Raw genomic sequence first — 69,968 nt, forward strand, 5'->3', positions numbered from 1 at the left:
TTGGCTCATAGAACACAGTGATCCTGGGGGCAAAGTGGACGTACAGCCAACCCAGAGAGTGCTGGATTTAAGTAATAAAACCAAAGACAAAACACAAGGATAAATAATTAGGAGGCTAAAAGCACCCTCTCTAGACAGAGGCTTTATCCCTTGCCAATTTAGAGAAAGGAGCCACTTCTGAGACCTGTAACCCATTACCAGCAGGAGAGGCCAGATTCCAATGAGAAAGGATCCTTCGGGTTGACAGCAAGTGCCATATGGCCATTGACTCAGGTAAGTTACACTGGGAAGCACAAACTACCCAGACATCCACATTGCACCTAGTGTGTGAGTTGGCATCATCCCCGGAGACGAGAGGTATTATCATGGGCCCTGTTATGAAAGTGGTGCATGGGGGTGGGGCCCAGGTAATGAACAGACAGCTGTCCCTGGCCCTGCTCTCAGTGGTGTCATTTGCTTCAGCAACCACACAGTGGTCATTTCACATTCCCCGGATTTGTAACAGGAATAGAAAACCTTTTTGATAGCCAGTTACTTGTGGTTTCAGGGCTACACAGTAGTGAAATTCAGTTACAACCTTCTTACATTTTCTCCTCTTTCCTCCAAGTAGGTGGTTGAAACAGTATCTTACTCTCTATGAAATAACAGAGGAGTGTCCACGGTTAAACCCTCTCTAAGGATGCGGGGGTGTGATCCTTTTCCTAGCTCTATCCCTTTGCCAGCCTGGAGAAGACTTTCTATAGATGGGTATGTATTAAATAGTTTAGGCTTTGAAGACAGAAGCCTGCTGCAACTACTCAGGCTTGCTGCAGGGAGACCCACACCAGTTGAAGAGGCTCCTGGTAAAATACTAGGACCTGGTAGAGATGAGGCCTCTGGATGTGGGCTATCAGAGTTGCCCATCATGACTGACATGAGGTCAGATAGGCCCAGCAGTCATAAGATAGAAGTAATTCTTTGGGCTTTGAAAGGAGCAGGGACACAGGGAACATACAAGATGTAGAGACAAGTGTCCCTGATCTTGACACCAGAAATGTTGCATGGGCACTACCCTTGGGCTGCCCCCATGACTGCCTGCAGTGTCTCAAAGACCCTCTTGGACCAAGGAATCCAGCCTAGGGAACAAAGTGGAGCAGTGTCCTGTTCCTGTGGGACCCACATCCTCTCACAACGACTACCCAGTAGCCACAGGCAGGATGGTGACAACTTCTGGCTCTTCAGCACACAGCCATCTGGTTGGTCAGGACCCCCAAACCTGGGACACCCTATATACTCTAAATGTTGGGTCAGCAAAGTAGTACAGGGGCCATATGTTGTCCCCCGTTTCTTTGCATGTCGTCTTGGGGTGCTATTGCACCATAAAGGTGGAGATGTGTAGTGTATATAGAGACAGAGAGTTAAGTGGCCTGCGAAGACCAGAACATTCGCCATCTGTCCTTTAGATAGAAAGTTGGCAGACTGTCGCCTAAATCAATGACTATATGTTGTGGGTCCTCGGTGAGTGGAAAAGGGGGTTTGGGATGAAAGGATCCAGAGAGAGTGCCCTTCCTCAGCATCATTCCCAGGATCATACTTTGAAAAAATGTGCTTTCCTGTTCCTCCTGCTCTAGGTTCCCCGGGTCAGGCGCAGAGGTTTTTGCTGTGTGTGTCCTCAGGCCAGGGGATAAGGTGTCCCTTGGGGGAAGAAGCGGTTAGGGTCACTTCACAGACGAGAAGGTATTGGAAGCACCTGTGTTCTTGGGACCCCAAAGAACTGGGTCATAAAACGGGGCGAGCTGGAAGGGGAGCAGTAGTTGGTGAGGGAAAGCGTCTGAAATGAGCGCCTGGGGCTGCAGGTCCTGGAGCCCTCTGGCTGAGCCGCTGGGAGGGTCCAGGGTGAAGGCTTCACGACGGAGGCTTTGTGGTTTGGGGTCAAGTTGTGAGCAGGGTAGGGGCGTGTTTGCTGGTCGCCGGGGCTGGCGATCCCTGGAGAACACCCCGGGTCCTGCTCACCGCTGGGACGCCCACCGCTGGGGGGCCCTGGTTCCTGCAGCCCGGGACGCGCGCAGGCGCAGGGACGGGGAGCTCGGGCTGGCGGTGATTTTGAAGTTAGGGCTCGTGGCCGCAGCAGACTCCGCCCAGTCTCCGCCCTGCGGCGGGGATAGGTCCTACCGTCCAGAGCCGAGCCAATCGCGGCCCCTCGCTGCACCTCTGAAGGCTGGATGTGGTTCTGCGACTCCCCGCAGAGCTGCGTCCGCTGAAACAAGGGGCGGGACCCGGCGTGGAGAGGGCGGGGCGCGGCGAGTTTAGGACGCCCGGCTTTCCCGGCGCATTCTCTGGCAATACTTTCGTCCCGGCCGCGATCTCTGCGTCTCGAAGGCCACCATCCCGGCAGATCGCGCTGTGCGGAGGCTTGCCGGGCTTTTCCCACGCCGTCCGCGCGTCACGGCCCCCGCCCGCGCGCCCACTGCCGCTCGCCATGCCCAGGATCCCCGGCTCCAAGTTCATTGTCGTCCTCGCGGCTCTGGCTGTGCTGCCCGACTGTCTCTGGGCGCACGGAGGTGAGTTCAGGGTGCAGCCTTCAGTAGCCTGGGGGCGGGGAGGGGAGGAAGCGGAGGGGGACGGGCCTGGGCCCTTTCAGCTCCCGCTCGGGACGGAGCCCCCAAGGCGGTTCCAGCACTTATCGCCGGTAGCACCGCGGCCCCCGCCGCCCCGCCGCCCTGCGCGCGCCGCTCCCTCCCCCCAACTCGGGCCATCCCCGCTGATCCCCGCGCATCCCAGCCGCCGTCTCTTTTCCGTTTTGGCGTCCGTGACAGGTTTCGGCGTCCTGGCAAGAAGGACCACGAGAGCTGCTAGAAGTGACAGGGCCAGCTCGCCGGAGGGAAGCGAGCAGGGAGGGGGAGGGCGCGGCGAGAACCTGCTGCCACGGGCGCGTGACTTCCCCAGGCCGCCCTCCTGCCCCGGGTGCAAGTCCTGCTTCTGCGGGACTGGGAGCCCCTGTCCAGGGCCCGGGCGTCTCCTCAGGGTCGCCACCCACAGGCAGACACCCGTGCGCCCCTCCCCTTCTCACAGGACGTTCCCCAGCAAGCCCCCATCGTCGGCACCGCCCGCCCCCTTGAGCTTTCCAACCCGCGCTGCCGGCAGGTCCTGGCGCCTGCAGCCCGGCTGAGCTGACTGCACCGGCCGCCTCCCCTAACGAGCCGCTGCGCTCCAGCCCTGGCCTTCGGAGCCGCTCTGCCACCAGCCAAGCCCAGTCCCGTGCAGTGCTGCTCTTCCACGGCAGCCGCTGCTCCCCTCCCCGGCTCACCCCGTTTTGCTACCCAGTTCCTTGGGGTCCCAGGAACACCAGTACCTCCAGTACCTCCTCATCGGTGAAGTGGCCCTAATCATTTCCTCTCCCAGGTGGCATATCTGTGCCCTGGCCTGAGGGCACACACTGCAAAAGCCTGTGCACCTGGCCCAGGGAACCTAGGGCAGGAGGGACAGGCATGACCTGGGAATGACGGTGAGGAAGGGCACCCTCTCTCTGCCCTTTCATCCCAAACCCACATTTTCCACCCGCGGAGGAGGCAGCATCATGTGAAGGCCATAGATTAAGGCAGAAGTGCGCAGACTTTTTCTATAAAGGGCAAGTAGTAAATATTTTTATCTTTGCAGACCTCTTGGTATCCCTGTATGCACGAGGCACCTCCACGTTTGTGGTGCCAAAGCAGCCAAAGGCAAGATACAAACAACTGGGGGGCCAGATGTGGCCACTCTGCTAGTTCCCTGACCCCAGATTTAGGGCATATAGGGAGTCCCCTATGTGGGTGACCACGCCCCTAGGGAATCATCTCCCAGGGTGCCTCTGCTGAGTGTTGAAGAGCCTGTGGCTTCTGGGTGGAGTGAATGTGAGGGGATGTGGGTCCCACAGACAGGGGTCAGTGCTCCCCTCCTCTCTGTAGACTGGATTCATTGGTGGAAGGGGGCCATTGGAGACACTCCATGAAGCCATAGGTGTGAGCACAGGGTGGTGCTGGTACATTTTGGTGTCAAGATTGGGGCCTCTGCTTCTGTATCTCATTTGTTGCCTGTGACCCTGCTCATTTCAGTGCCAGAAAAGTCACAGTGTCTCATGAGCACTCGGCCTACCTTAGCTAATGACGCTCATGATGGGCGACTGATATCCCATAGCCAGGGGCCTCAAATCTACCAGAACTCTTTAAATGCTGTGGAATTCCCTGTTGCAAGGGGTATGGCCTTTCGTGAGCCCCTATGGATCTGCAATATGATTCTCCCATTACGATGCCTTCAAGTCCAGATAGCAACTTTCCCTCGCACTGATGCCTCCAGTATCCCAGATTCTGTGGATCTTAGGGCCCGAGGGGCAGGTCCAGCCACACTCAGTCATTCGTGTATTGTCTGTGGCTTCTTTCATGCTACAACAGCAGAGGTGAGTAGTGGCAAAGAGGCCTGTGGTCTGCACAGGCTAAACTCTTTGGCAGCTAGATAATGAGAGAAAGTCTCCAGACCAGATTGTTACTAAATGGCTGTAGGATAGGGATCATGTCCTGCATCCTTAAGGGTTTAAGGTTGGTCCTCCTCTCATTCATATTATCCAGGATAAAATACTGGTTTAGCATTCTATTTAGAGCAAAGGGAAGACAGTTTGCCAATATTGTACTTAAATTTCCCTGCTTGGCAGTAGCCCTGAGCCCACAAGTAATTCAATAACTACAAAGATTTTCTATTCCTATTACACATCTGGGAAATATGATAAGGACCACAGTGTGGATATGGACCAGTAACACGTCTGGGAGCAGGACCTGGGACAGGTGTGTGTTCATTCCCTGGCCCCATGCATCACTTTAGATCCCTGTGGATGATGTCAACTCATACACGGGATCAAATATGAGAGCGTAAGTCGTTTCTGCTTCCCAGTGCACACTAAGCTGAGTCAATGGCCACATGGGCCTTTGGGGAAGGCCTGCGGGACTTCTGCACTTGGTGCGGTGTTGAGAGGCCCCTCCTCATTGCAGCCTTGCCCCTCCTTCTGGTAGTGAGTTCTGGGCCTGAGAAGTGGCTCAGTTCTGGGAACTGGGCAAAGGATTCAGTCTTATGCTGGGAGGCTGCTTTCAGCCTCCTGATCACCCATTCTTGTGTTTGTCTCTGTTTGTTTTAATTATTTAAATCCAGCAGTAAGTACCCAGGTTGAATGTCTATCCATTTTGCCTCTAGGATCCCCCTGTTCTGTGAGCCATAGTCATAGCTCTCTGTGGTTGAGGCCCTGGCTGCATTTGCCACCTTCCTAGTCATTGTGATGCTCATAACTCCTTTGCTCCTGACACAAGCACCTGTACCTGTGACTTATCATTTCAACGTGTTCCATCCCCATTACTACTGGCAGCCTTTTTGGGGAACACCAACTCCTACCACCATTCCTGACCTTGAGCAAAGTCATCAGCGAGCTTTTGGAGAGTTGTGGTGCTCTTCTCCTCCATGCTTTCCCCATCGGCTTGATCAACCCGAGTCTAGCTTCAGGCTTCCCCATGGAGCATGGTTGACTGGACATTTCTGCCTTTGCATGTTATATCCCCCCTGGCATATCCACTTCTCTGAGCCCTCTGATCCCTTCCTCTTCCACCTGCCTCAGAAGTTCCTGCTTTTCCGTGCCATGCACTATAGCCATGCCTTCCTCCAAGCTTGCAAGGTCCATCCTAGCAGCAGGTTAGCACCATCTCCCAGGGCTGTGCTACTTCATGACCCACAGTTGCAAACTGTTCCTTTAACCTGGAGATCTGTCTACATCCCCCACCCCACTGTCACAGCTTCCTCAGGAGCGGCCCCTACATGCTCTCCATGTTCTTGCAGGCACTGGCCTCGTTTCTGACAGTCCTTTGGCATCGAGACCTTTCCTCCGTAGCCACTTGGCATGTCCCTGCATTGGTTATGGGCTGATGATGGGTATTGATTGGCATAATGAACAGAGGGGACATATCTGGAGATGTGTGGTTTCTTGCCAGGCATAGGCTTGCTGGTCCTCCTCAAGCAATGGAGGGGCACTAGCCTTCACCTGGTGAAGGGAGAAGCCTGGCAGGGTCAGTCCTTGCTCTGCCAGCCCAGCCATCGGGGGCAGGGGCTGAGGTGTTGCTGTCACAGAGATGGGGGAGGTAGTGCCTTGGGTCCTCTTCTGCCAACCTCAGCTGTCACCTGCATTTTTTCTTTCCAGATGATCACCGTCTTCACTATGATTTCAGCATTGCTTTCAATAAACAGCCACGGTGTATGGTTCAAGGCCAGCTGGATGGAAAGAATTATCTCTCCTATGACTGTGAAAATGATAAGGTCATATGTATGGATTTCCTGTGCGCGGACGTAATGGCCACAGATGTCTGGAAAGATCAGACTAAGACGCTGAGGGACATGGGGGACTTGATCAGACAGCACCTGGCTCACACAGAACCGGAGAAATACGCAGACGGAGGTAAGTTAGAAAATCCAGCTGCAGAAGTGAGCAGATAGTGGGGGTAGCTATATTGATTGTAGTCACGTGAAAAATAAAATTGGATGTTGGGCCTTCTCGTGTGGCCCAGCAGAAAGGTCGGGGAGAACAGGGCAGGAGTGGAAGGGTTCAGGGGGGTGGACCCCAGGTGGGGACAAAGGACTTGTCAAGAGCAGAGGTTGACGTCTCTCTTGCGGGGCAGCTCCTTTGGCCTTGCAGGTCAGGATGATTTGTCAGTGCACAGCCGGTGGACGCACCAGGGGGTCCTGGGAGTTTTTCTCGGACGGACAGAGGCTCCTTGTGTTTGACGCTGAGAGCGGAGAGTATAGAGCCGATAATTCCCGAGGTGAACAGATGAAAGACGAGTGGGAGAGGGACGATGATTTGACCAAGGACTTCAATTTCTACTCGAGAGACTGCCAGCGCTGGCTTCGGTTCCTGGTGACCCGGAAGAAAGAGCTGGAGACAGCAGGTAACGGGACACAGGGACGGAGGGGCCATTCTCTCGAGGACAGACTGAACTGCCGCAGTGGGTGTGTGCATGAGTGTATGTGAGTTTGTGTCTGTGAGCATGTATGAGTGTGTGTGTGTCTGTGACAGTGTCTGTGTGTGTGCATGAGTGTCTGAGTGTGAACATGTGTGTGTGAGCATGTCTGTGTGTTTCTGAGTGTGAGCATGTGTGTGTGTGTGTCAGCATGTGTGTGAGTGTATGTGAGAGTGTGTCTGAGTGTGAGCATGTGTGTGTGTGAGCATGTCTGTGTGTTGCTGAGTGTGAGCATGTGTTTGTGTCAGCATGTGTGTGAGTGTATGTGAGAGTGTGTCTGAGTGTGAGCATGTGTGTGTGTGAGTGTGTCTGGGTGTGAGCATGTGTGTCAGTGTCTGCGTGAGAGTGTGTTTGTGTGAGTGTGTGTGTGTTTGAAAGTGTGACTCCTCCGTGGTCAGTTCTTGGGGAATAACGGCCGTGGGTGTGTTCCACAAGCCCCCTTTCCCTCCTCACGTCTCTCCCCCACTGCAAATAACTTGCGCCACGCCCTGTGGATTTCCTCCTGCCCAAACATGAGGGCATCTCTCTGTTTTCAGACCTGTTCCTTGTGCTGTTCTGTCTTCTCAGCATCACTTTCCTTTGCGTCTCACCTGGTCTTTTTCTGGAAATGCTTCAAGTCCACCTCAAGCCAGCTCGTGAGAGGACTGCGCAGCCTCCTTACTCATGTCTCCTCTTCTGTCGCAGCAGGAGTGACTGGGTATATTGTAGCCCTGGCTTCCCCCATTAATGTGCGAACCCCAAGGGGACAGGGCCCATCTCCTCTCTTTGTTCCGCCCCAGGGTCTGTCACAGTGCCTGCCACACTTAGAGGGGTAGGAACTGTGTGCATTGTGGGATTACTGGGGGCAGCAGGCGAGAGGAGGCATCTCCTGAGATTTGGGTTCTGCACAGAGTGTCATTCTTTTGTTTCCATTTCAGCTGCACCAACTACAGCCAATGCCACAGCCACAGTCCCGTCCAAAGCCACAACCAACACTCACATCACCTTGATTGTCTCTGTGATCCTCACCTGCTTGGTCATGGTTGGCTGGTAACAGGTACTAAGAGCAGAATGAAGTGGGAAGTGAGGGGCGGATGGCCTGAGTGAGGACAGGGAAAGGTGAATTCCCAGCCTGTCCCTGCCCTCTCACTGAAATTTCTCCTCCTGGAAATGAGACCAGGAGAGTAACACATATTGCTTGGTAGCAATAACTTGGACAAGTTCAGCCCTGAGATCTGCTGTCTCCTTACTGTTAATGCCAGTGGGAAAAAGAGGGGCCCACGCCAAGGCTCAAGGCCTATTGATGCTAAAGGGGTTTAGTGATTGCAGTCCTGGCTCACGTTTTGTTTGGGAGAGTGTATTTGGGCCCAGTGTGGGTGGTGTGGGGACAGCAGGCACACAGGACGTGGGCAATACTCACATTCAGGTGAGAGCAGCATGGTGGCTCCATGTGATGTGTCCAGGGGAAGGGAATGTGCAGGAAGCTAAGAGGAGAGGGGCCTGGGTGTAATCGCAGGAAGAGGGGTGGAAGGCCTTGCAGACCCAACTCGAAAGGCTGGAGCTCGTGGCTGAGTTCCCAGAAAACGTTGCTTCAAGCACGTCAGGTAAGGCAGCAGGCTAACCTTAGGGACTGTGCAGGACAAGGTTAGAAAGAGCTGAGATCTCAGTGAACCCCTGGGATTCCTGGCTGAGCCCTGGTGCAGTCCCCTGGCAGCCAGGCTCCCCCACACTCCAGATTCTGAGGCAAAGAGGGGCCCCAGCCTTGAGCAGAGGTGACTCGGGAGCTAAGTGTGGCTGAGTTGTTAGTGGAGTTGGATGCTGACACTGACAAGCAAGGATGGATGGGCAGGGCAGGGCAGTCACTCCCAGAGTCCTGTGCTGGTACTAGGGCGAGGAGAGAGGAGGGGAATGACGGATGTTTGTCTGCAACCCTCCCCAGTGCTAGAGGAACCAGGATGCAGGCCCCTCTGTTTGGACAGGGCGCCCATGGGTGCTTTAGAATCAGGACTTTAGTAGAGGGAACAGAGCAATTCATTTGCACCTTAAGTCCTGAGCCCCACCTGTCATTAACAGGACTTGGGTCTGACTGTCATGTGGTAAAGGAGGGCAGGACCCAGGCTGGTGGTGAGAACTGAGGGGAAATACATGCATCTCAGTGAGGGTGGGGCTGTGAGATGGAAGTGAATGGGGTCGGTAGCCCAGGGGAACTGACCCAGGATTTCCAGAGCTGGTGGGACAAACACGTGTTTCTTTTCTGATGACAGAAGATGCTGCTGCTCAGAAGCTCCTGAGAGTGTGATCTAGTTCAACATCTGTCCCTTCTGGTTGGCTGCCTTTCCAGCTCCAGCTGTTTACGTGTTGACCTCCAGGAGCTGCAGTCCTCGCAGCAAATGCAGAGACCTCGAGAGGATTGTGAGGATGCAGCAGATGCAATATTCCTGTCCTGTATTCAATGGGGAATATGTCAACTCTGCACTTTTTCCCACATTTGGTTCCATTTTTTCTTGGTGGAATTGTTGGGCTCTTGCACTTAGTCTTCTCACTGCTTGCACAAGAAGTCTCACCAAAGAGATGATTTTCCGTGTTCCCTTTGGTTGTGGAAATGAGGTGGATCTGCATCGGGACGTTGTTCTTGCAAATGGTGCTGATAGTGAAACACCCGTGAAAACTCAGAACCTCAGGGATTCTTTGTATGTCCTGGTCGAACCTCACCAGGTTCTACAAGGAAAAATGATATTTATGATAGTTACTTTTAGGAACTTTCCCCTATGTAATGCTATTTAACTGTATATCTCTCTATAAAATATTACTATAAAATATACTTACTTAGGAATTGTGTTTGATACACACAGAATTTTAGGTGATTATTGTTTGTTTGTCTACACCATAGAGTAAATAAAACCAGGGATTCTGCTAGATTGGTATGGAAGCAAAATTTACCATCTGAGCCTCATCATGAGAAGTGGAATAAAATCCTCATATGGACCTTAAGGAATGAGGATTTTTCTGATTTATCCCAGCACACTCCACCCAGGCAGTGACTTCCCTGTGATCGCCATCCCTCCACTCCCCTCCTTCAGTGAGAAGTAAGTCCTTATGGCTGAAACATCTCTACTTCTCAAAGTTGTTTAATCCCCTTATGACAAAGGATCAGTGTCCAGGATATGTAAGGAGCTCCTAGAAATAAATTGGATCCTGTAAATTCTCCAATGATGTAGGAGCAAGGTTTGAGGAGTTCATGGATGGAAAGTACACTTTGAAACGATTGAAAATCTCACAAAGAATCAAGGTAAAACAAATGAAAAGTCCAATAGATACCCTTACACACCCACAAAATCGTCAAATAATTTTAAATTTGCCAACCGTAACCACTGGATGGGAAATAGAACAGCAGGAGTTACCTTGCATGGTCGTATGGGTATGGATGGGATGAATCAGCTCTGAAATACCATCTGGCAGTGTCTAGGGCAGTGGACAGTATGCGCATCGCCCTGGGACTCTGAGAGTCAGTTCCAGTCTTACAAACATGGGCCAAAATGTATGTAGATATTTGCTGCTGCTGTTGTTGCAGCATTTTTTTGTCATAGCAAAAAATTAGCAACACATTAAATACCCAGCAAAAGGAAAATCTATGGAAAATGTTGGTAAAACATTTCTATTTCTTTCTGCCTGGATGACTAAATAATCTAAACCACTGTCAAAGAGGAAACAACCAAATTACTGGATGAAAACTTTTAGATCTGGGAGATATATTAATGTTGATTTCTGGTTGTCCCATAAGAACAGTGGCTGTCTGAATACAAATCTCTCCAGATATTTTAAAAAGTATACAAAGCACAGAAGGGGCAAATAAAACACTCCTAAACCACAGCTTTGGCATGAGAAGGAGATGGGAAATGTCTCAATCCATCAGAGCCTTTTGCTGGACGTCATGGCGAATAGAGGACCCTCCTGGTGAACCTGGGTGGGACTAGGGATGTGATGGCCCTAGCGTACTGACGTGAAATCTATTTGATGATTGTATTGGGGGTGGTATAAGTGCCCAGGTTTCTAGGAAATGCGCTCTGTAGAGTGTAGCAGTGAGGGGATATTAGCAGCTCACTGCCCATAGCTGAGGAATAGACTTTCTCTAGCTGCACCTGCAATGTTTTTGTAAGATTTTTCTTGTTTGAAAAACTTTGGAAAAGTTTTTAAAAGTGAGAATTTAGGAAACACTCAATTTTCAGGATTTGAAGTATGAAGGGAAATACCTCAATAAATGCAGTACAGATGTGGAAAAATTGCGTCTCCCCTGTTTCCACCTCAGACCCTGCTCTTGCATAAAGACAGGCCTTGCCCCATTGTTTCCTACTGACCCTTCTGTGCTCCAGAGGGACGAGCTTCTCCCTCGTCCACCTCAGCAGCATGGTCAGCCAGGCCTGCATTGGGAGGTGTGCAAATGCACTTTTACAGGCCTGACCCCTCGCTGTGATGCAGGGGCCTCCATGCAACCCGGTCAGAGAGAAGGGCTTTGCAGCTCTTCTGAGATGGATCAACCCTCTAAGCGGTGCGCGCGTGTGTGTATTACTGGTATATTTTGCTTCTGGAACTCATGATTTCTGTTGGGGTTTCCCACACCTCCACCCTGTCCCATGCCCCCACCTGTCATCTCCTGTTCTCCTCTGCCCTGTGGTATGGCCGCCTTGGCCTCCCCGCTGGTCCCAGCATCATGCCTCCAAGCTTCTGTTCTGGCTCCTTCCTCTGGCTGGCACGTCCTGTCCCATCACCAAGAGTTGGTTCTGCTTTAAAGCTGAACAGAAGTATCACCTCCCATTATGTCTTCCTGAACCACCTCAGGCTAAATTATCTCCTCCTGTGCTTCCTAACACCCGAGTCCACAGTGAGACTGTTGCACTTGGTGAGGGTGTTTGTGTATTGTGTGCTCCACACTTCATGGGGTCACTGGGGGTACAAAGTGTCCCTTTATCACTTTTATCCTGCAAGATGTAATTCCTTCTGCTGCTCCATCCTCTGTGATCACTTGAATTCCCCTGGGGAGCAGGAGAATAGGGAGGGTTCTTCTGAAGTTTGGGGGTGGTTCCCCACAGATGGTGATATGCAGAGTGAGACCCACACATGAGGAGAACCGCCCTCAGCTCCTGTTCCCCAAGGTAATTCAATTTAGTACAGAATGACTGAGCGTCAGCATGCATTGCGGTCTGTTTCACAAAAGGGACACATTGTGTTTCCAATGACCACGTGAAGTATGCAGCGCAAAATATAGATGCCCCTCCTGCAGCTGTGATGTTCTGCCTGTGGACTAGGGTGCTAGGACACAGGGAGGGGAGAGGAGATGCTAATTTAGCCTGCAGACGTGTAAGAAGCTGGTGGACTTTGAGTTCAGGGGTTGCCCTCCACATGTTGGTGGGCCTTGAGAAATCAGTTGAAGGCCTGAGCAGAGCAGTAAGCTGACCACCGCCCCCTCCCAGGAAGAGGGACTTCTCCAGGCGACTGACTTCAGTCTTCGTGTGCCCCACGGGCTCACCCTGCTCCAGACTGCCGGCCTACCCTACAGGTGTTGGACGTGGCAGCCGCCATAATCACACGCCCTAATACTCTATTATTGATCTGTCTCTCTGTCTATCTTTCTGTCTGTTTGTCTGTCTATCTATGCATATCACTGTAGTCTGCTTCTCTGGAGAATCCAGACTGAAACAGGAGGGAAATGCAGAATTAACGGGGGGTGATATTTGTGCCCAGCTTTGAAGGTACAGCCCAGTGGGAAGCAGAATACCTCTGCTCCCGACTTATCCCCAGGTCCTGCTGTGTCCTCTGTGCCCTGTCCCCACTGGTGGTCTGCTCATTGGGACCAACTTCTGATATTTACATAAATGCAGAGCTTCCTAGGCCCACAAGGTCTGTTCCATTTTGGCGTGGGCTTTTCAGTCGTTCCTGTGGCTTAAAAGGCTCTGGTTAAATACGAAGCAGTTTCCTATTATACTCTTGCACTAGGTCTTCCACAGTTTCCTTCTGCCTTTTCCAGGCCTTTCTGGCATGCACCTTCATTCCCAGAGGACTGACGGATTTGACCTTCTCATTACTACTGGAATAATTAAGAAATGTGGCCTGGCCGGGCGTGGCTCAGTGGTTAAGCATCGACCTAGGATCCAGGCGATCAGGGTTGGATTCCCTGTCAGGGCACATGCCCGGGTTGCGGGCTCGATCAATGACTCTCTCATCATTGATGTTTCTCTCTCTCTCCCTCTCCTTTCCTCTCTGAAATCAATAAAGATATATTTAAAAAAAAGAAAAGAAAAGAAATGTGTTTCCATGCCCTGGCCTTGAACCTCACACTATGGTTGTCCATTGGTAGGAATGTTGAAGTTTCAGCAACGAGAGGGAGCATCTGTGAAGGAAAAGTCCAAGTAACAGTTGGGGTTGAAGGAAAGGGAGCCATAGGTACCTTTGCTCCATCTCTGTGACAGCAAGAGAACCCCTCTGACAGCCAGGCTGGCAGAGGAAGAACTAACCCTTCCGTTGAGAGCCGGTGACGGGTCTGGACATGATCCATGTCACCTGAGGGTCTGGAGTCAAGGACTCGACCCTCCCCACAAGTTCCCATGAGGAGCCAAAATAAAGAAATGACCAAGGTCTGGGCCCACGTGTGCAGGAGGCAGGGTGTTTACTCTGAAGGTGTGTTCATGCGGCCTTGAGGGAACTACTTTGGATCACCCTCACCGCATTACCGGTTGTTTGCTACTCACTGTGTCATGAAGGCGTTGAAGCCATTGGGGTGCTCATTGGAGGGCAGGCCTCCTGATCCCACAACTTTGTCTGTCTGTTTCATTCCCACCGCTCGAGCTCAGGTTTGTTCGTGTCTCAGGCTGGTTCCTGACGCCCTTCCCAACTCCTCCCTCCAGCAGGTGAAGGCGAGTGGCCCTCTCCTGTTTGAGGAGGACCATGCAGCCTCTGCTTGGCAGGAACCCACACGTCTCCAGATAGGTCCTGTCTGTGTCCTTCAGCTCAACACCCAGCATCAGAAAGTGCATAACAGAGACGGGGGGGTGCCAGGCTGGCTGGGGAAGAAAAAGGCCTCGATGCCAGAGGATTGCCAGAAGCTACCCTGTGCCCCGTGGGGGGCTGTTGCCGAATAGGCGGGATGGTGGCGGTGGCTGAGAGAGGCGAGAAGCCAGTGTTGGAGAAGGGTAGAGGTGGCAGCTATGTGTCAAGGGGTTTAGCACAGCCCTGGGGGATGGAGCCTGTCTGCTACTAGGACAGGTCTTGGGAGCTTTGTAAAGGAATGGCTACACTGCATGGAACAGAATATGAGGAACTTCAAAGGCAGATAGTGTAGGATGGGCTTAAAAGGCTCCAAGAAATCCACATGTCAGAATGGATACAGCATGAAAAGCCAGAACAACCAGAAAATGTCTGCCGACTGTGCTCCATGGGAGGTCTGAAGGACTTTGTTTATCAAACTAATAAAGAATACATAGTGATGGTGGGGTTCTAGGTAAGCCACCCCCAAATGTGTCACTTTGGCAATTGATCACTTTGAATGAAAGTTACTTAAGAACAGCTGGTGCAAGGACACTCTGACCCTGCTTTGTCCTAAAAGCAGGAGGGAGAGACATCCTTAGCACCACACATAGAGCAATTAGAGCCAAGAAGGCTGAGCAAGCAAACCTCCTTACTTCAGTACTACTTTACTACTCCGGGTCCAAACTCCTTTGTCTTGTCAATTCTTCATGAATTTATTGTTTTTGTTTTGGCTTGTTTTGTGAAAAGGTATAAAAGTTGCCTACTTTGGTCACCTCAGAGTCCTATTTCTCTGACCTCCCCTATGTACAAAGTTAAAATTTGCTTTTCTCATTGGATCTGTTTCATGTTAATTTCATTATTAGACCAGTCAGAGGAACCTAAAAGGGTAGAGAAAGATTCTTCTTCCCTGACGGTGGGATGGGCACCACCATTGTCAAGAAGCTCAGTGATGGCTGTCTGTGATGGCTGGTCTTCACAGGTGGAGGTGGTGTTCAGGGGGAGGTGGTATTCCAGAAATGGGCTCCCTGTCGTAATGGGGCTAAAAAAATATCCTGAAATAACATTTGAGATATAGGTGCTCAGCTGTCACAAGCAGGCAGAGTGCCAGTATTGAAGTGATCAGAAAGGTTAGAATGCCAACCAAGGGCCTGGCCCAGGAACGCTGTCCCTTTGGCTCATAGAACACAGTGATCCTGGGGGCAAAGTGGACGTACAGCCAACCCAGAGAGTGCTGGATTTAAGTAATAAAACCAAAGACAAAACACAAGGATAAATAATTAGGAGGCTAAAAGCACCCTCTCTAGACAGAGGCTTTATCCCTTGCCAATTTAGAGAAAGGAGCCACTTCTGAGACCTGTAACCCATTACCAGCAGGAGAGGCCAGATTCCAATGAGAAAGGATCCTTCGGGTTGACAGCAAGTGCCATATGGCCATTGACTCAGGTAAGTTACACTGGGAAGCACAAACTACCCAGACATCCACATTGCACCTAGTGTGTGAGTTGGCATCATCCCCGGAGACGAGAGGTATTATCATGGGCCCTGTTATGAAAGTGGTGCATGGGGGTGGGGCCCAGGTAATGAACAGACAGCTGTCCCTGGCCCTGCTCTCAGTGGTGTCATTTGGTTCAGCAACCACACAGTGGTCATTTCACATTCCCCAGATTTGTAACAGGAATAGAAAACCTTTTTGATAGCCAGTTACTTGTGGTTTCAGGGCTACCCAGTAGTGAAATTCAGTTACAGCCTTCTTACGTTTTCTCCTCTTTCCTCCAAGTAGGTGGTTGAAACAGTATCTTACTCTCTATGAAATAACAGAGGAGTGTCCACGGTTAAACCCTCTCTAAGGATGCGGGGGTGTGATCCTTTTCCTAGCTCTATCCCTTTGCCAGCCTGGAGAAGACTTTCTATAGATGGGTATGTATTAAATAGTTTAGGCTTTGAAGACAGAAGCCTGCTACAAATACTCAGCTCCACAGCTGTAGCATGGAAGCAGTGATGGACAATACTTAAGTGGATGAATGTGGCTGGTCTTGGCCATGGTCCATTAGACCCTGCAGACCTATGATACGAGAGGAATCTGCAGTAGGACAAGGTGCTATGGGGAGACCATGATATTCCTACTAGAGAGTCACAACACAGGCCCCTAGTGTTATGGAGCCAGGCCATGTCACTTGCTGCAGGGAGACCCACACCAGTTGAAGAGGCTCCTGGTAAAATACTAGGACCTGGTAGAGATGAGGCCTCTGGATGTGGGCTATCAGAGTTGCCCATCATGACTGACATGAGGTCAGATAGGCCCAGCAGTCATAAGATAGAAGTAATTCTTTGGGCTTCAAAAGGAGCAGGGACACAGGGAACATACAAGAGGTAGAGACAAGTGTCCCTGATCTCGACAGCAGAAATGTTGCATGGGCACTACCCTTGGGCTGCCCCCATGACTGCCTGCAGTGTCTCAAAGACCCTCTTGGACCAAGGAATCCAGCCTAGGGAACAAAGTGGAGCAGTGTCCTGTTCCTGTGGGACCCACATCCTCTCACAACGACTACCCAGTAGCCACAGGCAGGATGGTGACAACTTCTGGCTCTTCAGCACACAGCCATCTGGTTGGTCAGGACCCCCAAACCTGGGACACCCTATATACTCTAAATGTTGGGTCAGCAAAGTAGTACAGGGGCCATATGTTGTCCCCCGTTTCTTTGCATGTCGTCTTGGGGTGCTATTGCACCATAAAGGTGGAGATGTGTAGTGTATATAGAGACAGAGAGTTAAGTGGCTTGCAAAGACCAGAACATTCGCCATCTGTCCTTTAGATAGAAAGTTGGCAGACTCTCGCCTAAATCAATGACTATATGTTGTGGGTCCTCGGTGAGTGGAAAAGGGGGTTTGGGATGAAAGGATACAGAGAGAGTGCCCTTCCTCAGCATCATTCGCAGGATCATACTTTGAAAAAATGTGCTTTCCTGTTCCTCCTGCTCTAGGTTCCCCGGGTCAGGCGCAGAGGTTTTTGCTGTGTGTGTCCTCAGGCCAGGGGATAAGGTGTCCCTTGGGGGAAGAAGCGGTTAGGGTCACTTCACAGACGAGAAGGTATTGGAAGCACCTGTGTTCTTGGGACCCCAAAGAACTGGGTCATAAAACGGGGCGAGCTGGAAGGGGAGCAGTAGTTGGTGAGGGAAAGCGTCTGAAATGAGCGCCTGGGGCTGCAGGTCCTGAGGTCTCTGGCTGAGCCGCTGGGACGGTCCAGGGTGAAGGCTTCAAGAGGGGGGCTTTGTGGTTTGCCGTCAAGTTGTGAGCAGGGTAGGGGCATGCGGGTGTCTGCTGGTCGCCGGGGCTGGCGATCCCTGGAGAACACCCCGGGTCCCGCCCACCGCCCACCGCCCACCGCCCACCGCCCACCGCTGGGGGGCCCTGGTTCCTGCAGCCCGGGACGCGCGCGCTGCCAGGGAGCTTGTGCTGGCGGCTAGGTGCGGCCCAACTGGGCTTCCTAGCCCCACCCAGCGGCCTATGAGCCAATCGCGGCCCTCGCTGCGCCCAGTGAGGAGCGTGAGTTTCCTCCGCGGGCGGGGCTGCCTACTGTTTTCTGCTGGTGGCGGTCCGGGGTTGGAGACCGTGGGAGGGGTCGACTGGTTTTGGACGCCCGGCTTTCCCTCTTTCTGGCGACCGGCGCATTCTCTGGCAGTACTTTCGTCTCGGCCCAGATCTCTGCGTTTTTAAGGCCAGTATCCCGGCAGATCGCGCTGTGCGGAGGCTTGCGGGGCTTTTCCCACGCCGTCCGCGCGTCACCGCCCCCGCCGCGCGCCCACTGCCGCTCGCCATGCCCAGGACCCCCGGCTCCGAGTTCATTGTCGTCCTCGCGGCTCTGGCTGTGCTGCCCGACTGTCCGTGGGCAGCTGACTGTCTCTGGGCGCACGGAGGTGAGTTCAGGGTGCAGCCTTCAGCGGGCTGGGGGCGGGGAGGGGAGGAAGCGCAGGGGGACGGGCCTGGGCCCTTTCAGCTCCCGCTCGGGACGGAGCCCCCAAGGCGGTTCCAGCACTTTTCGCCGGTAGCACCGCGCCCCCCGCCGCCCCGCCGCCCCGCGCGCGCCGCCGGCTCCCAACTCGGGCCATCCCCGCGATTCCGGCGGATTCCCCTCCCCCGGCTCTTTTCCGTTTTGGCGTCCGGGGCAGGTTTCGGCGTCCTGGCAAGAAGGACCACGAGAGGTGCTAGAAGTGACAGGGCCAGCTCGCCGGAGGGAAGCGAGCAGGGAGGGGGAGGGCGCGGCGAGAACCTGCTGCCACGGGCGCGTGACTTCCCCAGGCCGCCCTCCTGCCCCGGGTGCAAGTCCTGCTTCTGCGGAACTGGGAGCCCCTGTCCAGGGCCCGGGCGTCTCCTCAGGGTCGCCACCCACAGGCAGACACCCGTGCGCCCCTCCCCTTCTCACAGGACGTTCCCCAGCAAGCCCCCATCGTCGGCACCGCCCGCCCCCTTGAGCTTTCCAACCCGCGCTGCCGGCGGTCACGGCGCCTGCAGCCCGGCTGAGCTGACTGCACCGGCCGCCTCCCCTAACGAGCCGCTGCGCTCCAGCCCTGGCCTTCGGAGCCGCTCTGCCACCAGCCAGGCCGAGTCCCGTGCAGTGCTGCTCTTCCACGGCAGCCGCTGCTCCCCTCCCCGGCTCACCCCGTGTTGCTACCCAGTTCCTTGGGGTCCCAGGAACACCAGTACCTCCAGTACCTTCTCGTCGGTGAAGTGGCCCTAATCATTTCCTCTCCCAGGTGGCATATCTGTGCCCTGGCCTGAGGGCACACACTGCAAAAGCCTGTGCACCTGGCCCAGGGAACCTAGGGCAGGAGGGACAGGCATGACCTGGGAATGACGGTGAGGAGGGGCACCCTCTCTCTGCCCTTTCATCCCAAACCCACATTTTCCACCCGCGGAGGAGGCAGCATCATGTGAAGGCCGTAGATTAAGGCAGAAGTGCGCAGACTTTTTCTATAAAGGGCAAACAGTAAATATTTTTATCTTTACAGACCTCTTGGTATCCCTGTATGCACGAGGCACCTCCACGTTTGTGGTGCCAAAGCAGCCAAAGGCAAGATACAAACAACTGGGGGCCAGATGTGGCCACTCTGCTAGTTTCCTGACCCCAGATTTAGGGTATATAGGGAGTCCCCTATGTGGGTGACCACGCCCCTAGGGAATCATCTCCCAGGGTGCCTCTGCTGAGTGTTGAAGAGCCTGTGGCTTCTGGGTGGAGTGAATGTGAGAGGATGTGGGTCCCACAGACAGGGGTCAGTGCTCCCCTCCTCTCTGTAGACTGGATTCATTGGTGGAAGGGGGCCATTAGAGACACTCCATGAAGCCATAGGTGTGAGCATAGGGTGGTGCTGGTACATTTTGGTGTCAAGATTGGGGCCTCTGCTTCTGTATCTCATTTGTTGCCTGTGACCCTGCTCATTTCAGTGCCAGAAAAGTCACAGTGTCTCATGAGCACTCGGCCTACCTTAGCTAATGACGCTCATGATGGGCGACTGATATCCCATAGCCAGGGGCCTCGTCTCTACCAGACCTCTTTAAATGCTGTGGAATTCCCTGTTGCAAGGGGTATGGCCTTCGTCAGCCCCTATGGATCTGCAATATGATTCTCCCATTAGGATGCCTTCAAGTCCAGATAGCAACTTTCCCTCGCACTGATTCCTCCAGTATCCCAGATTCTGTGGATCTTAGGGCCCGAGGGGCAGGTCCAGCCACACTCAGTCATTCATGTATTGTCTGTGGCTTCTTTCATGCTACAACAGCAGAGGTGAGTAGTGGCAAAGAGGCCTGTGGTCTGCACAGGCTAAACTCTTTGGCAGCTAGATAATGAGAGAAAGTCTCCAGACGAGATTGTTACTAAATGGCTGTAGGATAGGGATCATGTCCTGCATCCTTAAGGGTTTAAGGTTGGTCCTCCTCTCATTCATATTATCCAGGATAAAATACTGGTTTAGCATTCTATTTAGAGCAAAGGGAAGACAGTTTGCCAATATTGTACTTAAATTTCCCTGCCTTGGTAGTAGTCCTGAGCCCACAAGTAATTCAATAACTACAAAGATTTTCTATTCCTATTACACATCTGGGAAATATGATAAGGACCACAGTGTGGATATGGACCAATAACACGCCTGGGAGCAGGACCTGGGACAGGTGTGTGTTCATTCCCTGGCCCCATGCATCACTTTAGATCCCTGTGGATGATGTCAACTCATACACGGGATCAAATATGAGAGCGTAAGTCGTTTCTGCTTCCCAGTGCACACTAAGCTGAGTCAATGGCCACATGGGTCTTTGAGGAAGGCCTGCGGGACTTCTGTGCTTGGTGCGGTGTTGAGAGGCCCCTCCTCATTGCAGCCTTGCCCCTCCTTCTGGTAGTGAGTTCTGGGCCTGAGAAGTGGCTCAGTTCTGGGAACTGGGCAAAGGATTCAGTCTTATGCTGGGAGGCTGCTTTCAGCCTCCTGATCACCCATCCTTGTGTTTGTCTCTGTTTGTTTTAATTATTTAAATCCAGCAGTAAGTACCCAGGTTGAATGTCCATCCATTTTGCCTCTAGGATCCCCCTGTTCTGTGAGCCATAGTCAGAGCTCTCTGTGGTTGAGGCCCTGGCTGCATTTGCCACCTTCCTAGTCATTGTGATGCTCATAACTCCTTTGCTCCTGACACAAGCACCTGTACCTGTGACTTATCATTTCAACGTGTTCCATCCCCATTACTACTGGCAGCCTTTTTGGGGAACACCAACTCCTACCACCATTCCTGACCTTGAGCAAAGTCATCAGCGAGCTTTTGGAGAGTTCTGGTGCTCTTCTCCTCCATGCTTTCCCCATCGGCTTGATCAACCCGAGTCTAGCTTCAGGCTTCCCCATGGAGCATGGTTGACTGGACACTTTCTTCCTTTGCATGTTATATCCCCCCTGGCATATCCACTTCTCTGAGCCCTCTGATCCCTTCCTCTTCCACCTGCCTCTGAAGTTCCTGCTTTTCTGTGCCATGCACTGTATCCATGCCTTCCTCCAAGCTTGCAAGGTCCATCCTAGCAGCAGGTTAGCACCATCTCCCAGGGCTGTGCTACTTCATGACCCACAGTTGCAAACTGTTCCTTTAACCTGGAGATCTGTCTACATCCCCCACCCCACTGTCACAGCTTCCTCAGGAGTGGCCCCTACATGCTCTCCATATTCTTGCAGGCACTGGTCTCGTTTCTGATAGTCCTTTGGCATCGAAACGTTTCCTCCGTAGCCACTTGGCATGTCCATGCATTGGTTATGGGCTGATGATGGGTATTGATTGGCATAGTGAACAGAGGGGACATATCTGGAGATGTGTGGTTTCTTGCCAGGCAGAGGCTTGCTGGTCCTCCTCAAGCAATGGAGGGGCACTAGCCTTCACGTGGTGAAGGGAGAAGCCTGGCAGGGTCAGTCCTTGCTCTGCCAGCCCAGCCATCGGGGGCAGGGGCTGAGGTGTTGCTGTCACAGAGATGGGGGAGGTAGTGCCTTGGGTCCTCTTCTGCCAACCCCAGCTGTCACCTGCATTTTTTCTTTCCAGATGATCACCGTCTTCACTATGATTTCAGCATTGCTTTCAATAAACAGCCACGGTGTATGGTTCACGGCCTGCTGGATGAAAATAATTATCTCTTCTATGACTGTGAAAATGATAAGGTCATATCTATGGATTTCCTGAGGGAGGAGGTAATGGGCACACATGCCTGGAAAGATCAGACTAAGACGCTGAGGGACATGGGGGACTTGATCAGACAGCACCTGTCTGACATAGAACCGGAGAAATATGCAGACGGAGGTAAGTTAGAAAATCCAGCTGCAGAAGTGAGCAGATTGTCGGGTTAGCTATATTGGTTGTAGTCACGTGAAAAATAAAATTGGATGTTGGGCCTTCTCGTGTGGCCCAGCAGAAAGGTCGGGGAGAACAGGGCAGGAGTGGAAGGGTTCAGGGGGGTGGACCCCAGGTGGGGACAAAGGACTTGTCAAGAGCAGAGGTTGACGTCTCTCTTGCGGGGCAGCTCCCTTCGCGCTGCAGGTCAGGATGATTTGTCAGTGCACAGCCGGTGGACGCACCAGGGGGTCCTGGGAGTTTTTCTCGGACGGACAGAGGCTCCTTGTGTTTGACGCGGAGAGAGGAGAGTATAGAGCCGATAATTCCCGAGGTGAACAGATGAAAGACGAGTGGGAGAGGGACGATGATTTGACCAAGGCCTTCAATTTCTACTCAACGAGAGACTGCCAGGGCTGGCTGCAGTTCCTGGTGCCCTGGAAGAAAGAGCTGGAGACAGCAGGTAACGGGACACAGGGACGGAGGGGCCATTCTCTTGAGGACAGACTGAACTGCCGCAGTGGGTGTGTCTGTGTGTGTGCGTGCATGAGTGTATGTGAGTGTGTGTGTGTGTGCATGAGTGTATGAGTGTGTGTAATTGTGTGTGTGTGCATGAGTGTCTGAGTGAGTGTGAGCATGTGTGTGTCAGCATGTGTGTGAGTGTATGTGAGAGTATGTCTGAGTGTGAGCATGTGTGTTTGTGAGCATGTCTGTGTGTTTCTGAGTGTGAGCATGTGTGTGTCAGCATGTGTGTGAGTGTTTGTGTGAGTGTGTCTGGGTGTGAGCATGCGTGTCAGTGTCTGCGTGAGAGTGTGTTTGTGTGAATGTGTGTGTGTTTGAAAGTGTGACTCCTCCGTGGTCAGTTCTTGGGGAATAACGGCCGTGGGTGTGTTCCACAAGCCCCCTTTCCCTCCTCACGTCTCTCCCTCACTGCAAATAACTTGCGCCACGCCCTGTGGATTTCCTCCTGCCCAAACATGAGGGCATCTCTCTGTTTTCAGACCTGTTCCTTGTGCTGTTCTGTCTTCTCAGCATCACTTTCCTTTGCGTCTCACCTGGTCTTTTTCTGGAAATGCTTCAAGTCCACCTCAAGCCAGCTCCTGAGAGGACTGCGCAGCCTCCTTACTCATGTCTCCTCTTCTGTCGCAGCAGGAGTGACTGGGTATATTGTAGCCCTGGCTTCCCCCATTAATGTGCGAACCCCAAGGGGACAGGGCCCATCTCCTCTCTTTGTTCCGCCCCAGGGTCTGTCACAGTGCCTGCCACACTTAGAGGGGTAGGAACTGTGTGCATTGTGGGATTACCGGGGGCAGCAGGCGAGAGGAGGCATCTCCTGAGATTTGGGTTCTGCACAGAGTGTCATTCTTTTGTTTCCATTTCAGCTGCACCAACTACAGCCACCGCCACAGCCACAGCCCCGTCCAAAGCCACAACCAACACTCACATCACCTTGATTGTCTCTGTGATCCTCACCTGCTTGGTCATAGTTGGCTGGTAACAGGTACTAAGAGCAGAATGAAGTGGGAAGTGAGGGGCGGATGGCCTGAGTGAGGACAGGGAAAGGTGAATTCCCAGCCTGTCCCTGCCCTCTCACTGAAATTTCTCCTCCTGGAAATGAGACCAGGAGAGTAACACATATTGCTTGGTAGCAATAGCTTGGACAAGTTCAGCCCTGAGATCTGCTGTCTCCTTACTGTTAATGCCAGTGGGAAAAAGAGGGGCCCACGCCAAGGCTCAAGGCCTATTGATGCTAAAGGGGTTTAGTGATTGTAGTCCTGGCTCACATTCTGTTTGGGAGAGTGTATTTGGGCCCAGTGTGGGTGGTGTGGGGACAGCAGGCACACAGGACGTGGGCAATACTCACATTCAGGTGAGAGCAGCATGGTGGCTCCATGTGATGTGTCCAGGGGAAGGGAATGTGCAGGAAGCTAAGAGGAGAGGGGCGTGGGTGTAATCCCAGGAAGAGGGGTGGAAGGCCTTGCAGACCCAACTCGAAAGGCTGGAGCTCGTGGCTGAGTTCCCAGAAAACGTTGCTTCAAGCACGTCAGGTAAGGCAGCAGGCTAACCTTAGGGACTGTGCAGGACAAGGTTAGAAGGAGGTGAGATCTCAGTGAACCCCTGGGATTCCTGGCTGAGCCCTGGTGCAGTCCCCTGGCAGCCATCCTCCCCCACACTCCAGACTCTGAGCCAGAGAGGGGCCCCAGCCTTGAGCAGAGGTGACTCGGGGGCTAAGGGTGGCTGAGTTGTTAGTGGAGTTGGATGCTGACACTGACAAGCAAGGATGGATGGGCAGGGCAGGGCAGTCACTCCCAGAGTCCTGTGCTGGTACTAGGGCGAGGAGAGAGGAGGGGAATGACGGATGTTTGTCTGCAACCCTCCCCAGTGCTAGAGGAACCAGGATGCAGGCCCCTCTGTTTGGACAGGGCGCCCATGGGTGCTTTAGAATCAGGACTTTAGTAGAGGGAGCAGAGCAATTCATTTGCACCTTAAGTCCTGAGCCCCACCTGTCATTAACAGGACTTGGGTCTGACTGTCATGTGGTAAAGGAGGGCAGGACCCTGGCTGGTGGTGAGAACTGAGGGGAAATACATGCATCTCAGTGAGGGTGGGGCTGTGAGATGGAAGTGAATGGGGTCGGTAGCCCAGGGGAACTGACCCAGAATTTCCAGAGCTGGTGGGACAAACACATGTTTCTTTTCTGATGACAGAAGATGCTGCTGCTCAGAAGCTCCTGAGAGTGTGATCTAGTTCAACATCTGTCCCTTCTGGTTGGCTGCCTTTCCAGCTCCAGCTGTTTACGTGTTGACCTGCAGGAGCTGCAGTCCTCGCAGCAAATGCAGAGACCTCGAGAGGATTGTGAGGATGCAGCAGATGCAATATTCCTGTCCTGTATTCAATGGGGAATATGTCAACTCTGCACTTTTTCCCACATTTGGTTCCATTTTTTCTTGGTGGAATTGTTGGGCTCTTGCACTTAGTCTTCTCACTGCTTGCACAAGAAGTCTCACCAAAGAGATGATTTTCCGTGTTCCCTTTGGTTGTGGAAATGAGGTGGATCTGCATCGGGACCTTGTTCTTGCAAATGGTGCTGATAGTGAAACACCCGTGAAAACTCAGAACCTCAGGGATTCTTTGTATGTCCTGGTCGAACCTCACCAGGTTTTACAAGGAAAAATGATATTTATGATAGTTACTTTTAGGAACTTTCCCCTATGTAATGCTATTTAACTGTATATCTCTCTATAAAATATTACTATAAAATATACTTACTTAGGAATTGTGTTTGATACACACAGAATTTTAGGTGGTTATTGTTTGTTTGTCTACGCCATAGAGTAAATAAAACCAGGGATTCTGCTAGATTGGTATGGAAGCAGAATTTACCATCTGAGTCTCATCATGAGAAGTGGAATAAAATCCTCATATGGACCTTAAGGAATGAGGATTTTTCTGATTTATCCCAGCACACTCCATCCAGGCAGTGACTTCCCTGTGATCGCCATCCCTCCACTCACCTTCTTCAGTGAGAAGTAAGTCCTTATGGCTGAAACATCTCTACTTCTCAAAGTTGTTTAATCCCCTTATGACAAAGGATCAGTGTCCAGGATATGTAAGGAGCTCCGAGAAATAAATTGGATCCTGTAAATTCTCCAAAGATGTAGGAGCAAGGTTTGAGGAGTTCATGGATGGAAAATACACTTTGAAACGATTGAAAATCTCACAAAGAATCAAGGTAACACAAATGAAAAGTCCAATAGATACCCTTACACACCCACAAAATCGTCAAATAATTTTAAATTTGCCAACCCTAAACACTGGATGGGAAATAGAACAGCAGGAGTTACCTTGCATGGTCGTATGGGTATGGATGGGATGAATCAGCTCTGAAATACCATCTGACAGTGTCTAGGGCAGTGGACAGTATGCGCATCGCCCTGGGACTCTGAGAGTCAGTTCCAGTCTTACAAACATGGGCCAAAATGTATGTAGATATTTGCTGCTGCTGTTGCAGCATTTTTTTGTCATAGCAAAAAATTAGCAACACATTAAATAGCCAGCAAAAGGAAAATCTATGGAAAATTTTGGTAAAACATTTCTATTTCTTTCTACCTGGATGACTAAATAATCTAAACCACTGTCAAACAGGAAACAACCAAATTGCTGGATGAAAACTTTTAGATCTGGGAGATGTATTAATGTTCATTTCTCGTTGTCCCATAAGAACAGTGGCCATCTGAATATAAATCTCTCCAGATATTTTAAAAAGTATACAAAGCACAGAAGGGGCAAATAAAACACTCCTAAACCACAACTTTGGCATGAGAAGGAGATGGGAAATGTCTCAATCCATCAGAGCCTTTTGCTGGACGTCATGGCGAATAGAGGACCCTCCTGGTGAACCTGGGTGGGACTAGGGATGTGATGGCCCTAGCGTACTGACGTGAAATCTATTTGATGATTGTATTGGGGGTGGTATAAGTGCCCAGGTTTCTAGGAAATGCGCTCTGTAGAGTGTAGCAGTGAGGGGATATTAGCAGCTCACTGCCCATAGCTGAGGAATAGACTTTCTCTAGCTGCACCTGCAATGTTTTTGTAAGATTTTTCTTGTTTGAAAAACTTTGGAAAAGTTTTTAAAAGTGAGAATTTAGGAAACACTCAATTTTCAGGATTTGAAGTATGAAGGGAAATACCTCAATAAATGCAATTCAGATGTGGAAAACTTGGTTCTCCCCTGTTTCCACCTCAGACCCTGCTCTTGTATAAAGACAGGCCTTGCCCCTTTGCTTCCTACTGACCCTTCTGTGCTCCAGAGGGACAAGCTTCTCCCTCGTCCACCTCAGCAGCATGGTCAGCCAGGCCTGCAATGGGAGGTGTGCAAATGCACTTTTACAGGCCTGACCCCTCGCTGTGATGCAGGGGCCTCCATGCAACCCGGTCAGAGAGAAGGGCTTTGCAGCTCTTCTGAGATGGATCAACCCTCTAAGTGGTGCGCGCGTGTGTGTATTACTGGTATATTTTGCTTCTGGAACTCATGATTTCTGTTGGGGTTTCCCACACCTCCACCCTGTCCCATGCCCCCACCTGTCATCTCCTGTTCTCCTCTGCCCTGTGGTATGGCCGCCTTGGCCTCCCCGCTGGTCCCAGCATCATGCCTCCAAGCTTCTGTTCTGGCTCCTTCCTCTGGCTGGCACGTCCTGTCCCATCACCAAGAGTTGGTTCTGCTTTAAAGCTGAACAGAAGTATCACCTCCCATATGTCTTCCTGAACCACCTCAGGCTAAATTATCTCCTCCTGTGCTTCCTAACACCCGAGTCCACAGTGAGACTGTTGCACTTGGTGAGGGTGTTTGTGTATTGTGTGCTCCACACTTTATGGGGTCACTAGGGGTACAAAGTGTCCCTTTATCACTTTTATCCTGCAAGATGTAATTCCTTCTGCTGCTCCATCCTCTGTGATCACTTGAATTCCCCTGGGGAGCAGGAGAATAGGGAGGGTTCTTCTGAAGTTTGGGGCTGGTTCCCCACAGATGGTGATATGCAGAGTGAGACCCACACATGAGGAGAACCGCCCTCAGCTCCTGTTCCCCAAGGTAATTCAATTTAGTACAGAATGACTGAGCGTCAGCATGCATTGCGGTCTGTTTCACAAAAGGGACACATTGTGTTTCCAATGACCACGTGAAGTATGCAGCGCAAAATATAGATGCCCCTCCTGCAGCTGTGATGTTCTGCCTGTGGACTAGGGTGCTAGGACACAGGGAGGGGAGAGGAGATGCTAATTTAGCCTGCAGACGTGTAAGAAGCTGGTGGACTTTGAGTTCAGGGGTTACCCTCCACATGTTGGTGGGCCTTGAGAAATCAGTTGAAGGCCTGAGCAGAGCAGTAAGCTGACCACCGCCCCCTCCCAGGAAGAGGGACTTCTCCAGGCGACTGACTTCAGTCTTCGTGTGCCCCACGGGCTCACCCTGCTCCAGACTGCCGGCCTACCCTACAGGTGTTGGACGTGGCAGCCGCCATAATCACACGCCCTAATACTCTATTATTGATCTGTCTCTCTGTCTATCTTTCTGTCTGTTTGTCTGTCTATCTATCCATATCACTGTAGTCTGCTTCTCTGGAGAATCCAGACTGAAACAGGAGGGAAATGCAGAATTAACGGGGGGTGATATTTGTGCCCAGCTTTGAAGGTACAGCCCAGTGGGAAGCAGAATACCTCTGCTCCTGACTTATCCCCGGGTCCTGCTGTGTCCTCTGTGCCCTGTCCCCACTGGTGGTCTGCTCATTGGGACCAACTTCTGATATTTACATAAATGCAGAGCTTCCTAGGCCCACAAGGTCTGTTCCATTTTGGTCCTGGGCTTTTCAGTCATTCCTGTGGCTTGAAAGGCTGTGGTTTAATATCAAGAAATTTGTTTTTAAGCTTTTCCTTTAGGTCTTTCACAGTTTCCTTCTGCCTTTTCCAGGCCTTTCTGGCATGCACCTTCATTCCCAGAGGTCTGACGGATTTGACCTTCCCGCTACTACTGGTATAATTAAGAAATGTGTTTCCATGCCCTGGCCTTGAACCGCACACTATGGTTGTCCATTGGTAGGAATGTTGAAGTTTCAGCAACGAGAGGGATCATCAGTAAAGGAAAACTCCAAGTAACAGTTGGGGTTGAAGGAAAGGGAGCCATAGGTATCTTTGCTCCATCTCTGAGACCGCAAGAGAACCCCTCTGACAGCCAGGCTGGCAGAGGAAGAACTAACCCTTCTGTTGGGAGCCGATGACAGGTCTGGACATGGTCCATGTCACCTGAGGGTCTGGAGTCAAGGACTCGACCCTCCCCACAAGTTCCCATGAGGAGCCAAAATAAAGAAATGACCAAGGTCTGGGCCCACGTGTGCAGGAGGCAGGGTGTTTACTCTGAAGGTGTGTTCATGCGGCCTTGAGGGAACTACTTTGGATCACCCTCACCGCATTACCGGTTGTTTGCTACTCACTGTGTCATGAAGGCGTTGAAGCCATTTGGGGTGCTCATTGGAGGGCAGGCCTCCTGATCCCACAACTTTGTCTGTCTGTTTCATTCCCACCGCTCGAGCTCAGGTTTGTTCGTCTCTCAGGCTGGTTCCTGAGAAGTGGCGCCCGAACAGGGACCCGAGTCCTGGAGACGCAGCTTAAGGGAGTGTGGGGCACTCCTCTCTCTGTGAGCTGTGAGCCAGAAAAGGAATTGGGGTAAGAGCAGCATTTGGATTTATAGTCAGGAGTAAAATAAGATGGGGCAGTCCAGTTCAACACAGAGGCCTTTTGCTCAAATGTTACCTTTATGTTAAGAACAAGAGGGGCGGTGTCCCTGACGCCAGCGATCACGCACTGCACTCGGACTTTTGTCCAGCATGGACAAACGCGACTAAACACGGAGAAAATAATTCGAGGGCAAGGTTACATGAGCCTCTTTCAGAAACTAGATTTAAGCAAATAGCTGCTGCAGGTGTATTTCTTAATAATGCCAAGTTTACTCATGTGTTCTCCAGTGATCTCATTCGGACAAAGCAGACCATTTGTGGGAATCTGGAGAAGAGAAATGTTGCCAAAACATGACGGTGAAGTAGGATTCAAGACTTCGAGAAAGAAAATACAGGGTTGCAGAAGGCAAGGGCCTGAGGGAGCTCAAGGCAACGGCCAAAGCAGCTGGGGAAGAATGCCCCGGGTGCACACCGCCCGGAGACCTTGGACCAGGTGAAGATGCGTGCAATAGACTTTTCTGAATTTCTTTGTCAACTCATCCTAGAGGATGCAGGTCAAAATGAACCGTGTTCCTCAGGAGCTCCAAGCAGCTGTCTGGAAACTTCTTTGACAGAGATATTCCCTTTGGAAAAAAAACTGTGCCTTTAAATTTAATTCAGATGGCGGTGCTCCAGACTTAGTAGCCGGTGTCTTAGTTGTGAGTCATGGTGCTTACAGGAAAGGGCTGTTCAATTATTTCCTGAGGGACCTCGAGGTTTTCTTATCAGCAACCCTGAGCAAATCCGAATTTGTATCAGTCAGTCCCAATACCGGGATTAGTCTCTTTATCATAAACTTTGAGAACAGAAGAGAAGTTAAACCAGCAGTTCAGTGTGTTTGTGGAACCTACAGGATCATCTAAATGGAGTGACCGAAACTTGCGAAATTTAAATCTACATCAGAATCTAACAATTTTGAGCCTCTGAGGGAGGGAGTACCTTTGACTTTATTCCATCTTCTGCTATCACTGAATTGGAAATGGTTAAAAAGCTGTCTTTTACAGCAGATTTTAAACTCAAATGGAATCAAAGCCACATAAAACACTAATGGGAAACCATTTAGAATCGACTTTCGTCTGAGTACAGTTAGCATTTTCCAGAGCATTTTACCACCCTGCTTAGTTATGTCTCTGGCTTGTAAATGGATGAAGGAACTCAGTATTGCAAATTGGGGGATTAATAACCTGGTTACTCTGTCCCCTCCCCCCTCTTTAATGTTAATATTTTTCTTTAATGTCTGAGAAATCTAGCTTGTTTTATTGACTCTTGGTAAGATACTGTATGTTTTGTACTGTCTCCATCCAGTACTTGGAAGAAGGAATTATTTATCATTCCCACTGCATATTTATAGTGCCAATGTTACATTTTAAAAGTCCTTTAAACAAAAAGGCTTACCATCGTAAGTTTGTATAAAGCAAAGGGACACTAATTTTTAACACAGAAATCAACGGTTGGACTCGTATCCTCTAGAAGCTTTGAAAAGTGGATGGATGCAGATTAGGATTGGTGAGGAGGCAGGTAAAGCATCCTTTGCTTTAAGAACATTAAGGTATCTGAGCAAGAGAAGATAAAGTTCTTCTCTCATCTGTAGGCTGAAGAGTTCGGTTTGAGGAAGGCTCTGCAGAGAGTCAGTGGTTGCTAGCGTGCTGCACAGTAACCTCAGAGTAAAAGTGGGTGCTTTGTTGAAAAAAAAAAAGGTACTGGGGTAACTGCAACTGTGCCGTTTTTGTGGATGGTACAGTGAGTTACATGTCCACCTCATTAGATGGCACTGCAGGACAGGGAGACTCTGTTGGTTCACTTAATTTTGTGTGTATGGATTGGACTCTCAAAAACCCTTCTCTGCCCCAGCCTTCAGATGTTGGGTGGAGCCGGACAAAATGGGGAAAATGGGGTTCCCCTGTATTACTGTCAACAATAAAATTAAGTAAACAACAACAACAACAAAGAACAAGAGGAGCAAAGGTTTCTGAAGAACAGATTTTAAAGTTTTTAAAATTCATAGGGATAGCCTGTCCTTGGTTTCCTGAAGAAGGTACAGTTAATATAAAAATGTGGGGAAAGGTAGGGGGAATAGTAGGAGACTGGTATGATGCACATGGGCCAGAAGGGGTGCCCGTGGGTACATTCTCTCTCTGGGGCCTCGTCCGTGATTCCCTTGATCCTACTCATGAGTTTGAACGTAAAACGGAGTATAGAACAAAAAGAGGAGGCTCCTATATTAGAGGAAAAATTAGCAGGAGGAGAGAATGTACGAAGGGAGGGGGTGAGGGTTCCGAATGGGATGCCCAGGAGCTCTGCCCTGGAGGAGCAGGCCGAACTAGACGATGCGGCTGCTCCTTCCAACCCTGATGATCGTCTCTAGCCAGCTATGACTAATACAGCTAAGAGACTGTCAGGCAGTTGGCTCGGTTGGTGCAATCTTTACAAACTTCTGAACAAAAACCAACTTTCCCTTCTGCTCCACCTGCCTCTCCATGGAAAAGAGATTATCAGGATAATTCTAAATTGAACAATTGTAACAGGGAAAGTAATCTAAATTATCCACGTGTAGAAAAAGAGATCAAGGATACCCTATCTCCACTGCAAAGAACGCTCTTGAAAGCGCACGAGAGTGGAGAGGAGGTGTGGAATTCTGGGTTTGCCGTCTTTCCAGTCTCTGAGCAGGCAAACCCTGATAATCGTAATCAGGTGCAAAGATGTTACACCCCTTTGTCATTCAAAATGTTAAAGGAGCTAAAACAGGCTACAGCTCAATATGGGCCCACTGCTCTGTATACTTTGACCATCCTAGAAAACATTGCTACTGACGCTTTAACTCCTAATGATTGGGGATCTATAGCTAAAGCATGTTTAACAGGAGGAGAATATTTATTATGGAAATGCTTGCAAGATGTAAAATTTAATTTGTACACAGATTCTAAATACATTGTATCTGCCATTCAAGGTTTGGAGACGGCTACCCTGACTGGCAGTGATCCCGCTTCAGTAATAACCACTCTCTTGTTTGTACAGCAACTGATTCAGCAACGAACCTCACCCTGTTTTGTGGGACATAGCAGAGCTCACTCAATTCCCCCTGGACCTTTCTCAGAAGGAAATGCACCAGCACATGTGTGGACTCATGGCACTTTCTTAGTTATTTCCTCTGTTGACCAAGCATGAGCCTCACATGCTCTGCAGCATCAAAATGCTTTGGGTTTAAGAAAACAATTTAACATTACTCGTGAAGCCATCTGACAAATAGTAAAGGAGTGTCAAAAACTGTCCTGAGCATGTGCCCCTTGTACTGCAATATGGTGTGAATCCACGGGGATTGCTCCCAGGACATATTTGGCAAATGGATGTTACACCTATAGCTGAATTTGGTCACCAATCATTTGTGCGTGTCACAGTGGACACTTATTCTGGATTTTTAGTGGCATCCTCACGTACTGGGGAAAATACAAAACAGGTTATTTGTCATGTATTATCATGTTTTGCCATTTTGGGCATTCCAAAAATTATAAAAACTGACAATGGGCCTGCATATGCTAGCAAAACTTTTACAGAGTTTTGTGCAACTTTCCAAATTACTCACATCACAGGCAATCCTTATAATCCTCAGGGCCAGGGAATAATCGAGCGGCGAGCTCACAGGACCTTAAAGGCTCAAATTGCAAAAGTAAAGAAGGGGGAATATACCTGCCATTCTCCTAGTAATATACTTAATCTCTCTTTACACATTGTTTGCGGGCAGTTTTTATCGCGCGCTCTACTACCAGTCAACGTAAAACGTATAAATACGTTTCCCTCATACAATGTGTTTATTTACCCTTAATTTTAAAAATTCGGATGCAGAAGGTTTCTCAGCAGCTGAGTGGCATTGGAGACCCCCCAGTGGAAAATAGGCTGAGGTTAAGTGGAGAGATCCGATCACCAACGCCTGGAGCAGACCGGATCCCGTGCTTGCCTGGGGGCGGGGTCATGTTTGTGTGTTTCCCAGGAATCAGAACCGACCTAGATGGTTACCGGAGCGGCTGGTAAAACATCACGGAGCCGATCGATCTCACTGGCAGAATGAAGAAGCTGACCATTCACGATCCTCGCCCGCACCCCCGGAGAAGACCCCGGAGAGCAAGAGGGACTCAAGAGGCAGCTGTGCCGACATGGGGCCAGACTAAGAAACCATATAATCTCTCTGAATGGGGGTGGGATAGGATTAAAAACCATCTTATGGGGATATGGCATCAAAATAATGTATCTATTGATGTTGCCACTTACATGCTGATATAAATGCTATGGAATCTGCTCTTCCTCTGGATACCTCACCCGCAGGTTTAGCAAAAGACCCGTTTGACAAGTTTTCTAATATTCTCTCTGGGCATAGTTTATCTTCATTATTCTACTCTGGTATTATGTTGTTGGCTGTAGTGTTAATATTCCTATGTTTATTCCCAGTCTGTGTCCAAGCAGGAATGCAGAGCAGCTCAGAGCTGCATACAGGACTCCACTGGCTCAAATTAAAAAGTAAAGAAGGGGGAGATGTTGGGAGCCGATGACCTGTCTGGACATGATCCACGTCACCTGAGGGTCTGGAGTCAAGGACTCGACCCTCCCCACAAGTTCCCATGAGGAGCCAAAGTAAAGAAATGACCTAGGTCTGGGCCCACGTGTGCAGGAGGCAGGGTGTTTACTCTGAAGGTGTGTTCATGCGGCCTTGAGGGAACTACTTTGGATCACCCTCACCGCATTACCGGTTGTTTGCTACTCACTGTGTCATGAAGGCGTTGAAGCCATTGGGGTGCTCATTGGAGGGCAGGCCTCCTGATCCCACAACTTTGTCTGTCTGTTTCATTCCCACCGCTCGAGCTCAGGTTTGTTCGTCTCTCAGGCTGGTTCCTGACGCCCTTCCCAACTCCTCCCTCCAGCAGGTGAAGGCGAGTGGCCCTCTCCTGTTTGAGGAGGACCATGCAGCCTCTGCTTGGCAGGAACCCAACGTCTCCAGATAGGTCCTGTCTGTGTCCTTCAGCTCAACACCCAGCATCAGAAAGTGCATAACAGATACGGGGGGGTGCCAGGCCGGCTGGGGAAGAAAAAGGCCTCGATGCCAGAGGATTGCCAGAAGCTACCCTGTGCCCCGTGGGGGGCTGTTGCCGAATAGGCGGGATGGTGGTGGTGGCAGAGAGAGGGGAGAAGCCAGTGTTGGAGAAGGGTAGAGGTGGCAGCTATGTGTCAAGGGGTTTAGCACAGCCCTGGGGGATGGAGCCTGTCTGCTACTAGGACAGGTCTTGGGAGCTTTGTAAAGGAATGGCTACACTGCATGGAACAGAATATGAGGAACTTCAAAGGCAGATAGTGTAGGATGGGCTTAAAAGGCTCCAAGAAATCCACATGTCAGAATGGATACAGCATGAAAAGCCAGAACAACCAGAAAATGTCTGCCGACTGTGCTCCATGGGAGGTCTGAAGGACTTTGTTTATCAAACTAATAAGGAATGCACAGTGATGGTGGGGTTCTAGGTAAGCCATCCCCAAATGTGTCACTTTGGCAATTGATCACTTTGAATGAAAGTTACTTAAGGACAGCTGGTGCAAGGACACTCTGACCCTGCTTTGTCCTAAAAGCAGGAGGGAGAGACATCCTTAGCACCACACATAGAGCAATTAGAGCCAAGAAGGCTGAGCAAGCAAACCTCCTTACTTCAGTACTACTTTACTACTCCAGGTCCAAACTCCTTTGTCTTGTCAATTCTTCATGAATTTATTGTTTTTGTTTTGGCTTGTTTTGTGAAAAGGTATAAAAGTTGCCTACTTTGGTCACCTCAGAGTCCTATTTCTCTGACCTCCCCTATGTACAAAGTTAAAATTTGCTTTTCTCATTGGATCTGTTTCATGTTAATTTCATTATTAGACCAGTCAGAGGAACCTAGAAGGGTAGAGAAAGATTCTTCTTCCCTGACAGTGGGATGGGCACCACCATTGTCAAGAAGCTCAGTGATGGCTGTCTGTGATGGCTGGTCTTCACAGGTGGAGGTGGTGTTCAGGGGAAGGTGGTATTCCAGAAATGGGCTCCCTGTCGTAATGGGGCTAAAAAAATATCCTGAAATAACATTTGAGATATAGGTGCTCAGCTGTCACAAGCAGGCAGAGTGCCAGTATTGAAGTGATCAGAAAGGTTAGAATGCCAACCAAGGGCCTGGCCCAGGAACGCTGTCCCTTTGGCTCATAGAACACAGTGATCCTGGGGGCAAAGTGGATGTACAGCCAACCCAGAGAGTGCTGGATTTAAGTAATAAAACCAAAGACAAAACACAAGGATAAATAATTAGGAGGCTAAAAGCACCCTCTCTAGACAGAGGCTTTATCCCTTGCCAATTTAGAGAAAGGAGCCACTTCTGAGACCTGTAACCCATTACCAGCAAGAGAGGCCAGATTCCAATGAGAAAGGATCCTTCGGGTTGACAGCAAGTGCCATATGGCCATTGACTCAGGTAAGTTACACTGGGAAGCACAAACTACCCAGACATCCACATTGCACCTAGTGTGTGAGTTGGCATCATCCCTGGAGACGAGAGGTATTATCATGGGCCCTGTTATGAAAGTGGTGCATGGGGGTGGGGCCCAGGTAATGAACAGACAGCTGTCCCTGGCCCTGCTCTCAGTGGTGTCATTTGGTTCAGCAACCACACAGTGGTCATTTCACATTCCCCGGATTTGTAACAGGAATAGAAAACCTTTTTGATAGCCAGTTACTTGTGGTTTCAGGGCTACACAGTAGTGAAATTCAGTTACAACCTTCTTACGTTTTCTCCTCTTTCCTCCAAGTAGGTGGTTGAAACAGTATCTTACTCTCTATGAAATAACAGAGGAGTGTCCACGGTTAAACCCTCTCTAAGGATGCGGGGTTGTGATCCTTTTCCTAGCTCTATCCCTTTGCCAGCCTGGAGAAGACTTTCTATAGATGGGTATGTATTAAATAGTTTAGGCTTTGAAGACAGAAGCCTGCTGCAACTACTCAGGCTTGCTGCAGGGAGACCCACACCAGTTGAAGAGGCTCCTGGTAAAATACTAGGACCTGGTAGAGGTGAGGCCTCTGGATGTGAGCTATCAGAGTTGCCCATCATGACTGACATGAGGTCAGATAGGCCCAGCAGTCATAAGATAGAAGTAATTCTTTGGGCTTTGAAAGGAGCAGGGACACAGGGAACATACAAGATGTAGAGACAAGTGTCCCTGATCTCGACACCAGAAATGTTGCATGGGCACTACCCTTGGGCTGCCCCCATGACTGCCTGCAGTGTCTCAAAGACCCTCTTGGACCAAGGAATCCAGCCTAGGGAACAAAGTGGAGCAGTGTCCTGTTCCTGTGGGACCCACATCCTCTCACAACGACTACCCAGTAGCCACAGGCAGGATGGTGACAACTTCTGGCTCTTCAGCACACAGCCATCTGGTTGGTCAGGACCCCCAAACCTGGGACACCCTATATACTCTAAATGTTGGGTCAGCAAAGTAGTACAGGGGCCATATGTTGTCCCCCATTTCTTTGCATGTCGTCTTGGGGTGCTATTGCACCATAAAGGTGGAGATGTGTAGTGTATATAGAGACAGAGAGTTAAGTGGCCTGCAAAGACCAGAACATTCGCCATCTGTCCTTTAGATAGAAAGTTGGCAGACTGTCGCCTAAATCAATGACTATATGTTGTGGGTCCTCGGTGAGTGGAAAAGGGGATTTGGGATGAAAGGATCCAGAGAGAGTGCCCTTCCTCAGCATCATTCCCAGCATCATACTTTGAAAAAATGTGCTTTCCTGTTCCTCCTGCTCTAGGTTCCCCGGGTCAGGCGCAGAGGTTTTTGCTGTGTGTGTCCTCAGGCCAGGGGATAAGGTGTCCCTTGGGGGAAGAAGCGGTTAGGGTCACTTCACAGACGAGAAGGTATTGGAGGCATCTGTGTTCTTGGGACCCCAAAGAACTGGGTCATAAAACGGGGCGAGCTGGAAGGGGAGCAGTAGTTGGTGAGGGAAAGCGTCTGAAATGAGCGCCTGGGGCTGCAGGTCCTGGAGCCCTCTGGCTGAGCCGCTGGGAGGGTCCAGGGTGAAGGCTTCAAGAGGGGGGCTTTGTGGTTTGGGGTCAAGTTGTGAGCAGGGTAGGGGCGTGTTTGCTGGTCGCCGGGGCTGGCGATCCCTGGAGAACACCCCGGGTCCCGCCCACCGCCCACCGCCCACCGCCCACCGCCGGGACGCCCTCCGCTGGGGGGCCCTGGTTCCTGCAGCCCGGGACGCGCGCAGGCGGAGGGGCGGGGAGCTCGGGCTGGCGGTGATTTTGAAGTTAGGCCTTGTGGCCGCGGCACGCTCGGCGCAGTCGAGATCCTGAGTTGAGAGCCGAGCCAATCGCCGGCCGCTCTTTCCGCCTCCGAGTTTACGGCGAAACTGAGCTCTCCGCCCGCCTCTGACGCCTGGATGTGGGTTCTGCCCGAGTGCAGCTCCATCGGCCTCTGAAGCCAGGAGCCCCGGTTCTGCGACTCCAGGTGGAGCTCCGTCCGCTGAAACAGGTGGCGGCCGGGCGTGGAGAAGAGGGCGGGGCGCGGCGAGTTTAGGACGCCGGCTTTCCGGGCTAATTTTCTGGCAGTACTTTCGTCTCGGCCCAGATCTCTGCGTGTCGAAGGCCACCATCCCGGCAGATCGCGCTGTGCGGAGGCTTGCGGGGCTTTTCCCACGCCGTCCGCGCGTCACCGCCCCCGCCGCGCGCCCACTGCCGCTCGCCATGCCCAGGACCCCCGGCTCCGAGTTCATTGTCGTCCTCGCGGCTCTGGCTGTGCTGCCCGACTGTCCGTGGGCAGCTGACTGTCTCTGGGCGCACGGAGGTGAGTTCAGGGTGCAGCCTTCAGCGGGCTGGGGGCGGGGAGGGGAGGAAGCGCAGGGGGACGGGCCTGGGCCCTTTCAGCTCCCGCTCGGGACGGAGCCCCCAAGGCGGTTCCAGCACTTTTCGCCGGTAGCACCGCGGCCCCCGCCGCCCCCTCCCAACTCGGGCCATCCCCGCGATTCCGGCGGATTCCCCTCCCCCACCCCCCACCGGCTCTTTTCCGTTTTGGCGACCGGGGCAGGTTTCGGCGTCCTGGCAAGAAGGACCACGAGAGCTGCTAGAAGTGACAGGGCCAGCTCGCCGGAGGGAAGCGAGCAGGGAGGGGGAGGGCGCGGCGAGAACCTGCTGCCACGGGCGCGTGACTTCCCCAGGCCGCCCTCCTGCCCCGGGTGCAAGTCCTGCTTCTGCGGAACTGGGAGCCCCTGTCCCAGGGCCCGGGCGTCTCCTCAGGGTCGCCACCCACAGGCAGACACCCGTGCGCCCCTCCCCTTCTCACGGGACGTTCCCCAGCAAGCCCCCATCGTCGGCACCGCCCGCCCCCTTGAGCTTTCCAACCCGCGCTGCCGGAGGTCCCGGCGCCTGCAGCCCGGCTGAGCTGACTGCACCGGCCGCCTCCCCTAACGAGCCGCTGCGCTCCAGCCCTGGCCTTCCGAGCCGCTCTGCCACCAGCCAGGCCGAGTCCCGTGCAGTGCTGCTCTTCCACGGCAGCCGCTGCTCCCCTCCCCGGCTCACCCCGTGTTGCTACCCAGTTCCTTGGGGTCCCAGGAACACCAGTACCTCCAGCACCTTCTCATCGGTGAAGTGGCCCTAACCATTTCCTCTCCCAGGTGGCATATCTGTGCCCTGGCCTGAGGGCACACACTGCAAAAGCCTGTGCACCTGGCCCAGGGAACCTAGGGCAGGAGGGACAGGCATGACCTGGGAATGACGGTGAGGAAGGGCACCCTCTCTCTGCCCTTTCATCCCAAACCCACATTTTCCACCCACGGAGGAGGCAGCATCATGTGAAGGCCGTAGATTAAGGCAGAAGTGCGCAGACTTTTTCTATAAAGGGCAAGTAGTAAATATTTTTATCTTTGCAGACCTCTTGGTATCTCTGTATGCACTAGGCACCTCCACGTTTGTGGTGCCAAAGCAGCCAAAGGCAAGATACAAACAACTGGGGGGCCAGATGTGGCCACTCTGCTAGTTTCCTGACCCCAGATTTAGGGTATATAGGGAGTCCCCTATGTGGGTGACCACACCCCTAGGGAATCATCTCCCAGGGTGCCTCTGCTGAGTGTTGAAGAGCCTGTGGCTTCTGGGTGGAGTGAATGTGAGAGGATGTGGGTCCCACAGACAGGGGTCAGTGCTCCCCTCCTCTCTGTAGACTGGATTCATTGGTGGAAGGGGGCCATTAGAGACACTCCATGAAGCCATAGGTGTGAGCATAGGGTGGTGCTGGTACATTTTGGTGTCAAGATTGGGGCCTCTGCTTCTGTATCTCATTTGTTGCCTGTGACCCTGCTCATTTCAGTGCCAGAAAAGTCACAGTGTCTCATGAGCACTCGGCCTACCTTAGCTAATGACGCTCATGATGGGCGACTGATATCCCATAGCCAGGGGCCTCGTCTCTACCAGACCTCTTTAAATGCTGTGGAATTCCCTGTTGCAAGGGCTATGGCCTTCGTCAGCCCCTATGGATCTGCAATATGATTCTCCTATTAGGATGCCTTCAAGTCCAGATAGCAACTTTCCCTAGCACTGATTCCTCCAGTATCCCAGATTCTGTGGATCTTAGGGCCCGAGGGGCAGGTCCAGCCACACTCAATCATTCGTGTATTGTCTGTGGCTTCTTTCATGCTACAACAGCAGAGGTGAGTAGTGGCAAAGAGGCCTGTGGTCTGCACAGGCTAAACTCTTTGGCAGCTAGATAATGAGAGAAAGTCTCCAGACCAGATTGTTACTAAATGGCTGTAGGATAGGGATCATGTCCTGCATCCTTAAGGGTTTAAGGTTGGTCCTCCTCTCATTCATATTATCCAGGATAAAATACTGGTTTAGCATTCTATTTAGAGCAAAGGGAAGACAGTTTGCCAATATTGTACTTAAATTTCCCTGCCTTGGTAGTAGTCCTGAGCCCACAAGTAATTCAATAACTACAAAGATTTTCTATTCCTATTACACATCTGGGAAATATGATAAGGACCACAGTGTGGATATGGACCAATAACACGCCTGGGAGCAGGACCTGGGACAGGTGTGTGTTCATTCCCTGGCCCCATGCATCACTTTAGATCCCTGTGGATGATGTCAACTCATACACGGGATCAAATATGAGAGCGTAAGTCGTTTCTGCTTCCCAGTGCACACTAAGCTGAGTCAATGGCCACATGGGCCTTTGGGGAAGGCCTGCGGGACTTCTGTGCTTGGTGCGGTGTTGAGAGGCCCCTCCTCATTGCAGCCTTGCCCCTCCTTCTGGTAGTGAGTTCTGGCCCTGAGAAGTGGCTCAGTTCTGGGAACTGGGCAAAGGATTCAGTCTTATGCTGGGAGGCTGCTTTCAGCCTCCTGATCACCCATTCTTGTGTTTGTCTCTGTTTGTTTTAATTATTTAAATCCAGCAGTAAGTACCCAGGTTGAATGTCCATCCATTTTGCCTCTAGGATCCCCCTGTTCTGTGAGCCATAGTCAGAGCTCTCTGTGGTTGAGGCCCTGGCTGCATTTGCCACCTTCCTAGTCATTGTGATGCTCATAACTCCTTTGCTCCTGACACAAGCACCTGTACCTGTGACTTATCATTTCAACGTGTTCCATCCCCATTACTACTGGCAGCCTTTTTGGGGAACACCAACTCCTACCACCATTCCTGACCTTGAGCAAAGTCATCAGCGAGCTTTTGGAGAGTTCTGGTGCTCTTCTCCTCCATGCTTTCCCCATCGGCTTGATCAACCCGAGTCTAGCTTCAGGCTTCCCCATGGAGCATGGTTGACTGGACACTTTCTGCCTTTGCATGTTATATCCCCCCTGGCATATCCACTTCTCTGAGCCCTCTGATCCCTTCCTCTTCCACCTGCCTCTGAAGTTCCTGCTTTTCCGTGCCATGCACTATAGCCATGCCTTCCTCCAAGCTTGCAAGGTCCATCCTAGCAGCAGGTTAGCACCATCTCCCAGGGCTGTGCTACTTCATGACCCACAGTTGCAAACTGTTCCTTTAACCTGGAGATCTGTCTCCATCCCCCACCCCACTGTCACAGCTTCCTCAGGAGCGGCCCCTACATGCTCTCCATGTTCTTGCAGGCACTGGTCTCATTTCTGACAGTCCTTTGGCATCGAGACCTTTCCTCCGTAGCCACTTGGCATGTCCCTGCATTGGTTATGGGCTGATGATGGGTATTGATTGGCATAGTGAACAGAGGGGACATATCTGGAGATGTGTGGTTTCTTGCCAGGCAGAGGCTTGCTGGTCCTCCTCAAGCAATGGAGGGGCACTAGCCTTCACCTGGTGAAGGGAGAAGCCTGGCAGGGTCAGTCCTTGCTCTGCCAGCCCAGCCATCGGGGGCAGGGGCTGAGGTGTTGCTGTCACAGAGATGGGGGAGGTAGTGCCTTGGGTCCTCTTCTGCCAACCTCAGCTGTCACCTGCATTTTTTCTTTCCAGATGATCACCGTCTTCACTATGATTTCAGCATTGCTTTCAATAAACAGCCACGGTGTATGGTTCAAGGCCAGCTGGATGGAAAGAATTATCTCTCCTATGACTGTGGAATCGATAAGGTCATATGTATGGATTTCCTGAGCGCGGACGTAATGGCCACAGATGTCTGGAAAGATCAGACTAAGACGCTGAGGGACATGGGGGACTTGATCAGACAGCACCTGTCTGACACAGAACCGGAGAAATACGCAGACGGAGGTAAGTTAGAAAATCCAGCTGCAGAAGTGAGCAGATTGTGGGGTTAGCTATATTGATTGTAGTCACATGAAAAATAAAATTGGATGTTGGGCCTTCTCCTGTGGCCCAGCAGAAAGGTCGGGGAGAACAGGGCAGGAGTGGAAGGGTTCAGGGGGGTGGACCCCAGGTGGGGACAAAGGACTTGTCAAGAGCAGAGGTTGACGTCTCTCTTGCGGGGCAGCTCCCTTCGCCCTGCAGGTCAGGATGATTTGTCAGTGCACAGCCGGTGGACGCACCAGGGGGTCTTGGGAGTTTTTCTCGGACGGACAGAGGCTCCTTGTGTTTGACGCTGAGAGAGGAGAGTATAGAGCCAATAATTCCCGAGGTGAACAGATGAAAGACGAGTGGGAGAGGGACGATGATTTGACCAAGGCCTTCAATTTCTACTCAACGAGAGACTGCCAGGGCTGGCTGCAGTTCCTGGTGCCCTGGAAGAAAGAGCTGGAGACAGCAGGTAACGGGACACAGGGACGGAGGGGCCATTCTCTCGAGGACAGACTGAACTGCCGCAGTGTGTGTGTGCATGAGTGTATGTGAGTTTGTGTCTGTGAGCATGTATGAGTGTGTGTGTGTCTGTGAGAGTGTCTGTGTGTGTGTGTGCATGAGTGTCTAAGTGTGAACGTGTGTGTGTGAGCATATCTGTGTGTTTCTGAGTGTGAGCATGTGTGTGTGTGTCAGCATGTGTGTGAGTGTATGTGAGTGTGTGTGCATGAGTGTCTGAGTGTCTGAGTGTGAGCATGTGTGTGTGTCAGCATGTGTGTGAGTGTATGTGAGACTGTGTCTGAGTGTGAGCATGTGTGTGTGTCAGCATGTGTGTGAGTGTATGTGAGAGTGTGTCTGAGTGTGAGCATGTGTGTTTGTGAGCATGTCTGTGTGTTTCTGAGTGTGAGCATGTGTTTGTGTCAGCATGTGTGTGAGTGTATGTGAGAGTGTGTCTGAGTGTGAGCATGTGTGTGTGTGAGTGTGTCTGGGTGTGAGCATGTGTGTCAGTGTCTGCGTGAGAGTGTGTGTGTGAGTGTGTGTGTGTTTGAAAGTGTGACTCCTCCGTGGTCAGTTCTTGGGGAATAACGGCCGTGGGTGTGTTCCACAAGCCCCCTTTCCCTCCTCACGTCTCTCCCCCACTGCAAATAACTTGCGCCACGCCCTGTGGATTTCCTCCTGCCCAAACATGAGGGCATCTCTCTGTTTTCAGACCCGTTCCTTGTGCTGTTCTGTCTTCTCAGCATCACTTTCCTTTGCGTCTCACCTGGTCTTTTTCTGGAAATGCTTCAAGTCCACCTCAAGCCAGCTCCTGAGAGGACTGCGCAGCCTCCTTACTCATGTCTCCTCTTCTGTCGCAGCAGGAGTGACTGGGTATATTGTAGCCCTGGCTTCCCCCATTAATGTACGAACCCCAAGGGGACAGGGCCCATCTCCTCTCTTTGTTCCGCCCCAGGGTCTGTCACAGTGCCTGCCACACTTAGAGGGGTAGGAACTGTGTGCATTGTGGGATTACCGGGGGCAGCAGGCGAGAGGAGGCATCTCCTGAGATTTGGGTTCTGCACAGAGTGTCATTCTTTTGTTTCCATTTCAGCTGCACCAACTACAGCCACCGCCACAGCCACAGCCCCGTCCAAAGCCACAACCAACACTCACATCACCTTGATTGTCTCTGTGATCCTCACCTGCTTGGTCATGGTTGGCTGGTAACAGGTACTAAGAGCAGAATGAAGTGGGAAGTGAGGGGCGGATGGCCTGAGTGAGGACAGGGAAAGGTGAATTCCCAGCCTGTCCCTGCCCTCTCACTGAAATTTCTCCTCCTGGAAATGAGACCAGGAGAGTAACACATATTGCTTGGTAGCAATAGCTTGGACAAGTTCAGCCCTGAGATCTGCTGTCTCCTTACTGTTAATGCCAGTGGGAAAAAGAGGGGCCCACGCCAAGGCTCAAGGCCTAATGATGCTAAAGGGGTTTAGTGATTGCAGTCCTGGCTCACATTCTGTTTGGGAGAGTGTATTTGGACCCAGTGTGGGTGGTGTGGGGACAGCAGGCACACAGGACGTGGGCAATACTCACATTCAGGTGAGAGCAGCATGGTGGCTCCATGTGATGTGTCCAGGGGAAGGGAATGTGCAGGAAGCTAAGAGGAGAGGGGCCTGGGTGTAATTGCAGGAAGAGGGGTGGAAGGCCTTGCAGACCCAACTCGAAAGGCTGGAGCTCGTGGCTGAGTTCCCAGAAAACGTTGCTTCAAGCACGTCAGGTAAGGCAGCAGGCTAACCTTAGGGACTGTGCAGGACAAGGTTAGAAGGAGGTGAGATCTCAGTGAACCCCTGGGATTCCTGGCTGAGCCCTGGTGCAGTCCCCTGGCAGCCATCCTCCCCCACACTCCAGACTCTGAGCCAGAGAGGGGCCCCAGCCTTGAGCAGAGGTGACTCGGGAGCTAAGGGTGGCTGAGTTGTTAGTGGAGTTGGATGCTGACACTGACAAGCAAGGATGGATGGGCAGGGCAGGGCAGTCACTCCCAGAGTCCTGTGCTGGTACTAGGGCGAGGAGAGAGGAGGGGAATGACGGATGTTTGTCTGCAACCCTCCCCAGTGCTAGAGGAACCAGGATGCAGGCCCCTCTGTTTGGACAGGGCGCCCATGGGTGCTTTAGAATCAGGACTTTAGTAGAGGGAACAGAGCAATTCATTTGCACCTTAAGTCCTGAGCCCCACCTGTCATTAACAGGACTTGGGTCTGACTGTCATGTGGTAAAGGAGGGCAGGACCCAGGCTGGTGGTGAGAACTGAGGGGAAATACATGCATCTCAGTGAGGGTGGGGCTGTGAGATGGAAGTGAATGGGGTCGGTAGCCCAGGGGAACTGACCCAGGATTTCCAGAGCTGGTGGGACAAACACATGTTTCTTTTCTGATGACAGAAGATGCTGCTGCTCAGAAGCTCCTGAGAGTGTGATCTAGTTCAACATCTGTCCCTTCTGGTTGGCTGCCTTTCCAGCTCCAGCTGTTTACGTGTTGACCTGCAGGAGCTGCAGTCCTCGCAGCAAATGCAGAGACCTCGAGAGGATTGTGAGGATGCAGCAGATGCAATATTCCTGTCCTGTATTCAATGGGGAATATGTCAACTCTGCACTTTTTCCCACACTTGGTTCCATTTTTTCTTGGTGGAATTGTTGGGCTCTTGCACTTAGTCTTCTCACTGCTTGCACAAGAAGTCTCACCAAAGAGATGATTTTCCGTGTTCCCTTTGGTTGTGGAAATGAGGTGGATCTGCATCGGGACCTTGTTCTTGCAAATGGTGCTGATAGTGAAACACCCGTGAAAACTCAGAACCTCAGGGATTCTTTGTATGTCCTGGTCGAACCTCACCAGGTTTTACAAGGAAAAATGATATTTATGATAGTTACTTTTAGGAACTTTCCCCTATGTAATGCTATTTAACTGTATATCTCTCTATAAAATATTACTATAAAATATACTTACTTAGGAATTGTGTTTGATACACACAGAATTTTAGGTGGTTATTGTTTGTTTGTCTACGCCATAGAGTAAATAAAACCAGGGATTCTGCTAGATTGGAATGGAACCAGAATTTACCATCTGAGTCTCATCATGAGAAGTGGAATAAAATCCTCATATGGACCTTAAGGAATGAGGATTTTTCTGATTTATCCCAGCACACTCCACCCAGGCAGTGACTTCCCTGTGATCGCCATCCCTCCACTCCCCTCCTTCAGTGAGAAGTAAGTCCTTATGGCTGAAACATCTCTACTTCTCAAAGTTGTTTAATCCCCTTATGACAAAGGATCAGTGTCCAGGATATGTAAGGAGCTCCGAGAAATAAATTGGATCCTGTAAATTCTCCAAAGATGTAGGAGCAAGGTTTGAGGAGTTCATGGATGGAAAATACACTTTGAAACGATTGAAAATCTCACAAAGAATCAAGGTAACACAAATGAAAAGTCCAATAGATACCCTTACACACCCACAAAATCGTCAAATAATTTTAAATTTGCCAACTGTAACCACTGGATGGGAAATAGAACAGCAGGAGTTACCTTTCATGGTCGTATGGGTATGGATGGGATGAATCAGCTCTGAAATACCATCTGACAGTGTCTAGGGCAGTGCACAGTATGCGCATCGCCCTGGGACTCTGAGAGTCAGTTCCAGTCTTACAAACATGGGCCAAAATGTATGTAGATATTTGCTGCTGCTGTTGTTGCAGCATTTTTTTGTCATAGCAAAAAATTAGCAACACATTAAATAGCCAGCAAAAGGAAAATCTATGGAAAATGTTGGTAAAACATTTCTATTTCTTTCTACCTGGATGACTAAATAATCTAAACCACTGTCAAAGAGGAAACAAGCAAATTGCTGGATGAGAACTTTTAGATCTGGGAGATATATTAATGTTGATTTCTGGTTGTCCCATAAGAACAGTGGCCATCTGAATACAAATCTCTCCAGATATTTAAAAAAGTATACAAAGCACAGAAGGGGCAAATAAAACACTCCTAAACCACAACTTTGGCATGAGAAGGAGATGGGAAATGTCTCAATCCATCAGAGCCTTTTGCTGGACGTCATGGCGAATAGAGGACCCTCCTGGTGAACCTGGGTGGGACTAGGGATGTGATGGCCCTAGCGTACTGACGTGAAATCTATTTGATGATTGTATTGGGGGTGGTATAAGTGCCCAGGTTTCTAGGAAATGCGCTCTGTAGAGTGTAGCAGTGAGGGGATATTAGCAGCTCACTGCCCATAGCTGAGGAATAGACTTTCTCTAGCTGCACCTGTAATGTTTTTGTAAGATTTTTCTTGTTTGAAAAAATTTGGAAAAGTTTTTAAAAGTGAGAATTTAGGAAACACTCAATTTTCAGGATTTGAAGTATGAAGGGAAATACCTCAATAAATGCAGTACAGATGTGGAAAACTTGGGTCTCCCCTGTTTCCACCTCAGACCCTGCTCTTGTATAAAGACAGGCCTTGCCCCTTTGCTTCCTACTGACCCTTCTGTGCTCCAGAGGAACCGGCTTCTCCCTCCTGCACCTCAGCAGCATGGTCAGCCAGGCCTGCAATGGGAGGTGTGCAAATGCACTTTTACAGGCCTGACCCCTCACTGTGATGCAGGGGCCTCCATGCAACCCAGTCAGAGAGAAGGGCTTTGCAGCTCTTCTGAGATGGATCAACCCTCTAAGTGGTGCGCGTGCGTGTGTGTATTACTGGTATATTTTGCTTCTGGAACTCATGATTTCTGTTGGGGTTTCCCACACTTCCACCCTGTCCCATGCCCCCACCTGTCATCTCCTGTTCTCCTCTGCCCTGTGGTATGGCCGCCTTGGCCCCTCCTGCAGCTGTGATGTTCTGCCTGTGGACTAGGGTGCTAGGACACAGGGAGAGGAGAGGAGATGCTAATTTAGCCTGCAGACGTGTAAGAAGCTGGTGGACTTTGAGTTCAGGGGTTGCCCTCCACATGTTGGTGGGCCTTGAGAAATCAGTTGAAGGCCTGAGCAGAGCAGTAAGCTGACCACCGCCCCCTCCCAGGAAGAGGGACTTCTCCAGGCGACTGACTTCAGTCTTCATGTGCCCCACGGGCTCACCCTGCTCCAGACTGCTGGCCTACCCTACAGGTGTTGGACGTGGCAGCCGCCATAATCACACGACCTAATACTCTATTATTGATCTGTCTCTCTGTCTATCTTTCTGTCTGTCTATCTATCCACATCATTGTAGTCTGCTTGTGGAGAATCCTGACTAAAACAGGAGGGAAAGGCAGAATCACCCTAGCTCTGAAGGTACAGCCCAGTGGGAAGCAGAATACCTCTGCTCCCGACTTATCCCCAGGTCCTGCTGTGTCCTCTGTGCCTTGTCCCCACTGCTGGTCTGCTCATTGGAACCAATTTCTGATATTTACATAAATGCAGAGCTTCCTAGTCCTACAATATCTGTTCCATTTCGGCTCTGGGTCTTTCAATCTTTCCTTTGAAAGGCTCTGGTTAAACACGAAGCAGTTTCCTATTATACTCTTGCACTAGGTCTTCCCCTGTTCCCTTCTGCCTTTTCCAGGCCTTTCTGGCATGCACCTTCATTCCCAGAGGACTGACGGATTTGACCTTCCCGCTACTACTGGTATAATTAAGAAATGTGTTTCCGTGACCTGGCCTTGAACCTCACACTATGGTTGTCCATTGGTAGGAATGTTGAATTTTTAGCGACGAGAGGGAGCATTTGTGAAGGAAAAAAGGCAGGTAAGAGTTGGAGTTGAAAGAAAAGGAACCATAGGTACCTTTGCTCCATCTCTGTGACAGCAAGAGAACCCCTCTGATGGCCGGGCTGGCAGAGGAAGAACTAACCCTTCCCAACTCCTCCCTCCAGCAGGTGAAGGCGAGTGGCCCTCTCCTGTTCGAGGAGGACCATGCAGCCTCTGCTTGGCAGGAACCCAACGTCTCCAGATAGGTCCTGTCTGTGTCCTTCAGCTCAACACCCAGCATCAGAAAGTGCATAACAGATACGGGGGTTGCCAGGCCGGCTGGGGGAAGAAAAAGGCCTCGATGCCAGAGGATTGTCAGAAGCTACCCTGTGCCCCGTGGGGGGCTGTTGCCGAATAGGCGGGATGGTGGCGGTGGCTGATTAAGGAGAAAACCCAGTGTTGGAGAAGGGTAGAGTTGGCAACTATGTGGCAGGTGTTTGATGTACAGGTAGAACCGTAGGCAGGTACGTAGGTGGAGGTGCCAAAGAACCTACTCTCAGACCAGAAGAGAAAGGCACTTGTAACCATTTAATGAACTTCCCTCCATGGAGCTTTAAGCTACCAGGACAGAGGTCCCTCAACACCTTTAATCTCCTCAGCTCTCCTGTTGAAGAACTTGGTCTTCACAATGACGCTCTGCTTTGGGAGCTTTCCCTTCCCCAGAACTTTGTGATAGCTGGATCGCACCTCATCAGTGACAGGAGCACCTCTGACCTTGTTTTGGGAGTGTTTCCCCGGGTCAGTTCCTGGACCAAGGGTCACAGTTGATCAAGGCTGAGAGTCCTTCAGAAGCCCTGCTTCCTCTTGAAGTGGGAATGACTCATACCAACTCCCCAGCACGTGAGTGATCCTGGTCGATGAGTAGTGTGATCCGAGTGATGAGTAGTCGATGCTGTGACGGTGCTCGCCACCAGCATCACGTCGGCGTCCCAGGGGCTTCTGGGGCCTGCTGATGCAACAGCCCTGGCCCAGGCTCAGGCTCAGGGGCCCTGACGTTTCTGGGTCTTCCTCATTCTGGATGGCGTGTCAGCAGCAGAGATGAAAGCCACTCTATGCCTTTTATTTTGTGAACTCAATCCATTTACATTTATTGACATGTGAGGACTGTCATATGCATCTTTTTAATTGTTTCTGGTTGTTTATTTCCACTGTTTCTTTTCCTCTGTTTCTGCCTACCTGTGTCAATTGGGGGTTTTCTGTGCTCGGATGCTCTTCCCCCATCTTTGTCTTGAGTGCCTCTGCTCTAGGTTTCACTCTGCGGTTACCATGAAGTTTACATAAGACATTTCATAGATAAAACAGTCCATTTTAAGCAGCAACTTAACTTTGTCTACAAAAGCTCCTCCCATCTATTCCTCATTGTATATTTTTGGCTTCATTACCTCTCCTTAATGCAAATTTGTTAACACATTATAGTAGCTATAATTACTCTTTTCTTTTGAGTTTTATACTAAACTTACGTGCTTAACATACCATCTTATTACAGATTTAGGGTTCTCTAAGCTTTCCTGTATACTCACTTTTCCAGTGTATTATATACTTTCATATGTTTTCATGTTGGTCTTTAGTGCCTTTTTATTTCAGCTTGAAGCGCTCCTTCCAGCATTTCTGGCAATGCAGTTCCAGTCATGAACTTTCTCAGACTTTCCTAGACTTTTGCTTGTCTAGGAAAGTCTTTATTTCTCCTTCATATTAGAAGGATAATGACAGACTGGGTATTCCTGGTTTGCAACACTTTTCTTTCCACACTGTGAGTAAGTCATTTCACTCTATCCTGGCCTTTTGGGTTCCTGCTGATGTAAGGCTGATAGCCCAGTGGGGGTTACTTTGTACATACATTTAAAAATTTTTTTTTATGTAGTTGCTTTTAGAATGCTTGCTTTTTCTTGGATTCTGACAGTTTCAATGTGTCTTAGAGGTCTTTTTACGTGGAGATAACAGGGTGATTTATTAGTTTCATGTATTTGTCCAGTTCTCTCCCCAGGTTTGGGCTAGTTCTGAGCTATTATTTCTGTAAATAAATTTTCTGCTCCCTTCTCTCTTTTGGAATCCTGATTATTTTAATATTTCTCCTTTTGATAAAATCCCATAGATCATGTGGATTTTCTTCACTTTTATTCTTCCTTTTTTCTTTGTTCTCCTCAGAGTTATTTCAAATTTCCTGTCCCCTAACTCACTTATTCTCACTTCCATTGGCTCTACTCTACTGCAGAAATGCTCTCTTGTACCTCCCTGCCCCCCCCCCCCCCTTCATTGAGTTCTTTAGCTCAAGAACCTGTTTGGTTCTTTTTTATGATTTGTCTCTGCTAAAAAACAGATTTTGATAATATATTTTTTCAAGATTATATTGAATTGTCTTTCTGTGTTTTCTTGTAGCTCATTGGGTTTCTTTAAAATAGCAATTTTGAATTTTTTATTAGCTAGATTACCAAATTCCTTTCCTTTGAGCTTGGTCTATGGAGTACTTTTATTTTCTTTTGCTATGGCATATTTCCTTGATTTTTGATGTTCCTTGTAGTTTTGAGTTGCTGCTCTTGCATATGATATTACACACCTCCTGAAATCTTTGCTAGTTACCTTCAGGTGGGGTGTTCTGTTAGATGGTGGTGTTATTATCTGAGGTTTTCTCTGTTTCTCTACGGGTACACCTACACCACTCTTCTTGCTCTTTTAATGGCAGAATTCTTAAGCTTTTATGTTTTCTGTTTTTCCTATCTCACCAGGCCAGCTAAACTGCTCTTCTTCCAGAAGGTGGCGATATGTAATTCCAGTTTCTCCCTTGCTCTTGGATCACGGCCTGTTTTCAGAGTGCACTTGTGTCTCCTGGGGCTCTCCCAGGTCACACACAGAAGCTCACACAAGGAGTCAGCTGAAGAGTGGGGGGAGGTGTGGCTTTAGCACTTGCAGTGTTGGGGTGCTCACAGACCTGGTAGGCGTCCTGGGGTGTGGTACTCCCTGTTTGTGGTGCAGTGCAGTCACCAGGAACTACATGTTTATCTGCCTCTTTCTCACTTTCTCCACCCCCACACCCCATTCATGCAGGTACCACCTCAGAAATCTGGGTGTTGCTAGAGAGAAAGGGGTTTTCTCCAGCCACATCCCTCACAACTGAGGTAGGCAGGGCACTAACTTACACCCTTTCCCCCTCCTACTCCCCAGATGTCCCTACCCCCAATTATATCAGCCTGGGGCAGTGTTTCCTTTGGTGGGAGGGGGCAGCTGTGGGAAAGTTCCTCTTACCACTACTTTGTGACCAAAGTCATATATTCTTTCTTCCAGTGGCTTGCTGGAATCTGCCCTAGAGAAGGCTGGACTTCTGCAAATTCTCCCATCTATGGGTATCTGCTCAAGTCAGCACCCTCTAGGTTTTTCCCCCTGACTGCAGAGAGAGGGGTCTCTGCAGGGTCCTCGGCCTGAGCTGGAATCTCTCCCCTATTAGCAGATGCACAGGTGGATGAGACTTCCTCTTGGTCCCTTAGCGTATGGTGCTAGATCCCACAACACCCGAAAAGGTGATTTTGTTCACAGATAAATATCTAATTCATTGCTAACAAAGAGGGATAAAAAAGAAGAGTGTCTGATACCACCATGGCCTCGCTCTTTGTAAATGACTCAGCATTTTTATCCCCAGGTACATTGCTGTCTAAATCAAACATGTTCTGCTGAGCCTCTGTACATCAAGAGATGTGGGGTGGGGAGGCTGGTTGTGTTGGTGGGGGTAGGATGTGCCAATCTCACTGAAAAGATTTCTACAGATTTCCAGGAATAGGGCTCTCAATGCTGTCCTTGCTTTTAATGAGCAGAGTTCTTGCTGACCCACATTGGACATACGGCATGAGCAAGATATTAATGCCTATTGAAAAAATATTGTAAAAAATTTAAGTTGTGATCAAAACACATAAAATTTATCATCTTAACCATTTTCTAATGTACAATATGAAAAATGTACATTCTAAAAACTACCTAGTTTAGGTACTGCTGTGAAGGGCATTGCAGATAGGCTTAAGGTTACTAATCATTTACTTTAAAATAAAGAGATTAGTTTTAAAAATAAAAATAAAATAAAGAGATTATCCTTGCTTATCTGAGTGGGCCAATGTAATCACACATACCCTTAAAAGAAAAGCACTTTATCAGACCAGAGGCAAGAAAGATGCTGTGGAAGAAGTCAAGAGAGATTTCATCCACTCTTGCTGGCTCTGGGATGTAGGAGACCATATGCAAAGCCAGGAGAGAGGCCCCTAGGAGTCAAGAAGAGCCCCCAGCTGGCAGCCAGCAAGGAAGCCAGGACTTCAATCCTGAAACTCCAAGGAACTGGATTCTACCAGTAATCTGCATGAGCTCGTTAGCAGATTCATCTCAGGGTCTCTGGCTCAGAGCCCAGCTGGTCAACACCTTGATTTTGGCCTTGTGAGGCCCAGAGCAGAGAAACTAACTGAGCCAACTCAGACTTCTGACCTTCAGAACCATGAGGTAATCAATTTGTGTTGATTCAAGCAGGTAAATTTGTTATGGCTACAATAAAAAAAAACTAATACACATACCCTCTTATTCATTTGTTTATATTTATTGATTTATTTATTATTTATTTATCTCCTATTTGAGTGATAATTGGACTGGATATAAAGTTCTAGGCCCACAGCACTTTCCTTCATGTCTTTGGAGATAATACACCTTGGTCTTCTTGCAGCCAGGGCTGCGGTTGAGAAGTCTGCTGTTAATCCGCTCGCTTCTTATTTCTATAGTTTCAGGGCTCACTTGGGGGAAGGGCAGGAAGACTGTGCTCATTTTTCACCTCTGTTCAGTTAATTTTGTACTATACTAGGTTGCCAGTCATAGTCTCAGAGAGGTGAAGGAAGGTTTTAAAAACGTTATAAACCAATAGATTATTAGATGCACTTCTAGGTGTGACGAGTTCTTTGTTTTTTGTTCAGCACTACCGGTCTTCTCTCCTTCCACCTTGTATAAAAATCAAGTTTATTGCGGTAATCATTTATGGACAATATTCTCCTTTTTAAATCCAAGTATTTAGAGTCACTTATCTTTGGGAGTACATGGGAAACACGGAGACATTTGGCCAAATCCTAAGGCATGTTCCAGGCTATGGAAGTAGAAGCAGATGTATGATGTTACCTCAGCCATGAATCATTGCACCGACCTGTGGATTCTACAGAATCAGATTTCCAAGCAGTGGTATCTTCAGGTTTGCAGAGGGAAACAAAAGAATAATATTTTCACTGAGCATGCTTTAGCTTTTTTACACAAAGTGAATGCTGGAACTGGAGTAAGTCACTTTTGCTTACTATCATTTTTATATTTTACAAATTTCATAAAATCAGTCCACATAATTCTAGACTTATTGTATGATAGATATTTTAATAAAACATCCAATCCCTTTTAGTCATTGCAAACACTTATATTAATTCTAGAATTTTAACAATAAATAGCCACATTGTTAACCACAGCACCCTTCAAAAACTGAACTCAGCTGAATTAATCAGATGTTACTAGATGTTTTTAGGGCTCTAACAGAAGCTTAATGAATAATTTTAAAGAGTTTAAAATACATTTTTATAACATACCTAAACTGTGTGAATTATAGCAACACTGTGCCTTTGATGAGAAATCGTTAATTTTGGATTTAACATACAGAGTGGCACCATTGGAAAACATATAGTCTGGAGAATTGTACCTTTAAGAGTACAAAGGAGTGACAAAAATACACATTATTAGAGTTACCTCATGGGATGCTTAGACATTTCCTTGCAATGTGAGCATTTTTCTGCCTAGAAACTGCATAATTGACTGTTCAGCTCTAGCTGGCAGACACCACGTGGCATAGCAACAGCAAAGCAAGAAAATCAGGAAATATTCTGCTAGAAATTAAATGATTTCAACTCTTCTTTTGAAAAGCATTTGGCTAAGGTTCCTCCCTTTCCAACAAACAAAGAACAAGAGCGATGATGATGAATAACAGTTAAGCTTCTGATTTCTGCAATAATGAGTGAAATTGTCAATAGTGGAAATTAATATCTACCTGGGAAAAAAGATGTATGGACATAAAAAGAAAAGCTATCAATACACATTTTTTCATGAAAAGTTTTGCTTTATCAGTGGGCATGTGCCAAACATTTAGTTACACTTGCATTTAACTAATCAGATAATAATTTTATTTTCCAACCTTTTAGATTTTTTTGCTATATTATGGAGCAGTTCCTCTTACTTTTCCCCCACAATATTGAAAAAATGCTGAAAAATTTGCTCTTGTTAGAGAATGCCTTCCATTTTAATTACTGTCAAAATATTTCTTATGTCTTCATAAAAGTAAAACTTGCCTCAAAGGAGTGTGCTTTTCTGTTTGATTTTTGCTTGCAGGACTTTTTTTTTTTAATAGTCTGTCATATATATATGTATGTATGTTTTGTTTTTTAAAAAATTTATCTTTTTTGTTGAGAGCATTACAGGTGTTCCATTTTTCCTCCCAATTGACCCCTTCCACCTCGCTTCCACCGGTCCCCAGGCCTTCACCCCGTTGCTGACTGTGTCCATGGCTTATGCATATATGCATACAACTTCGTTGGTTAATCTCTTCCCACCCTTCACCCCCCCCTTCCCTCTTTCCTCTGAAATATGATTGTCTGTTGCATGCGCCAATGTCTCTGGATCTACTTAGTTTGTCAGATTCTTGTTCATTAGCTTCTTCTTAAAGAAGACCCTTCAACTTTTCCTGTAGTGCTGGTCTGGTGGTGATGAACTCCTTTAGCTTTTTCTTATCTGGGAAGCTCTTATCAGACCTTCATTCTAAATGATAGCTTTGCTGGGTAGAGCAATCTTAGTTGTAGGTTCTTGCTTTTCATCACTTTGAATATTTCTTGCCACTCCCTTCTGGCCTGCAAGGTTTTCTGTTGAGAAATCAGCTGACAGTTGTATGGGTGCTCCCATGTAACTAATTGCTTTTCTCTTGCTGCTTTTAAGATTCTCTCTTTGTCTTTAACCTTTGGCATTTTAATTATGATGTGTCTTGCTGTGGGCCTCTTTGAGTTCCTCTTGTTTGGGACCCTATGTGCTTCCCGAACTTGTAAGGCTATTTCTTTCCCCAGGTAGGGGAAGTTTTCTGTAACTATTTTTTCAAGTAGGTTTTCAATTTCTTGTTCTCTTTCTTCCCCTTCTGGCACCCCAATAATACAAATGTTGGGCCTCTTGAAGTTGTCCCAGAGGCTCCTTATACTATCTTCATATTTCTGGATTCTTTTTTCTTTTTGTTCTTCTGGTTGGGTGTTTTTTGTTTCCTCATGTTCCCAATTGCTGATTTGATTCTCAGCGTCCACTACTCTACTGTTGACTCCCTGTAAATTATTCTTCATTTCAGTTTGTGTAGCCTTCATTTCAAATTGGTACTTTATTATGTTATCGATTTTCTCAGTTATTTCCCTAATAGTCAGCTTAAACATCCTTATAAACAAAAATCTGAACTCTGTATCTATTAGCTTGCTTGGATCTATTTCATTTAGTTCCTCTTTTAGAGATTTCTTCTGTTTTTTCCTTTGTGACATGTTTCTTTGCCTCCACATTTTGGCTGCTTCCAGGTGTTTGTTTCTATGTATTAGGTAGATCTACTATGTCTCCTCGAATTTGTAGAGTGGCTTTGTGTAGTAGGTGTCCTGTAGGGTCCAGTGGCTCAGCCTCCCCAGTCACCTGAGCTGGGCCTTCTAGGTGCTCCCCTGTGTGGGTTGTGTGCACTGTCCTGTTGTAGTTGAGCCTTGGTTGCTGTTGGCATCCCTGGGAGGAATTGACCCCCAGGCCAGTCAGCTGTGAGGACCAGATGCAGCTACAGCCAAAGAGCTGCTGTGCTGGAGACACCCCTATGGAGCAGGATTTACTTCAGTGGAGCTTTGGTGTTCACAAAGTGTGCCCCTTGAGTGTCACTCGTGGATGTGGTAAGGTTGTAATCCAGAGTGGTGGAGTTTCACCACCAGGTGCACTGTCTCTGGGGCCTCCCGGGAGGTGCAAAGTCAGCTTCTGCCAGTGCCCTGCCCAGGGCCACCCAGCATGAGCTACTCAGCAAACTGTAGTTGGCTGCTCCTTGTGCTGGGCTTGGTGGTGCCCAGGAGAGGCCAAGCTATGAGCCAATGCAGCTGCCGCTAGTGCCAGGCCTGGGGCCACTTATCAAGCCGTATGGGGCCCACTGCTGGCTGTTTGAGAGATTTTAGGAAAGTCCTAAGCATGAGGCTCAAGAGGCCACTTGCACAGAAAAGCCCCTGGAAACGGCTGGGATGAGCCTGCAGGTGGGGAGGGGCGGGGCCTCCGGGAATCACGGGGCGGGGCCAAGGGTGTGCGTCAGGCGCTGGCGATTCAAACATGGCGCCTGCCTGCCGGCTGTGTGCGGGGAGTGCTCGCCAAAGGAGCAACCGCCTCTGCCAACTCTTCTGCCTGGGAGGAAGCCGCCCTCCACCTCTCGCCCGGATCTCAGGCAGGTTAGTTCTTCCCCGAGTGTCCCGGGTCCTTTCCGGCTGCTCCCGGCGCTGGGCTCAGAGGGAGCGTCCGAGTGAGTCCGTGCGCGGCCCTTTAGAGGAGCTGCTGGGGCTCCCGCAGCCTCCGCGACCCTCAGCGACAGCCCCGGCTGGTTTCATAGCCCGGAGTTGTGGGGGCGGCTCTTCCCAGCCCTGGAACCCTAGGCTGGGGGCCTGCTGTGGGGCTGGGACCCCTCGCTTGTCTGGAAAACCTCCACCGCTGAGTTTCCCTCCTGGGTTTATTCCTCGGCCCCAGGGGTGGGCCCGAGGCCGCATCTCTGATTCAGCCCCGATCCGCCTGCGTCTCCGCCCCTCCTCCCGGTCTCGGTGCTTCGTCAGTTTGCTGGTTGTGGGGCTTCTGATCAGCTAGGTCTCAGGAGGCTCTGAGTGATGATGGTTCTGTATTTTAGTTGTAATTTTGATATGGTTGTGGGAGGCTGTGGGTGCAGCTTTTACCTACGGGCCATCTTGTTTCTCCCTATTTTGTATCTTTATTGATTTCAGAGAGAGGGAGGGAGAGGGAGAGAGAGAAACATCAGTGATGAGAGAGTCATGGATCGGCTGCCTCCTGCACGCCCCCGACTGGGGATCGAGCCTGCAACCCGGGCATGTGCCGTGACTGGGACTCGAACCACGATCCCCTGGTTCGAACCACTGAGCCAGGTTTTTTACTTTTCCTGTCGGACTTATTTCACTTAGAATGATACTCTGAAGACTCATCCACGTTGTCACAAGTGGCGATATTTCATCTTTTCTTATGTCTGAAGAGCATTCCTGAGTGACCCAGAAATGTCCAAGTCACAAAATTAACATAAAAAATGATTCCTGGCTAGGAGAAACCCAAGGGTGTCCAGCATAATCAGACATAGTACCCCTCAGAAGAGGGGTGCACAGAACCTCAAGTAGGCTGTAGAGACTTCCTACAGATAAAACCCTGCCCAAGAAAAGCTCAGGATTTAAACTCACAGTTAGTGAAATAAGCCAATCCAACACAGTAGGTTAGGTCCTCAAGAATTTCAGATATTAGAACTATTAATAGAACTGTAAAAAATATGTATATTTAAATCACTAAAGGCATGCAGGATGGAATAAAAAACATTGTAAATGATGAGGCATTATAAAAAAAGATAAGTTATATTTCAAGTAGAACGAAACAGAGCTTCCAGCAATGAAAAATATGTTTCTTAAAATTAAATACTCAACACACTGGTGAACCAGCATATATGACATAGCAGGATAGAAAATCACTGAACTGGATGATTAATCTGAAAAAAATCCTTTAAAATTCAGTGGAGAGAATTTCTTCTATAACTCTGAGAGAGAGAGGTATAAAGATATGGATATACCATGAGATGGTCCAACTTATATCTAACATGACTTCCAAAAGCAGAGAAGAAAGAAAATGAGGGAGAGAAAATTGTCAAAGAGCTGACAGCTAAATATTTTCCAGATGATAGAAAGCATTAATCCTCAATTTCTGGAAACACAATAAATCCCAAGTAAGATGCACAAAAATAATCCACTCCTGGACATGTTGTGGTGAAATTGCAGAATACCTTCAAGATCTTCAAAGAGGAAAAACTTAACGGAGAAAATATTTTAAAGCAACCATTGATATGCTGGCCTTCAATGGAAAGACAGATTGACAACACTTTTGATCAGTTTTGAAAATTTTTAGCCGGTATGTCTTCAAATATGACTTCCCAATTTCTTTCCGTTCTCCCTGTAGGATTCCAGTGAAATGTGAATAAAGCACACGTGCCTGTTATGTCTCTTCCTCTTTCTGTTGTTTTTTTTCATGCTTCAATCTTTCTATACCTCCTTCCAAACCATTTCTTCTGACCCACCTTCCAATTGACCACATCTCTCCTCAGGTATCTATTGAGTTCTTAATTTCAGTTATTCTAGTTTACAGTTGTAGATGATTCCAAATGTCCTGTGTCACTTTTATATAATTTCCTGTCTTATATTAAAATTTTCCCATCTTTTTTAGCTCTTTAAACATAGTAACCATAGTTATTTTAAAATTTTTTCCTGATAATTCTAAAATCTAAAGCTGTAAGATCTAATACGGTTGTCTCTAGTCACATTTAGTTATTGAGCACTTCAGATATAGCTAGGCTGAACTGAGATACGCAGTAAGTGTAAAATGCACATCAGATTTTGGAGATCTACTACAAAAATTGTCAAACATCTCATGATTAATTTTTATATTGCTTACATGTTGAAATAATAATTTAGGTTAAATAAAAATGTGAGTGAAAATATACTGAGTTAAATGAAAATATTTTAAAAACTCATTTTACTTCTTTTCACTTTTTAAATATGGTCACCAGAAAATTTAAAATGACATATGTGGCTCCCATTGGGGCTGGCATTGTAGTCCTATCAGAGCACTGCCTAGAGCTTTCTGCATCCATTGGAAGCTGCTGCTGGTTCTCCTTCTTGTCTCACCTCTTTTCGTGCTTAATTATCTTTGTGTGCTGGGCATTGACTTATTAAATTGCTGTGTTGAAAGAATTAGAAGTCTAAGACAATATTTTCTTCCTCCAGAAATGACTTTCATTTGCTTGTATTGAGCACTTGGTAGCAATAAGTCCTGAATCCCTTGCATCGCATTTCAGGAGTTACGTTTGGCCTTGCAGAAGCTGGACCACAGTCTGGTTGAGGACTGCTTCACCGGTAGTTTGCCTTTACCCCTAGGCTGCAGACCCTCAGGATCCCTACCCAAAGGGCAGGGAGTTTTCCAGGGTCCCCACCCTCGGCAGACCCTGGACTTCAAGATTTGTTAGCTTTGCCCTATGAAACTGTCTAAAGCCACCAAAAGAGCTACTCCTTCTATGATCAAAAACTGCTGATTCCATTACCATACAGCAACCTTGGCAATTAGGAGACCATCACATAAGGTGGGTGGGGAGAGATTAACCAAAGAACTTATATGCATATATGCATAACACATGGACACAGACAATAGTGTGGCACAGGCCTGGGGCGGGGGGGCAGGGTGGAAGGGGTCAATGGGGGGAAAAAGGGAACATCTGTAATACTTTCAACAAAAAACCCACACCCAGTGGATGAAAACACACACACACAAACCAAAAAAACTACTGAAGCCAGGAATTCACCACAACCAGAAGCCATAGCTGCTACTGCTGGCCCCAGAACCCAGCTGTGCCTGTTATGATCTGTGAGAATGGGTGCCTTGAGCCATGTGCCCTGCTCTCAGGACTTCAAAGCCTTGGCCAGATCCCAGGATCTCGGCTAAGGCTGCTGCACAAAAACCAAACTTCTCCTCAACTGGGTTTGTCAGCAGAAGAAACAAAAGCCTGGCCTCTGCTTCTATTCTGCCACATTTGATTGGCAGAATCTAAATCTCATCCAGGACTCCGGTGTGAAGGAGTCTGGAAAATGTAATTTTTAGTTTCCATGTCTCTGTAGTATAGAAAGGTGCACTAGAAAAGAAGGAATGGATGTTAGGCATCCCTTTCCCTATCTATCCCAGGTATATACAGTTAAGATACTATTTATTATTTTTTGGCATTGCTTAACGAATTTAATGAGTTGTTATGAGGCAAACACCCAGTTATCCACCATCCAAGTTAAGACACAGAATTTTGTTACCCCTCAGCAACTCCCCCAGTACCCCATCCCAACTTTATCTCCCCCCTCCCCCCAAGTAATCACTTCCTTATGTTTGTACCCAAGTGAAAACATTCTTAGACACTGTAGTTGAGAGTTGTCCATTTTTTAAAAACTATATGTGTCTCTAAATCCATTTCAATCCACAGGTCCCCCCTTCACTGTTTCTCTCTGTCTTTTTTCCATTATAAAACTTGATGCTATTTATTTGAAGTTATAACATATACAAAATAATGTTACATCTTGCTTATACATGTCATATATGTATATACATGCACATCCACACATCTGTATCATTATATCTCCATATCTCCATCTATGCATACAATTTCTATAAAGGCAGAAGACCAACAGTGGTTTCAAGCATGGTTACCAAAATCAGGCTGTCTGACTCAAAACCTTTATTTGTGGGAGCTGGAGCCCACAGGTTTCCTCAACCCCTTTCTCAGAGCTTATATTCCTCTACCTGTAAAATGGGTATAGTGACGGCACTTACTTCAGAACATTGCTGTGGGGCTCACCTAAGGTAATGAGTGTGGTACACGCAGCATAGTGCCCGCTCATGCTAGGCCCTTAGGAAATTTTAGCTTTTTATTACAAGGTGGTAGAAGATCACTGACTATACCACCTTGGCAAGTCACTTCACTTCTCTGGGTCTGGATTCCTTTGCCTTTCAGGTGAGGGAGTTGTCTTCTCTGCTCCGTAAGCTGAGTTCCTGAGCTAACACTCTGAGTCCCTTACATGAGAAAGTGAGGCCCTGGAAGATGTTACTTAATTAGCATTTTACTAGGTAAGCAGGTTGCAGAGTCTGGCTTCTAAGCATTTTTATTTTTATTTTTTTTATTTTGTTAAAAAGTCTTATAATTCTAATTCATCTCTAGGTGCTATTTAAGGGATGCAGGTGATACAACCAGCTCCGTAAAGCACTTGGAAACAGGACTCGAAGGCCAATGACTTGGGTTGCTTAAACCGAGGATAACAGCAGAGGGCCCTGCAGTGAAAGGGCGAGGTGGGAGAAAGTCCAGGTCTAGAGGGCGAGAAAGAAGCGGGCGTGGAGGGCAGGTGGTGAAAGCAGGAGGCCAGCAGCCTTCCGTAAAGGCCGAGTGGAAGCATGTTATTTGCTTTAGTCCAGCTACCTGGTGTGCAGGGCCTGGCAGAGTGTGGCGTAGCTTTGTTACCCTCGCCTGGATTGTAGTTACTAAGCTGAAAGGGTCAGTAATAAAGTAAAAACAAATAACAAAAACCAGCCCTTCATCTTTTGCCGCAGGTTCTTATGCAGTGGAAGTGCCTCCGGGGTTCCAGGACCTGGTGAGTGAGAAAACCTTCTGGTCTGTCCGCAGGATCTCACGTTACCTGGGGGAGAGGACCCCAGAAATAAATGAGCCTGTGGCAGTGACTTCAGTCCGCAAGGGAAATTCAGGTTCAAAGAAATGCACATTAGAACTACAATATATATTGGTGTAGAGAAAGGGATGGGTTATAATTGAAATATAATGCAATGAAATTATATTATTTAATTGAACCATTTTTTACTTTCACAGAGGCGATACATTATAAAAATTAGAAATACAAGCAACTTCGTAGAGACTAGGACCTTATGGATGTTGGATTCTACACAGGGTTCTTAAATACCTCCCAATATTTGTTTATGAGATAAAGCTTTATATTCTGTCCTATACTCTTCCCCCCCACCCCAGTTAATATAATTTCCAGGGAATAAAATTCTTTATGCAAATGACTTTTTTATAATACAACAAACTGCCCTGCAGTTCAGAAATAATGGAAATCTAGCAAATAAAGCCTCTCATAGGTAACAAAAGGTTTCCATTAACTGCTGCCCTCGTTTTTAATCTCGGCACTGCATGTTCAGGAAACTGACAGTCTAGAAAGTCTCTGAAGCTAGAACTGTAATGAGATACCACCTCACACCCATTAGAATGAATACTTGTCAAAAAACCAGAAAACAGCAGATGCTGGAGAGGATCTGGAGAAACTGGAACACTTGTGCCCTGTTGGTACAAATGTAAAATGGTGCAGTTACTGTGGAAAACAGTATGGTGGTTCCAAACAAAAAGTAGAATTGCCGTATGATCCAGTAATCGCACTGCTGGGTGTGTACTCCAAAGAACTTACAGCAGGGTCCCAAAGAGACATGGGCCCATCACACTTGCAGCAGCACTATTCACAGCAGCTAAAATGTGGAAGCAACTCGGGTGTCCGTCACCAGGTGAATGGATAGCAAAATGCACTCTATAAATACCACGGAATATTATTCAGCCTTAAAAAAGGAAGGGAATTCTGCAATATGCTTCAACATGGGTGAACCTTGAGGATGTTATGCTCTGTGATAGAAGCCAGTCTTCACAAAAAAGACAAATTCTGTATGGCTCCATTTATATGAGGTACTTTTAAGTCATCAAAATCTTAAAGACAGAAAGTATAATGGTGGTTTCCAGGAGCTGGGGGGAGGGGAGAATGGTGAGTTATATTATTTAAAAGGTATAGAGTTTCAGTTATACGAAGTAATAAAAAGAGTGATGGGGGTGATGGTGCACAACAATGCGAATGTATTTAATACCATCAAACTGTGCACTGAAAAATAATTAAGATGGTAACTTTTATGTTATGTGTATTTTACAGAGAGAGAGAGAGATGGAGTGCAAAGATTTAAATCCAGCGCTTGAAGGCACTTTAATAAGGGGTGGAAATGGATTTACCATGAACAATTCTAATTTCAAGCTACTGTACTTAACTGCTGTTCTGTCTGCACAGCCTGTGGCTGGTGACTCATTAGTTGGCCTCTATTGCCAAACTTTGCTTGATTCCTCGGCTACAGGCTTCTTTCCAATTCTGGCCAGTGGATGCTAGAAACACATACCCAGGCCACTAGGGATCAAGAAGGAATCTGCATCCCCCACCACCACCACCACCACTGCTGGGACCCGCCAGAGTGCAAGCCCTAGAGTGCTGTGTGATTGTCGGGCACTGCGCTCACCAGGCTCTAATCCTCGGGAATGTCGTTAGACTGAGCCTATGCCTTCCCCATCTTATAGATAAAGAAATTGAACATTGCAGAGGATAAGCGTTTTACTTGCTTAGCCTTTTATCTGTAATGCCTCCGCCCACTCCTGCCCCTCATTTACCACCCAGCTCCTTGTCACCTCCCCCAGGAGGCCTCCCGGGTGCCCCTGTGATGTGATATGGACGGCTCCCCGCTTTTCTCCTGAGAGGGATTGGGATTGCCCTGAAAGCAGGAGCTGTGCACACATGACTTTGTGTCCCTGTCACCTACTGCAACCTGGCCTAGGGAATGTCATGAAATCCATGAATAGACGAGTGAATGGATGCACAAATGAGTAAATACTATTTTAAAAGAGTAAGACCTCAAATGAGGAATTCATCCTGGTTTACGATTCCTTAGAATTTCTTATCAAGTCTCCCTCTTTACAGCTATTAACAGCCCTGGCCCCATCCCAGCTGGTAGGGGTTCAAATATCACTGAGCCAATATTTAGAAATTGTGTTTAGATCCTGCTGGCTGCAGCCCAGTCAGCACTTTTGAGCTTCCTCCCTGAAAGCTCTTCAATGGATCAGCGTCTTGTGAAGAAAACTCAGAATCTGAGTCGAATAGGCCAGTTTGAAGCAGCTCATCTGTTGGCAATTGTTTTCAACCCTTCCATAATTAGTAATTAATTCTGTGTGCTCTTCAGGAAGACAGCAAATTCTCTGCAGGTTGTGCTGGTCTCAGAGGAGATTTTGATGGCCCCTAAGAGTTCTCTTCTTTTGCGGGATAAATCACTGGGGCTGGAAGGAGACCCTTGCAGAAAGGCTGATAAACAGCCTTGCGCACGGGGCTTGGTTTGCAAGGTTCGTTAGGGCAATAATTACTCATCCACCGTAGTCGTTCCAGGGAGGGAACAGCATGGCTATGTCTCTGAGACCTTCGCTGCTAGCAATGGCCAGGAGAGGGACAGGCTAGGGGACAAGAGTCACTTGCATGCTTTTGAGCTGTGTCTCCTTCTCATTTCAAACTTAGCCCATTCTACTTACGGTGTTATTTTACCACCTGTGTCATGGCTCCACCTATGTCAGGGCAAGAGGCTGGTGACCCGACAGCCAAGGTAACTGGGATACAAGTTCACTTTGGCTGCTGGAAGGTCACACAGAGCCTTTTCAAAGTATCCCCCAAAGAGCTCCCAGTAGGGTTTCTTTGATTTGGTGCCAATGTTGTCCTTTCCAGGGGATCGTTGTCCACTCTATGAAGCAGGGCTGGGCACAGAGCTGGTTCACTAATTTCACTTATTGGGCACAGTCATGTGCCAGGCTCTGTGGTCAGTGTTATTGACATGTGTCCCTATCTTTGACACAGGCAGACTGGGCCTTCAGTCCTAAATCTCTGTGATCATTGCTGGGACGGGCAAGGGCAATACAGAGGGGAAACGGGAAAGCATCACTTCCTCCAAGAAACCCACTCTGATTCTCCACATAAAGTTGAACCTCTCTGTTAAAGCCTCTGTATCACCTTGTACTAGCTGTTAGCTTAGGTAGCAAAATACTTATAAAGAAAGGGAGCAAAGGGAACCAGACATTATTAAGCATAATCACCTGGGGAACATGAGCCTGCTCGAATCACCAGGAAATCACAGCTTCACACACTCCCCAGGGAACCACGGGTCTTTTCCCCTAAGATCACTGGGGGAAGTGGTAAAACAATAAGGGGAAGGTAAGCACATGGGGAACAGGAATCCTGGCAGTGACCACAGAGGCCTGTCACTCTAACCTGGGAAAGGGATCATTTGGTTAGGGGGTGGGCCCAGCATGAGGCCATGAAAGCTTGGAAAGATGATTGGTTATTTTGAAAAAGCACCTGGTCCTTCCCAAGCCTGAGATAAGGGAAGAAATATTTTATTCTATCACAGTACGGGTTTAGGAATAACTAAGCTCTTTCTCCATTTCCTTCTTTAAGCTGCCATTCATTTTTTTTTTGGAACTACTTTCCAGCTTCAGAAAGAAAAATCTTGGTGCTGTGAGTTTTAAAAAAATTAATTTTATTGCTTTTTCTTCTGTAAACATGGTTGCTTCCTTCCAGGCTGGGGAGGGCATGAAGTCACTCTTTTTACAGAGATGATCCCTCTGTTGATGTGAAAATGGATAAGTCTCTGGGATGAAGCACAATTTCTCTATAGTGTGTTAGCTACAATCACTGTTTCACAGTGAGACCCTGTATGATATGTCCAGAGCAAAAGGAAAGGAAATAGCAAAATGATATGAAAATTTCAAGCTTATGCATTGGGACAAGTCTTCAAAAGCTACCTGGAGAGAATGAATATAGTTTTAAGAGACAGGATTCTGCACAGGTGCACTGGTTATAGGGAGGGAGAGGCCTGCACAGTTAGACCAGTTGGGCGTGTAGCTGAGGAAACCTCTATCAGATCTGCCATTAGGCTGAGCAGAGAAGGGTCAGTGGAAGCCTTTCCCTTTTTCTCCATCCCTTACACAACCATCTTGCTCACTTTTTATTTATTTATTTATTTTTATATATCTTTATTGATTTCAGAGACAGGAAAGGAGAGGGAAAGAGAGACAGAAACATCAATGATGAGAGAGTCATTGATCGGCTGCCTCCTGCACGGCCCCGACTGGGGATGGAACCAAAACCCAGGCATGTGCCCTCACCGGGATTTGAACCACAATCTCCTGGATGCTAGGTCGATGCTCAACCACTGAGCCGCGCCCGGCCGGGCAATCTTGCTCACTCTTAAAGCCAAACTCCTGTGTGGGTAGATCCTTCCATGGTACCCACTGGACTCATGTTGCAGGTGGCTCAGGAAATATTATTTACTCCATTTCTTAGGTGAGGAAACAGATGTGGAGAGGTGAGCTGGCATGCCCAAGGACACCTACTTAGTAAAAGTCGTTGAATTTAAACTCAAATCACTTGATGCCAAATGTCATGCTCTTTCTGTGTTCTTGTTCTGAAAGAGATTCTCAGAACAGTTCCTGCACTGATCTGCTGCCTTTCCATTGTTATACTTCTGGCAGAGTGTTAATAACATCTTTTGTGCTTTAGAACTGTTCAGAGACTCTATGAAAGTCTTATATCCTGTGGCCATGGGAAAGCCAGCTGCTACTCTCACAAAGAGAGGAGAAGTGTCGAGATGGGATGGCCCTGTGTTGACCGGTTTGTGCTTCTCAGAGTCTGGCCTGTGGCTGGGCTGTTTGCAGGAGTCTGGTAGTTTTAGCTTCATTCATTGGTGGTGGTGGTTTGGGGTGCGGGGAGAGATGGGGGAGATGTGAGTTGACATTTATAGGGGACCTACTGCATTCATGTGTGACGCCCCCTTATGCTGCATAGTGGGAGGACCTAGGAGAGCAGATATTCTCTCTTCCAGCTCCTGATAACCAGGCAGTGGGCTTGTGGCCTAACCCTGCTGACTGGATGCTTCTGCCTGGGATCCGAAGGTGGTTGGAGTGGCCCATGGGGCAGAGTGAGTTGGAGGTGACTCACAGCAGTGGCATGGAGTGAGTGCCTGGTGAGGCGAGCATGGTATCCTAAGCAGAATGTCCCTGTGGGTGATCCTGGCTGGGCCTGGCCTGTCCTGGCTTCTGAGGTGTGCAGGCCTGGATCCTCAGGCCTCCCACAGATCCTGAGAAACTAGCTTTCAATAGACTCTTTCTTCGAAGGATGGTTTCCCTTGTTTGCATCTGAAAACCCAACTATGCAGCCAGTAAGAGGTAGACTCAGAGTTCAAATTGGGTTTCTCCAGACACTGTACTCCCATTATTTATTCTTCTGTACCCAAAGTACTGATCAGAATCTCAGTGACTGCCAAATCTTGTCCAGTTTAAGCCCTCATGGGAAATAGATTTACAAGTAGACCGGTGATTAAATAGATCAATGGTAACCACATGCACACATATGTATACTCACACACACATGTTTAAATTGATTGGCAAGTTTTCATAAAAGAAATGAGTTAAGCATTATGCTGCTGGCGTTTCCAAAGGAGGAGAGTGGATAGAACATTTTCTGAGTGGTTGTAAACATAAGAGGCAATGAGTAGGCAATAATAGAAGTGATGTATTGGTTAAGAACAGATTGGGGCGTCAGATAGATTGACTTTAATCCTAGGTCTATTTATTATTCCCTGTGACATTGGATAAATTATCTTCTTTGGACCTCAGTTTTCTTATCTGCATAATGGGGATAATAATACCTATTTCATTGAGATTCAAAACAGAGCACAGTGCTTGGCACATGGTAAGTGCTTAGTCAATGGGAGTTATTATTTTTATTTAAATATATTGCTTAGTTCTCACAACAATGGTAGGAGTGGATGTTTATCCTTTCTTGAGTAAGCTTAGGAATCTTAACGTGTTGGCATATTCTATCACCTCCTTCTAGAATGGGAATGTGGGAGTCAGTGAGGAGAGATGAGAGGAAACCAAACAATCTTTACATAAGTTCTGTTTGAGCCTAACGTGTCATCTGGGCTGTCTGTTTTCAGGTTCATTATTGAACTGTTAGTCAATAATGAACTTGAACTGTTCATTTTACTTGCCATAATACCCAAGACAAACTTAGATTTAAAAGAGGCTGATATAAATGAAGGCCCTCAGCATTTTGTGATAAATGCTGAGATGGATGCTTCTGCTTGGAATTCTAAGGTGGTTGGAGTGGCCCTGGAATGGGGTTAGCCACGTTGTCCCTGGTGTCCTGACATTCAGGTGATGATGCACCCAGGCAACTCCTGCAGCTCTGAGCATCTCTGCCGAGCATCTCGTCCTGAGGATGCTGCTTGTTCTGTGTCATGGGAACCATGGGCAAGTTCCGAGAGGCACCAGTCCCCAAGCAGCCCCCTTCACCAACGAAGTGGTGATGGCTATGGAGGAAGCAACTGAATCCACTTAGAAAATAAGTCAGTCAACACATACGCATTAATGAATACTTAGTAGTAATTCACGTTGTATTTTATTACATGAGGTAACAAATACAAAGTCTTTGCCAGAATGCTTAGCAAATAACAGGCACTAAGGGAATTTTCAGTTCCCTTCTCCCCTTCTCATACAGACTCTTTTTTGTGGCTTGTAAAAATTTTTCACCTGAATTCACATATAATTCTCACAATGATTTTTAAGAGATATGTGTTATTTCAATCTCTGCTTTACCGAAGTGGAAATCTAGAATTTGGAAACAGGATTTTTATAGGATTGCGCTGTGGGAAGATGGTAGAGCAGGGGCTCAACCCCAAATCTTTTGGCACCAATCCTGTATTCTTCATTCTCCATTTGTGGAGCAGCTGCCTTGTGCTGGGCTGGGCACCGGGGGTCCAGGTCTTGGCTGTGGCCCCTGCCTACAAGGAACTCACACAGGTTAGGAAGAGTCTGTCCTTTCTGCCATCCTGTCTGAGACAGCAACATTTTTGTTTCTGGCCCTAATTAATGATCCATTCATATCCCAAGGCCAGAGGATGAATAGCTATATTCAGGTTTCCAATTTATGGTAATTTTCTTTGGAAACCAACCAGTTTCAGGTCTCTGTTTCAATCTGCCCACACAATCCATAGTTCAGCTGTCAAGAATGATGTGGAATGTGGAAATATTTTTATGAGGCCCCAAAAAGGGGCATTTCAGGGGTCCATGACACCCCAACCCTCTTTAGTCTGGGAAAAGGGGATGGAGCTGCCCCAGGGTGAATGCATCCCCAATGGTTGTGCTTTTGTTTTTGTTTTTATTTTGTTAGTTTGTTTTATAAGACACAGCTGGGTTTATTGCTGACCCTGGTAAAGGAGACAGCTACTTCAGCAGAGGCTTGCTAACATTTCAGAGATGTGAGGGTAAAGCTGGGTTATTTATTGAGACTTTGAAGTCTTCTCTAATGCAAGTCTTTCAATGTGGTGCTTGATTATGATTTTGTTATTGTTTTAAAGCTTGAGGATTAATACCCTGAGAGAAAAGGCTTAAAAATCCCTTCTAAAGTTTAGGATTATTGTGCAGGTCTTCCTTTGGCCACATTGCAACAAAACTAGTCCCTAGAAGTCCAGCTGTGCAATGTATGGACCAAGACACTGGTGACATGTATATGGCCTCTTTGATGTCTCTTAGTTCACTACTACTTCCCAACTTAGTCCAAGGACAAATTCTTTCTTCCCCATAGTCCCAAAGGTGGAACTTCCTGGGGGTATCATATACATGACACAATAACCATCATAACAATCATAGCAATACTCATAGCCAACGCTGATTCAAGCATTCGAGTCCTGACAAAGTAATAGTCATAGCAGTCCCAGCAATACTGATTGCCAAATTATACTTACCCCACTCTGCCCAGAGAACTGGGCTAAGCGCTTGACATGATTCCTTGTACAAAGCCCTATAACACTGTTGGTTTATCTATAACTTGACACTCACTGGGTTAAATGACTGGGACAAGGTGTTTAGTGCTGGGGCCAGAATTCAAGCCAAGGCCATCTGAGCCCAAAGCCCACTTGCTCTTACCTATTATGCTTTAGAAGCCCTTCTCCTTTTAAAATTACAGTTTCTATAACTACTTTCTCTAAAGCAATCCCCAAATGTTTGCTCACAAGGAGGAAGACAGACTCTCTCACTACAGAACTCCTCTCTTCCTTCAACCCAACAGAAGTTTGGCCTTTAATCGACATCTAAGTGACTAGGGAGGGCCTCCCTAGGTAGACCTGGGGTGGAGGC

At 48.7% G+C, this 69,968-nt stretch overlaps 3 protein-coding genes and 1 pseudogene across 3 annotated transcripts; all 4 read left to right on the forward strand.

Annotated features, from left to right (window-relative positions):
- Nucleotides 1-2,458: 2,458 nt before the first annotated feature.
- LOC107546355 (UL16-binding protein 3-like) lies at nucleotides 2,459-9,602 on the forward strand. The gene is made up of 5 exons (XM_087817781.1): nucleotides 2,459-2,540; nucleotides 6,188-6,468; nucleotides 6,680-6,932; nucleotides 7,922-8,040; nucleotides 9,248-9,602. Exons 1-4 carry the CDS (start codon nucleotides 2,459-2,461, stop codon nucleotides 8,035-8,037), a joined length of 732 nt encoding a protein of 243 aa, XP_087673907.1. The 3' UTR covers nucleotides 8,038-8,040; nucleotides 9,248-9,602.
- Nucleotides 9,603-17,631: 8,029 nt separating this feature from the next.
- Nucleotides 17,632-25,301, forward strand: LOC107535957 (UL16-binding protein 3-like). Its single transcript, XM_087817782.1, has 6 exons — nucleotides 17,632-17,917; nucleotides 21,561-21,815; nucleotides 22,036-22,308; nucleotides 22,878-23,007; nucleotides 23,228-23,346; nucleotides 24,554-25,301. Exons 1-6 carry the CDS (start codon nucleotides 17,818-17,820, stop codon nucleotides 24,586-24,588), a joined length of 912 nt encoding a protein of 303 aa, XP_087673908.1. The 5' UTR covers nucleotides 17,632-17,817; the 3' UTR covers nucleotides 24,589-25,301.
- Nucleotides 25,302-29,151: 3,850 nt separating this feature from the next.
- LOC107546356 (fructose-2,6-bisphosphatase TIGAR pseudogene) lies at nucleotides 29,152-30,097 on the forward strand (annotated as a pseudogene).
- A 7,414-nt stretch (nucleotides 30,098-37,511) lies between these two features.
- On the forward strand, nucleotides 37,512-42,465 carry LOC148093147 (UL16-binding protein 3-like). The gene is made up of 3 exons (XM_087817200.1): nucleotides 37,512-37,954; nucleotides 41,588-41,842; nucleotides 42,063-42,465. The coding sequence occupies exons 1-3, from the start codon at nucleotides 37,855-37,857 to the stop codon at nucleotides 42,416-42,418; spliced, it is 711 nt and encodes a 236-aa protein (XP_087673326.1). The 5' UTR covers nucleotides 37,512-37,854; the 3' UTR covers nucleotides 42,419-42,465.
- Nucleotides 42,466-69,968: the final 27,503 nt, after the last annotated feature.

Source organism: Miniopterus natalensis, chromosome 5 (assembly GCF_054644295.1).
Source record: "Miniopterus natalensis isolate mMinNat1 chromosome 5, mMinNat1.hap1, whole genome shotgun sequence".
Taxonomy (NCBI): Eukaryota; Metazoa; Chordata; class Mammalia; order Chiroptera; family Miniopteridae; genus Miniopterus; species Miniopterus natalensis.

Coding starts and splice junctions, on each gene's coding strand:
- LOC148093147 (XM_087817200.1), top strand. CDS start 37,855: ATGCCCAGGACCCCCGGCTCCGAGTTCATTGTCGTCCTCGCGGCTCTG. Junction 37,955..41,587: donor CTGTCTCTGGGCGCACGGAG/GTGAGTTCAGGG, acceptor TTTTCTTTCCAG/ATGATCACCGTCTTCACTAT. Junction 41,843..42,062: donor GGAGAAATACGCAGACGGAG/GTAAGTTAGAAA, acceptor CTTGCGGGGCAG/CTCCCTTCGCCCTGCAGGTC.
- LOC107535957 (XM_087817782.1), top strand. CDS start 17,818: ATGCCCAGGACCCCCGGCTCCGAGTTCATTGTCGTCCTCGCGGCTCTG. Junction 21,816..22,035: donor GGAGAAATATGCAGACGGAG/GTAAGTTAGAAA, acceptor CTTGCGGGGCAG/CTCCCTTCGCGCTGCAGGTC. Junction 23,347..24,553: donor TCATAGTTGGCTGGTAACAG/GTACTAAGAGCA, acceptor TTCTGATGACAG/AAGATGCTGCTGCTCAGAAG.
- LOC107546355 (XM_087817781.1), top strand. CDS start 2,459: ATGCCCAGGATCCCCGGCTCCAAGTTCATTGTCGTCCTCGCGGCTCTG. Junction 2,541..6,187: donor CTGTCTCTGGGCGCACGGAG/GTGAGTTCAGGG, acceptor TTTTCTTTCCAG/ATGATCACCGTCTTCACTAT. Junction 6,933..7,921: donor GAAAGAGCTGGAGACAGCAG/GTAACGGGACAC, acceptor TTTCCATTTCAG/CTGCACCAACTACAGCCAAT.